Genomic DNA, 66,580 nt, shown 5'->3' on the forward strand with positions numbered 1-66,580 from the left:
ATTAGGCGTAGCTTGCTGTTCTACTCTGTGTAGTCATATGTAGTCTACTGCTTATGATTAGGGCGGTTTTGTTCTTTTGTTTGTCAAGTCGTCAATTTTTTATAGCTTTCATCGCTACTTCCTGTATCTCTTAGGGCTATTATGCACACGCTAGGGGGTTACTGCACTTTGATTCCTGATCTTTGGAATTGTGTTTGTTAGTTACTCTGGATAAGTGTCTGCTAAATATCAGTAAAATAAAATACACTCCCCTCTTTTTGAATTTCAGCATACTGCGCCCCTGGGCGTCCATACCTGCCCTTCCTGTCCTGGCTGGTCCTCCTGTTGTCTGTCCTCCTGGTGCTGCTGTTCTGTACAAGCTGGCACCAATCCCAGAGACCAAGTGAAGTCCTCCAGGCTGTGATGGGGAAGGTGGTGTGGGGCTCCTGGTTCTGGCTCACCATGCAATGACAGGCATATGCCAGAGAGGGAGCTCTGTAGCTCTGGGATTGCTCTCGACCAATTAAAAAAAGTTCTGGCACCTTGCCCAACAGGCTCTTAACAGCCAATGTCTGGGCATGATGGTAAGACGTGCACACATTAGACCAAGGCTGCACAACCTATTGTCATTTTTCAGTCCAGCGACAGAAAGCATGCATTTAAATGCCTGCTTTATTCTGTCTTTAACCTGATTTTAATTGAGGATGGGCTCAATGCCATTTGTCTTCGTGGTTATCAAGCAATTGGGAGTTTTAGCATTTATAACCTCCAGTGTGATTTCCTACTGCAATAAATCACTCTAAGCAATCTAAAGATAAAGGATGAAGACAAGGTTTTTGCAGCTGAGCATTAAACAATGGTAAAATGGCATCTACCTTAAAACAAAAAAAGGTTTACTTTTGAACGATGTACCTCTTTACAATGTAAATACAGTATTTGGGATATGGCTATGAACTGTGTAATGCAGAGGTGTGAAACTCACTGTGTGTGGATTCTGTATATGAAATACCTGTATATCTACATGTTAAACCCTCAGTGTGAACAGATTTCTGGAAATCTGCTTTGTGCCAGGCCGAACAGAATCAGTGTATTTGCTGCCACCTCATGGACTGTACAGTACATTGCTGACTTCTCTGTACATGCAGAATGCTAAGCCTGCAGCCTACAGATGAGCAAGGGATTTATGTTTTATTACGTGTTGTACCAGGAGTCGTATAATAGAGTGCTTTTCTCTGGTTTCTTTGGGACATGTATGAGCATCATGGTTTTCATTCACTCCAGTCCTCTGAATTGGTTAGTTCAGTTTAGTAAACCATAGATCATTAAGCTGTGCATGTCTTTGTAAAATACTTCTAGTACAGTACAGGGTAGGAAATTCATACTAACACAGGATGTATCATTGCAAAACCATGAATGATGTACTGACAAGGCCTCTAAAGATACTTAGAGAAGACAATGCAGTAAAAACTAGAATACAAAGCAGCAGGGTCTGTCTGGAGACCTTATTTAATTTTGCTGTTGTCACTTTTTTTGTTTTTTGTTTTTCTATTTTGGTATAACATGGACGATATTGAGTCTGGTATATAAAAAATAAAAAACTCAGGAAATTGAAATATGTCACTTTTTATTCAATAGAAATATGGCACACTGATAAGAAATACGATTTCCACAAAAGGTTTCAGGGAAATACGGTAAGTAGAAGGGCAGTTTCAAGCTTAAATGCAATTAAACACTTTCAAGCTTAAATGCAATGCAATATAATACAACAAGTGAGCAAGAGATTCTACTCAAGTGTACAAACATTTACAATAATTGGCACCTGTTCTCAATTCTGAACTAGACTATAACAGCTGTAACATAAAGATAAGTGTTCCCACTCAAATATTTATGATTGTTTTCCACAACCTTTCAATGGCTTTTTAAGACTACAAGTGAGATTTTCTATAATTGTTTTGAGTACAATTCACACCAAATTGGCCTGTTTTGAAAATGAATTTGTAAGTGGGAAATTCTTTGAAAGATGTATTCCTATCAAAATGTTGTGTTTTAGGCACGTACACACGTGTACTTTCAAAGACATCAAGTTTGCCAGAATGTTAACAGTGTCAGCACACTGTATTGATGGTCAATCAAGTGATGTGATTTAGCAAAAAAAGAAGGTGTTTTGTTAGCCGTAAATACAAAAAAGATACAAATTTTAGCTGTTTAATTTTTTGGATTTTGGCAGGTTTTCATGATTCTAAAAAGCTTCTTCCAAAGATTTTCAAAGGGTAATGGAACCTCTTTAAAAAGGAACTTCACACATTTTCAAGAGCACTGTTGGAGTTTACCTCATAACTCTACAAAGTGGCGTTCCCTCAGCATTTAGCCAAAATATTTTGACTGGGGTTTGACATAACACTGCGAAAAGCCCCCATAACACTTGAAACACAGGCCCCATAATCAATCAGAGCAGCCCCAACCTGGGAATGTGGCATTGTTTACAACGTTTCACTTTCACCACTACCAGACAAGGTAGAATATGGAGAACCACACTTTGATACTCTCAGACTCTACTGCTGTGAATGTTGAGCCAAGTAAGTATAGAATGCAGCTAACCTTCATGCTTGACAGTCTATATAACAGGAGAGGGGCTTAATGAATCACATTATGTATACCATTTCTGTGAGTCGTGAAATACACAGAAAAAAGAGTGTGTTTTAGAATGAATTTGGTTTGCGGTTCACCATCTTTCCATACTCTCACAACCAGAATAAAGAATGCTAAAAAGACACTGATTTTTCTTCCTTAATCCAATTTCAACAGTTGAATGAATGAGTGATCAGCCTCATACCAATGAGCTGGTCTTTTGTGTCACGGTACCAACTGCTTACTGGAGTGTTAGACTACTGCAAGCAGAAGTTTGATGTTCATTCACACAGCTTTTGTCATGAGGGTAAGAGGCTTTTCTACAAAAGAATATAAGCACATTGTATGAAAACTACATTAATCAGGCTCAGTTGAATTAGCAACACATCAAGCCCTCCTTAACTCCTGTGCAGAACCCTCAAACTGAACCATGGAAAAAACAGGAAAATTGGCTATTCATGCTTTTACTTGCATTTTTTGTCCTTTTTAGCCCCAGCATATCCAGCCTCCTCCCCTCAGATGCCCACCGTTCATGAACACTCTTTAAACTTGATAACTGAATATAACTGATGACCTGAACTTAACCCAGACCTATGGTGGTAAGGGACATTTGTGAGTGACGCATGCTCAGGCTTGTGGGGGGAAGGGGAGGGACAAGGAAGGAGGAGGGGCGGGATTTAGATCACGCCGCTCCTCGAGTCCACGTTTGACTCTTGTCGGGGTGTGTGGTCCAGCAGCAGCTCCTTCTCGTGGACCAGGCTGTCGAGCAGATCCTGCTGCCTGTAGTTGCGGTAGACCTTGAGGAAGGCCAGTGCCGTGAGCCCCAGCCATGTCAGCCAGGCTGCCCACAGGCCAAACTGCAAGTGAGTCAGAATGGCAACCAACCAATCACATTAGGTGTCTGCCAGTACAGCCATCTTATTAGTAGACATGCTGATGGTGATATTTTTATTAGTAGTAGTACTATAGCTGTAGTAGCAGTGTATGCAGCAGTAGTAGTCAAGTAGGTGGTGTGCAGATTATGCGTTCACCTGTTTATTAGGAGTATGGAACCCCAAATGAAGTGTGCAGTTTGATGTTTGAGACATATCGGTGGCCCTTACAAGTAGTGATTCATCAACACTTAGTATATCCAACCCATGACATCTCCTGAGACACACATGCATACACACACACATACAGTCTGTTCCAGTTGTTTCCCAAAGTTACACTGCATACCTGTGCAATAGCAAGCTGGTCGTAGAAAGTGGAGTTGTCCAAGCCAAGCTCAAGGTCAGTGTCCTGCATCTCCTCACAACTGTAAGCAAAGAAATTCATAAAATATAGCTGCAAGCAGCAATTACAGGGTTCCAGGCACACATTGTCAATTTATCTGACTAACTGCAGCTGGACATTTTGGTCATTTTGGTCTAATGTATTCCCAGTTTTCAGTATATCATCATACTTTTTGTATATTTGCTAATGAATGAATGAGGATTTCTTTTTAAAAATGTGGTTTTTATCTGTAACCTATGGTTTAAGAGGACAACACTGTGGGATCACAGTCAGTGTTAAAGCTCCACCATCTGGCCAATATATGTATGACACTTTCACTAAGTAGAAGGTTGCCATAGCAGCCTAGCTGCCAAATATGGGTACTCAAGGACTTATGGTTTCTGAGCTACACACGCTGTTATCAGAGAAAAAGAAAGAAATAATTCAGAAAAAACAACAGGATTCCAAATCTACATGCTTGGAGCCCTAATTATTGTAAATTATCATTAGTAATACAGATTTAATCAACTGGTTATCCCATGGAAACTGGACTATTGTGGTATTATTACTCATTGTTCAAAAACCATCCTTTGTAACAGGACCTAGTGAGACAGTTCTCACACTTTCAAAACAAAACCCCACTCTAACACCAGTATTTCACACAATGAGCCGTTTAACCACAGTGCCCCCTTGTGGGTCACAAACAAATTACTATCAACATATTATTTAATCATACATTCATTTCAATATTTCCCCTTTCAGTTTGGCACTTACACTTACAGTATTTTGAAATGCTCTTACCCAGAGCAACTTGTTAGTGTTTATATGACTCCATGCATTGTGTTGCAAGTCGCTCTAGGTAAGAGCATTTCAAAATACTGTAAACGGTCCCACCCACCTGCTGGGCATAGTCCCGCCCTCTGTAACTGCATCACACCACAGGTTGAATCCTACGCTGGTGATGGTGCTGGCCACAAATACCAAGAAGAGCAGGAAGGAGCTAGCCAGCAGGTTTACAAAGGCATGGAAGAAGGAGCTGAGAGAGAGAGTGTGGGAGAGAGGGGGGGGAGAGAGAGAGAGAGAGAGAGAGATGCTATGGTTACATAAGCAATGCACACCACCCAATCCTAAGAGTATGAAAACGTCATGTGATGAGAAAAGGCCAGCCTGTCAAAATTCGGACTATTATGAGCATCTAGCACTGTGTCCTGTCTGCTGGTCTTGATAGTCGCAACATCACCCCAAGGTTCACTGGACACCCCGATGGCATGTCACTGCAATATTAGCCCAGAGAACGAACACCACTGACCTCTCTAGTCGTTCTGTCCACACTGCACACAGACAAGCAGGGAAATTATTCAGTGACATGCCCAACAACTAAGAGAAAATGAAACAGAGGGCCAGCAAGTCTACAGTATTACTTCTTGTTCATAAGATTCGTTTTGTATTTCAGAGTTGCCATGGAGAAATAGCACCACATAACCTCACATTCTACCATGTCAGATTCATCACGAATCTAATCAAGCTCAAGTTAATTATGCAGCACCTTCAGCACACGCACAAATATAAAAGTGTCAGCACTACATTTACGGTAGCCACTCTTATCCAGAGCAACTGACACAGATTACATTTCTATATGACTGGATATGTGTATTGAAGTAATTCAAGTTAAAACGCCTGACTCAAGGAAACAACAACATCACCCCAGCTGGGAATTAAACGCATAACCTTTTCCAGTCCAGTTTCCCTACCATTCTACTTCTGCGTTAAGGTTTGACCTATGTCTCTGACTGTTAATTTTCACAACTCTGCTCCTCATACTGACAAACGTCAAAAACAGACTCCAAAGGCAATCAAAAGCTTAGAACCAAGACTAGATACTGAAAGCTCTCTTATACCTGCACTAAGGAAGCAATTGAGCACACCTGACAAATCAGAAACATCTGTGAAGCCATTTGTCCCAAACATTATGATGCCGTTAATGGTGGCACTATGCATAAAAACAGCGTATCATACATATTGGTTACTCGCTAAGGGACATTGGCTACTCATAATAAAGAAAATTTACTCATAATAAAAGACGCAAATTTAGATGGCGCACACAGATTCCCAACTCACTCGTCGTGGCCTTTGTACAGGAGGAAGAATATCCGCCATGCCTGTACTGCGGACAGGATGAGCGAAACTATCCCTACGAACGTGACAAAGCGACAGGAAGATTCCGGTCCCCACTCCTCCACTATGAAACGTTGCTTTCCTACGGTCATATTCTCATTCTGCCACATCCCACGCGTGAAAAGCAGGCATTTCCCATGGAAGTCATCATCGCTCTCGGAGAACGGCACCAAAGCGACAAAACCAAAAAGAAAGCATAAAAAATAGAGGATGCACTGTCCAAAAAGGAAATTATCGAGGGCCATCTCTTTTCTTTAAAGCACTGTTCCGCCGTGCTTTGCGAAATCGCGATTGCGCAGTTGCATGCACGAAACACAATCATTGCGCGCGACAGCGGGGTGAGAGGCTCCATCATGATGCGTCAGTTCATACAGCCCGGAACCCATGCTCGCGCGCTGCCGAAACGTAAATAAATACAGACATATATATTCATGTACAAAGCCATACATTCCCAAAATTGACATAAATAAAATTGCCAAATTTGTTTTGGGAACTGGTGGTATTTTCCTCTAAATCCAACAAGGTAATACCATTTGAAAACCTTCAGAGAGCTAACAGGTTCATTTGAGAGATTCCATCAATTGAGATATTTGGGGATTCCATGTGATACCTGAGGTTACTCTATAAGACTTGTATTTTTGTGGACACTATACACTGGGCGTTATCTCTGTGGCAGCACCTACAGTGTGCAGCAAAGTTTGATTTACATTCAGCATTCGAAAAGTAAGACAGAAAACCCCCCAAAATAGCTGATAATGAAGGTATTTTAATGAGTACATTTTGCAGCAGAATTTTATTTATTTATTTATTTATTTATTTATTTATTTATTTATGTATTGTTGTTAGAGATGGGAAGATGACGGTCTATAATTCCCTTTGAGAAGTGACTATGGACTTGATCTGAATGGCGGAATTATATATTATATATCCTTCCACGGGTCAGAATTTCCTTTTAATTCATGGTGCCCTATTTAATATCGTCAAAAGTCTTGGACTAAAAAGTGCTTTGGGAAGGGGGCCCACAGAGACTGCATCTACACAGGGCCCAGAATTCCGTGCTACATCCCTGTCTATGATAATACACACAGACAAACAGGAAATACAAGAAAACAGAAGCCACGAGGGCATCTTAGGCGTGCGTAAGTGGCAGGTGCAGTCAGAATAAATCCTGCAGGGCTTATGAGCAATAAGGGGATTACACAGGTCAAGAATCAATGGAGAGGAAGCAACTTTGACAGGGCCACTGTCTACTCCACTGGAACAATTCCACGTCTGATTTGCTGCACAGTTTAGAAGGTGGCATTTCTTAAATCGCAAAACAAATGTAACAAAGACCAATGTGAAGTCTATGTGTGCAACAAAGGATGTAACTTCTCCAAAAAAGGTAAATGCAATTTCTGTCAGTAACTTGTAGATAATAATAGGCAGATATCATACAGAATCTTATTTTACCTGTTCAGACAACTGAGTCCAGTTGACAGACTTTTGCTCTTTAACAGATCTTTAACAAATAATGTAATGTTATGTGTGAGTTTTTGACAAAATTGATCAGTCAGTAATCTTCAGCACTTGTTGTGTACAGTTTGGTATTCAGTCTGATAGCAGTAACATGATAAAGCAGTAACATGATAAATTCACCATTGTCTTCTCTAACCTGTTAGGAAATGTCATGATTCATTTTTTTTTAAATTATTATTTCTGTTTGTATGAGCCACACTACTGAAAAATGCACAAAGGAAGCAATGACTTGTTAAAAAGAACTTATATATTTAATTTCAGCATTGAATAACTCCACTTGTGTTGGTAGTCTGTGCCCTGTGCATTAAGCTGTGCATTAAATAATCTTTATGTTGGGGGAGACATTCAGTGTGATTGTGCTCTTATTCTTTTTCAGGAGTCTTTCAGGAGTGCTGTCCTCCATTGCTCAGGCCATGTCCAGGCATAAAAATACCTTCACTAAGCTGCTTATGAGGACCATTAGAAAATATCTGCCCGCCCCTCTTGTCTCCTTCCCTGCCCTCCCCTCCACCTAGGCTCCGCCCAGAACTGTCTCATCCTTTCCTCAACTCCTCCTCCTCCTCCCTGCTTTCTTTGCCTTCCCACTAACAGTCGAGGGGTAATTAACCCGGCTCAAGACAAGCCTAGCGGGAATGGCGGTCCTGAAAGTGACTTTCACCAAGACCAAGCGGGGCAAGCTGGCCCAGGCGCTCTGGCTCCTGAACTGGGTCTCCGTGGTAACGGGCTTCCTCCTCATCAGCCTGGGCCTCTTCCTGAAGGCGGAGATCCAGAAGCGGCGGGAGCTGATGTCCGAGCGGGAGGTCCACGCCGTGCCGAGCGTGCTGATCGCGGTGGGCCTGGCTACCTGCTGCATCAACTTCCTGGGCGGGAAGATGTGCGTGGAGGGCGCGGACGCGGCCGCCTTCCTGCGCTGGAAGCTTCTGATGCCGCCCTACATCGCGGGCACCTTCTGCTTCACCTTCTGCCTCCTGGCGGGGGCGCTGCTGTGCCACGCCGTGCGCGGGCAGCTGGAGGAGTCGCTGTCGCAGGGGCTGCGCGACGCCATGCGCTACTACAAGGACACGGACGCGCCGGGCCGCTGCTTCCTCAAGCGCTCCGTCGACGTGCTCCAGATGCAGTTCCAGTGCTGCGGCAACGCCGGCTTCCGGGACTGGTTCCAGGTCCAGTGGATCAGCAACCGCTTCCTGGACTTGTCTCGCGCCGAGGTGAAAGAGTAAGTCCACTCTCCCTGTTGCAGGAAGGAAATGCTACTTATCCACTGGTGCATCTCAGGAACATAGAATAATTCTGCAGTGTTGTTCAGTTGGAGCTCTCATGAGGTATTAAAAACAAAATGGAATAGGATGTGGCATGGAAATTGTGCTGATGTGGGTGAGCTAGCTCATTCATCATCATTGTTGGGTGTCTGTCAACTGTCCAGACAACTGGTGCGTCCTAGGAGAATGCTGATTCTATCATTTCCTGCTGCTGGATTTTGGACAAGGGGTTTTGGAACCAGGATGATGAACAGACAAGTTAGAGAATAGGCCGGGAGAATTTGAATGGCAATGGTCCAGGTAGTCAGACAGGCTAGGACAACTTGTAGGTTTACTCAAATGCATGCCCATGTATGTCCAAGACAATACATTTATCCAAGATGTCCCTGCTCACCTCAGACACACCAGTGGCAACAAACTGTATCAATGTGCACTGTGTAATGTGTTACTGTCTATCAAATGGCTTTGATTAAGTGTTCAATAATGCATCCAATAATGCATTACCGTAGCTGAACTTATCCATCTACTGAGTAGGAATGGGAGGAGGTTGTGCTTGGAAATGTATTTGGGCTATATATTTATAGACCATAAGAATATCTCTCATAAGAGATTCATTTTGGGCTGCTTTCACACATTTAACCTTTAGTCTTTAAAGAACTATAAGCATCGATACACAGTTTCTTCATTATTATTAAAGAGTACACTTTTTCAGTTACCATGCATTCCCTCCTAATCCCACCCTCCAACTTTAGAGGTCACTAAGGCATATCATCTGAAACATTATCATTTATTATTTTATCTATTTATTCAAGCATCTCGTTTTGGCTTGAAATAAAGCATTTATGGAACGTATGTCTGCATTTTGAAATGAACCCCAGGGAAACTGTTCAGTCGGACGTGAGAATGTTATGCTTCCAATGTGGTCTGGGCTTACCGTTTGTTTTGTTGTTGTCACTCACAGAGGTTACACCAAAGTATGATATACAGTATGAAGAAATGCCCCTCTCACCCATCTTCACCGTTACCTCCACCCCTGTCCCACCCCACCTCCACCTCCACCCCTTCAATCAAACCTTACCGGCAGCCGACTGAGGAGTAACGTGGAGGGGAAGTACCTGATGGATGGAGTGCCTTTCAGCTGCTGCAATCTGAACTCCCCTCGGCCCTGCATCCAGCACCAGATCACCAACAACTCCGCCCACTTCAACTACGACCACCGCACTGACGAGCTCAATTTGTGGAGACGGGGTTGTCGGCAGGCCCTGCTGGACTACTACACCCAGATCATGCGCTCCATCGGCTCCATCGTGCTCCTCATCTGGCTCTTTGAGGTGGGGGTGATGGGTGGAGGCTGCATGGAGCATTCCAGTATTCCAGTTCGCAGGCTTAGAAACAGAATGAGATCTAAGGCTCAGGAAGCTAGACATGGTAACCAGAAAGCTTATGGTTCACATACTGGGTTGGCAACTGCCATTGTATCTTTACAGAACTTAGCCAGTAATTATTCTGATAAAATGTAATCTAGTATATATGGAGATTAATGACCAGATGTGTGATGTTAATGCCTAATAGCCCTGCTTACTGCCAAGACATGAAAAACATGCTTTATAGACATGTGAACAGTGGTCATTGTGGCAAAAGGTGTGGGTCTAAAAACTGACTTCACACCATTTCCTAAGAGCAACCTCAGTGATTTGAGTCAATGTGCATACATTCTATCATTGCATGTCGAGACTCCTGTCTGGACACCAAGGGGTAGATAATTCAGACAAAATAGTCAACATGAGAATGTATACATCCGAAATTTTACTTCCTCTATGAAGTATATTTTGTGTTGTATTTGTCTATTATGGCACATAATTGTCGAAAGAGATCATTTGAATTTAATTAATCCCTCTGGCCGTGCTTCCCTCTCCCTCTACAGCTGTCTGTGCTTACCGGGGTACGCTACCTGCAGACCTCCATGGAGAACGTCCTCCGCCAGGGGGACCCAGAGTCCGAGTCCGATGGCTGGCTGCTGGAGAACAGCTTCGCAGAGACGGCCCGCTACAACTTCAACATCATCAAGAACCTGGGCAAATGTCACCAGGGTGATGAGGAGGATGATCCCAACATCAATGTTCCCACCTCTGCTCAAAGCAGGCCTGAAAATGTGTCTTCCAAACAGATGAACCTGCCTATTTAAGCCCCCTCCTCAAAGAACATGACACAGCAAACTTTCTCCCAGGTGGATATATCTGAGGCCTTACAAGTGTGACAGCTGGAACAGGAGGAGAATCTGCTCTGAGAAATTTGGAGACACAAGGTGTCGGAAAGCAAGGCTGAACCACAACCGTGTTATGAAACAGCCACACTAATGTGCGAAAGCCCCATCACGACATTGTCTTTGTGCGACGCATGAATCCTGCCTAAGCTCGACTAAAAAGCTACGCACAGAAACATTTCTAGGGAAAGGGTCTCAGATGGTGACTACAAGAACCAGGTTTTACGTAACTGCTGGGTTTTCCCTGGAGAGATCAGTGGCACACTACAGTGACACCATCACTCCAGTTGACCCAACAAAGGCAGGAGAAAGTGAACAGCAGATGAAACATGGTCCATTTTCCCAAAAGGTTTTATAAAATGTCCAGCTATCTGAAGCCTTGTGATTTTTGGGGATTTCTTTCTTAATTTTACTGACAGTGAAATTTGCTGTACCATAGGCCTCCTTGATACGGCAACTGTGAGCGTGACCATTAAGAGAAATCATACCACGTTCATAGTACGATGTGCCTCTGCCCACTCTAGATTCATAGGAACATGTTTCCAGAATCATACCAGTAAAAGGTGTTGCTTGGCAGCTATGTGTATGGCTAGGAAAATAAGTAAATACTGTTTTCCCCTGCTTGGTAAAGTAACAGCAATGTATTATGCATTTTGTAGACAACAAAGAAGGCACGGCTATACCTTTAAAGGTACACAACTACAGTCCTGGAGGGCTGGGTTGCATGCTGGTTTTTGTTCCAACCAATTACATTTGTTTTAGCTTTCTGACAGTTCTATAAACTACTGTTTCATTCCTGTACTTGTGCACAGTAAAATCTTTAGGATATACTTGCAGTTTGCAGCTGTAGCTGGTACTTATACAAATGTATGATCCTTTGTTGTGCCCCATTGCCTGGCTGTGATATATTTGTCCAATACCATTTTATTTTGCTTAATTAATTAACCATCTGACAACTATCAGCTCTTAAATGATTTTAAATAATGTGTTCAAAGTTTGACTACACTATTATGACAAGGCCTTCTGTGATTAACAATATTGTTCAAGTGAGAGGATGAAGAAGAGACAGTAAGTCCTCATGTCACACTGGATACTTTTTGAAGGGCTTGCATGTCAAAACTGATGTGTTAATGCCAGCATGAAGCCATGTGTTCTACTTTTTTCTATGCAACAAAAAAAAAATGCAAATTATTTTGTATTTTCTTGCTGTAACTACCAGAGAATAATAAACACTGTTATTTCCTTCTGTGTGTTCAATGCCAAAAACAGAAAAATGACTGGATAAAATTAAGTATTTTCAGTTTATCACTGCATCTTATTAGAGAAACACTTTCCTCAGTCACCTTACGCCCAGGACTCAGATCAAGGATCAATTTATGGATTTTATGACTAGGATCAAACGGTCAATCCCTTATCAGAAATAGGTCCAGAGCTCCAAATCAGGTATTAGACCTGTAACAGACTATTAGTTTCAAATGAGGAATTTGACCTGTAGTGGAATATCCAAAGCCCTGCAATAGATTGGCAGCCTGTCCTGGGTGTATTCTTGCCTCTCGCCCAATGCACGCTGGGATAGGCTTCAGCACCCCCCCACGACCCTGCCCAGGATAAGAGGGTATAGATCATGGATGGATGTATGGATGGAATACCCAAGTACCAGAATCTGGAGTTGGAGAGCATTTCGTTCTGGTAAGGTAGGTAATAGGGAATGGAACAGGTTAGGAGTTCTGCACCATTGGGTTTCTCACATTTCTCTCCTCTCTTCCTCACCTCTAGCACTATTATCTGTTCTGCAGTGATTTGGAGCAACACCTAATGACAGTGGGTCCAGTCACTCAGAATTTCTAATGTTAGAACTAATGGGATTTCTCTTGCACAGTTCAACTGCAATCTGTCACAGTCCACAAATCTGATTACAGGCCAGTGGCTCTGCCCAGACTGTAGGACTGATGCATGTAGTTTCTTCTCCCAGACTTTGCAAATATATGTGGAATTTATACACATATCATTCCCATGATCCGGCTTGCTGTAAATAAGTGATCTGGCTGGGACATGTAGTGTCCCTTGTGTTGTGGCTCACATTAGTTCTCTCTCTCTATCTCTCTCTCTCTCTCTCTCTCTCTCTCTCTCTCCTGTATATGCACTCTCATAACAACATGGGACACTCTTTGGCAAATAACGATATTAGACTATCAAAATCCATTGTGAAATCATGTTTATTTAAATATAGTTTTATTTACATTTTATCATTTTACTGGTGAAATAAAGTGATCATTTCGCAGACTGCTACATCTGTTCGAACACCATCTGACAGCCTCCTTATTTTAAAGAATTCATCTGAAATTGTCTACCGTATCATGTTTTTTTTTTTTTTAATTTTTTAAGTAGGCTACTAGGTCAGTAATGGACTGTTGTGGGGACGTCTTGTTTTTAGTTTTACTTGAACAAAAATGCTTCACGAATATTTATTTAGCAATAAATAGGACAGTGTTCAGATTAATGTCGTAGGAACGCGGACGCTCCCACCCCACCCACTACAACCATGTTTATTCTGCTGTAAACGGGTCAACGATAAGTCCCAGCTATCAAAAACCAAAAACATAGTTAATTACATCGGTCATTAATGTGACTTTCACTAATCACAATACAACGCGTTTTCGTTGCCGTCGTGGTAATTTGTGAAAGTGACTCGGGTTCTATTTTCTGACGTAGTCAAGCTCTTATTCTGCTGTTTCAAGGCGAACCAACACCCCGTTAAACATAATTCAGACAGTACACATGCACTTTGTCCCTCCAAACATCGTGGGACCGTTTTTGAATCAGAGAGAATACTGATTCTGAACGCTCGGTCAGAAGACGAGGAGCAGTGAACAGTAAGTATGGTTTTAAATGCGTGTGTTTTAGATGTCGGCGGCGGAGCCTCAGTTTGTTTGAAGGAATGAGGATTATTTCAATGGCTGCTTGCAGATCGGCTGCTGGACAGCGCTCTGAATGACAGCGACATCAAACTTCTCCATTTTCTGTTGTTTTGCATTCCCAACACGTCCGGGCGTTTGGTTTTGTTTGCGAGAAATGTTGTAAATAAAAATACGAAATTGTGGTTGAAATATGATTTCACAGTTATTGCATGGGCGAGGCCTGTACTTGTTTGTACAATTACTGTAGCCTGTGAAATACCATGGTTATTTATGTGATATAGGCATATTTATTATATTGAAGCTGAATTGATTTTATCTTGGATTTGAAAGTTAAAATGTATAATGTTCCCAATTTACCGCTACTTCTTTTGTTGTATTTATGTGTTCGTTTTTTTCTGTCGATATCTAGCCATCAACGTTGTTTATGCAAGCAGGCAACTGTGCCTGTGATGTAGGCTAACAGCAAATATTGAGCAAGAACTCGGGGAGAAAAATCAATTCAGTAATGTTTAGCAAAATACGCTTGTGTTGAGCGCAGAATCGTGCTCTGGACCTAAAAATATTGGTACCAAAGTAATGCAACATATTATGCAGTTAGCTGCAGTTCCCTTTGTTTATTAGAGCAGTTAACGGGTAAGCAATGTTCCTCCCTGTAATGAAGCAGTGACCGTGCATAGGTAAATACACTAGTGGTCTGTTGATTGACTGAATGAGACAAGTCGAAACTTGCACCAGATATTTTCACAGGCCTTCCCTGATGAAGAATAGAGAGAGATATCATTACTGATGTAAACGCAGCTGTAGGCTAGGTATTGTGCAGACGAGGCCGAGCATTATGGATTTTATTAATTGTAATATTTATTATTAAATCTGCTTGCAACAGTAGACTATGGATGCTCAAATCTGGACGTCAAATCCAAATTCAGCCCTGGTTTTCTTTCCCCCAGGTAATTAACTGTACAATTAGTGCTATTCATCGAACAGACTGTCTTCAGGCCTGTCTCCCAGGTAAAGGGAGGGTAGAAAACCAATATTTTCAAGGGCCTTGATTTGAGTAACAGGGATATAGACCGAAGTGGCATAAGTAGCACTGGTCTCCATTTGTTTTATTGTAATGCATTATGACAACTTAACTGGTCTAACAGAGTTTATTATGGAAGGTGAAACTTGCAGAAAGATCGTACAGCTTTTTTTACAGAGGCTTGTATGACTGTCTTCACAGGGTAGACAGCGGGAAAAGCAGTGACTGAGACCATGAAGACGGCAGTTCACTTCCTCCTGGTGCTTGGCTCGCTCCTCCATGTCACCATCCGAGCCCAGGAGCTGAGCTCTGATGTCACGGAGCTGGCCCTCAAGAACGCGGACTTCGCCATGAGCCTGTACCGCGAGATCGCCAGCGCCAGCGACGACAACGTCTTCTTCTCGCCCCTGTGCGTGTCGTCGGCCCTCGCCGCTCTGTCGACGGGCGCCCAGGGGGCCACCCGCGAAAAGATCCTCCAGGGGCTCGGCGTCGCCCCCCTGGAGCAGGACGGCCAGCCGGAGCGGATCCCGGACCTCTTCCACAAGCTTCAGGAGGCGGTGACCAAGAACGAGGCGCTGCAGTTCGACCAGGCCGCCGCCCTCTTCGTCCGCCAGCAGCTGGAGGTGGAGACGGCCTTCAGCGACCTGATCAAGAAGTACTTCGGCGCCGACGTCAACAAGGTGGACTTCGCCAACGCGCAGGCCAGCAAGACCGCCATCAACGAATACGTCAAAAGCAAGACGGGGGGCAAGGTGATGGAGGTGGTCGGCACCGTGGACCCCCAAACCGCGCTAATGCTCATTAGCTCCGTCTTCTTTCAAGGTGATGGGGCCTTTGATCGAAGTTCAGCGGGAGCTGGGGCTGTTCACGATTCACACTGAGGAATGCAAGGAAAAATGGGAGATTTAGTTAATGGCTTATTCAAGAGCAATTTGTATCAATTGTAATTTAATTTTATGTATGCTGTTGTATTACTTGATTTTTGGGCATTTTAAAGCTTATGAATATGGTTTTGGAATATATTATTATGGAATATGTGTTTTTGTTAGTTATTTAATCACTGCAACAACATTTATGAAAATTGGGTTAATTTTTCAAGTGTGTAAAGTCAAAGAAAATTAATAGTATGTTGGCAGCATAGAAAGTTACAGATTTTGAAAACTACCCTGGATCTTCAGAGTATCTTGGGCTTATGAAATCTTTCTTTCATTCTTTCATTTTTAACATAAATATGATCTTGTCTTTACTGTCTGGAATCTCTGCATCTTATGTAATGTTGCATGGCAGCTTAATTGACTGAGACAGATGTATGACTTAATAGAATTACTGAAGTGAATAAAGGATAACACATGTGGTTTGCCTTCTTGTACCCAGGGAACTGGGCGCTTCCATTCAGCACCAGCTCCTCGCCAGAGGAGCGTTTCTTCATCAACAAGTACAAAATCATCCAGGTCCCCATGATGTTCAACAGTGACAAGTACTACCTGGCCTACGACCCCACCGTGAAGATGGGCGCTCTGAAGCTTCCGTACCAGGGGGGCGTGGCCATGCTCGTCCTCCTGCCCGACAAGGACGTAGACTACACCTCCGTCGACGAGGTGCTCACCGGAGAACGCTTCCTCGGCTGGATAAAGAGGCTGAAGAAAACGTAATAGCATGTGCGCCGCTTTCTCGCGACGCCCGTTCTAAGGGCGTCGCTGCGTTCCGTCACACGCCCACATAGGGGCAGCATAGCTCAGGAGGTAAGAGCGGTTGTCTGGCAGTCGGAGGGTTGCCGGTTCGATCCCCCGCCCCGGGCGTGTCGAAGTGTCCCTGAGCAAGACTCCTAACTCCTAATTGCTCCCAACGAGCTGATTGGTACCTTGCATGGCAGCCTTTCACCGTTGGCGTGTGAGTGTGTGTGTGTGTGTGTGTGTGTGAATGGGTGAATGAGAGGCATCAATTGTAGAGCGCTTTGGATAAAAGCGCTATATAAATGCAGTCCATTTACCATTACCATTTATGTTAACACTGGTGCCCAATCCAATGATAGCTTCCAATATGGACTAGCTGACTGACGAACCAGAACAGTGGGTTGGTTGCTGAAAGTTTGAATTCAGTGCCAGGTACAGTGCATGACCACAGCAAGAATTCAGACAGACAAACAGGCTGAAAATACACTTCAAGTAACTGTAAAAGATAAGTTTAATCTTATCTTTGGTTGAAATATCTTATTTTTGTACAGGCACAATATAAAAAGTGACATTTAAGTCATTGTGAGTGAATTGTGAATAAATGCTATAAAAATGATACGTAGCCTCTGGAAAAGTAGGGTCATTGTACACACTACTTAGGAAATGCTTGATGCGCATTTTCTTGCTTTAGTCCACATACTCTGAATGCCCCTATACCACCCATTCTAAAGCTGGCTGGTCATTATATTTAAGTATCTAAAATATACTTCATTGCACAAAAAGGTGTCTGGGCCAGTTGAATCATGCAACAAAACTGAAATAGTATAATAGTATTTCAAAAACCCAGAAAGGTAACTAATCCTTAAATGTCATCTTAAATAATAAAGCACTTCTGAAAATGCTTGTCTAAGCTGGTGTCATAAGGACAGACACCATAAACATGTCTGCATAATCACATTAAGTATTACATAACATTACGTAACATTAATGAAACATGATATTTTGAGTGCATTGCATGCTGAAAAATATTACATGGTGAGTACCTTCTTGCCAAAGCATTACCCATAATTTTACAATAATTACATTACAGTGACTAAATGCATTTGTATTGCATAACCCTCCTATGCTAACATTACATTTTCATGATATCGCAGCAAACTGGAGGTGCAGCTGCCCAGGTTCTCACTGGAGCAGTCATACGCTTTGAAGGCGGTCCTGTCTGACCTGGGCATTTACAACGTGTCCGAGAGTGCAGACCTCTCCGGAGTGAGCAAGGAGCCTAATCTGAGCCTGTCAGAGGTCAGTATCGCACACGGTCTGTGCAAAATCAGGACCTAAGACACCATTACTGTCCTTAACTGTCTCCTGACAGTCCTGGGTGTATAATGTAGTATTATGGGTAGGGAATGGGGCTTGTATCCCAAAGGTTGCGGGTTTGATTCCAAGGTACAACACTACTGTTGTACTGTTGAGCAAAGTACTTAACTTCAGTATATATCCAGCTATGTTAAATGCTAAAATTTGTGTAAGTTGCCATGGATTAGAGTGTCTGCTAAATGTCAGAAATGTAAAAAAAAATGTAAAGTACTGTGGAGTACTAATTCACTGTGTGTGAGACAGTGTGTCTTGTCTTGTAATGCCTTCATTTCACTCTCTGCACAAGACCTTGCATTACATGTATGCTGATGCACATACTGTACACAGTATGAATTAAATGGTTGATTTTAGCTTGTCTTCATGGTGCGCTGCTGACAAATTGGCTTTAATTGTGCTGTGATTTCACTGTAAAGGCAGTGTGATTTCAGCATCAATTTCAGTTTCACTTAATGCCGCTGTGATTTCAAAGTTAAACTGTAGGATGCTGTTATTTCAGTGTGACTTCGTGATGCTGTGATTTCCATGAAACTCAATGGTGCGAGTTGTGAGTTGAGTGTGAATTAGTGTTGCAGTGTCTCAGCTAATTTAAATAATATGTTATAATGTCTTTACTATGCAGTGCTTTCAATGTGTCTTTAGGGCAGTGTTATAAGTCTGTCACAGTTGAACTGTGCTTTATGTGCATGTTTATTCCACACTAGTCACTGCAATTTAGCTGTGCAGTGCTTTCACTGTCTTAACTGTGCACTGTTATCAATGTGATGTAACTGTGCCTCAGTTTCAGTGTGTCTTAACTATAGATTGTTTAATTGCATTCATAATACTGTGGTTTTCAGATGATTCACAAGGCCAAGATTGAGGTTAAGGAGTCTGGTACCGCTACCGCGGAAACCGATCTCAACACACTCTCCGCACCCCCCCGCCTCATCTTCAACAGGCCCTTCCTCTTTGTCATCTACCATGAGGCCACCAACAGCCCTCTGTTCATGGGCAGGGTCATAGATCCCACCAAGAAGTAACTATTCCAATGGGCAGACTGCTGAACATGACTCTCCATTATCCCACTTTAAACTTGCTTGCTTTACATCTGTTTCAGCTAAACGTAGCGTTTGCTTTTGTCTGCCGTGCACTTATGAATATAATAATGTGTATTCATCTGTGACATCCATAACTCATCAAAAGCAGACAAAGCTAATGTAATTGCAGAGAAATGGATGGTCATCCACAGGACACTCACATAGTATAGATACACAAATTAAGGATGTTTGCTGTGTTTTTAAAGACCCTGTCTGTCACTTTTTAATAGTCACATCATATGAAAATGACAAAGTTCTTATACTGCCTATTTGTTATTGGTCTTCTGAAGACCAAACTGCTTGCATTCCATTATAGGAAATTACATTTTAGCCAATCGTAGTCATCGTATCTGTTTAGTGGGCTGCCAATCAAAAGTGATCTTGTAGTGAATATTCATTATAGGCCGTTATACACATCTTGTAAGTTTTCCGGGCTCTCATACTTTTCCTCAAAGGAGATATTATTTTTCCGTTTATAAATTTGGAGACCTTTTTTTCATAATGTGGCTTAATGAATACTTTAAATGTTGAAAAAGTGATATACAGGGTAGTTAGCAGAACACACATGCATTAACGCAGTTATTATTTATGCGCTGCTAAATGTGAGAGTAGAAAAATCACGTCACTGAATTCCAGGTGTGTTTTTCTATCAGTAGATTATCAGATTTTAGAGCACATGAAGTTTTTAAAGAGGTGTAATAATTAGCATTCCCTTACTATGTCTCAGTTGGAAACAAGGGAACAAATGTAAGATGCTATGTTACCTGAAATGCTAAATAAATGACCTTCCGTTCTACAAATCTGTTTTGGTCGTTCAGATTTTGAAATACCATGGGTATAACGTGGCAGTGCAGCTACAGTTTGTGTGCGTGTGTTTGCATATATGTGTGTGTGTGTGTGTGTGTGTGTGTGTGTGTGTGTGTGTGTGCCTGTTTGCATGTGTGCGTGCATGCATACATTAATGTGCGTGTGTCTTTGTGGATTTGCTCTTGCAGTTATCCCAGGTGACCTACTTATGACTGTCTCTGCCTAAAGTCGCCAACACGCCATTTACATATATGAACAAAATACTGTTGTATTTCTCTCATTAAATCCTTGCTTCAAGCACACCAGCACAATGTTGTTTGTTTTCTCCTTATATATCATTGTGATGGTTTTCTGGGTATTCTGTGACATACTTGAGCAATGCCATGACACTTTTCAAAATTAATTTTTTTTAATACAAAAATGTACTTTTGCAAATTTCACCTGGGATTTCACATACGTCCTATTTGTCATTGCAGATTAGGGCCAGTAGAGAGCAGCAAAAGCATATTGTACAAAATGTAAATTCATCATGTACCCAGATCCATAAATAAAATGGACCATGGGGAAGACTTTAATCACAATTCTGCAACTAGCAGTGATTAATGTCTTGCTTGCAGATGATTTCAATAAAAAAGTTAAAAATAAAAATTGAATTAATTTTATTCCTTTGCATATTATAACCATAATATAAAATAAAATAGAAAGTACTATTTAAAATTAATTTTCCCTGAAAGGACCATAATCCTGTGGGTGCAATTGTTTGCTTACATTCTCAACAATTAGTCTGCTGAGCTACACTCAAATTGCAAGTGACTATATACTATGCACAACACATTACACAAGCTTCGGAAAAGTGACAACAAGATTGTCAGTTTACATAGCTTTTCAGATGACTTACCTCATGGGCCAAGTGTCTTGACAGTCTTGTGACCTGAAGCGGTGACACTTATCTTTGCTTTTGGCCTTAGGGCAGGTCTGTATCCTGATACCAGAAGTGGCCTGATCCCTGACCCCTCCAGCTGCCCTGTTTCACATGTAGGGTCACCATGTATTGGCTCCTCTCTGCTCTACAGCCTAACACCTGCTGCTAAAAATACTTTTTCTAGCTCTTAGACACCAGGCAGTCCTCAAGTCCATTATCAAACTTTCACCTAGGCTCGATATGAGTGCACAGACTATGTAGTCTGTAGATAATCAGAGCACTAATTTAGTCTGGAAAATGTTGGGCTGAACGGCCTGTTCTCGTCGCTGTGTTGTGTTGTGTTGTGTTGTGCTGTGCTGTGCTGTGCTGTGCTGTGCTGTGTTGTGTTGTGTTGTGTTGTGTTATGTTATGTTATGTTATGTTATGTTATGTTATGTTATGTTATGCTATGTTATGTTACAGACATTACCCAGGGAAGAAAAGAAAAATTAAGCAGCATATCTGAGGTATGCATCTTGGAATAATGTCTAGAAAATCGCATAGCAAGGGCATGGTTTTCAGGCTCACCATATATCTATCCTCTCTGTCATATGCCAGAGCACTTCTAAGTGACCTCCTAAGACCCGTAAATTCATTTTTGTTCTCTGTAGGGCACATGAGCAGGGCCGGCCCGTGGAATAAACACTCTATGTGGTCGTTTAGGGCCACAACCGCCAGGGGGGCCCACACGACCGCCAGGGGGGCCACACGATCCAATGTTTATCTAAGGTAAATTAAGTCATTTTCGTAATAACGTTATTCATTCCCTATCGCGGAACTAGCGGTCTAAATTTAAAATGTAATGGCAACAGAACATTTCATAACAACGTAATGCAAGAAGGATGTTACCAAGAGAATGCCCCCCCCGCCCCTCGACAGAATCCAACAGCATTACTCCGCCCCCCCCCCCCCCCCCCCCTTTGTTGAACGCATTCCACGGAATTGTTTAGGGCCATCAAAATCCTAGGGCCGGCCCTGCACGAGTCTTTGGTTTTAATCTCAAGAACCCTATATTCTACTATACTGAAGCATACACTAGGTTTGTCCAATAAGGGACATTCAATAAAAATGAAATAATATTTTTTTAAACATTTCCATTGCAACATGTTTCTGTCACCCATGACCCTCGTAATTGTATTAGGTAAAAAAAAATGTGAAGTTTTTGTCTGCATTTCAGGAGAATAGGGAAACTATTGTTAACCCTACACAGTCAACCCTACTTCCATAATTGCCTCACTGAGTCCGGCATGTCAACTTTTTTAAATATATAACTGAAGGGTCAGCCCCTTCCTCAATAACTATTGTACAGAACTCCTGGTCCAGTCCCTGCTGGTCTCACGTCTATGCTCTTGCAGTTCCCTTCTTGCTGGTCCCCCTGTTTGCACTGCCAAATCCCTGCAGCTAACACAGAATGCGGCTAGACAACTTGTCTAGAATCTTCCCGAGTGTGCGATGTCGCAATCGTCCTCATTTCGTGTTGGCTGCCTGATATTTCCATTGGCTGCCTTATTACGATTAAAACCTTGGTCTTTGCCTACGGGGCAGTTAAAGGAAATATCTCCACCATACCTCCAATCAATCTTTAAACCGTAGGCCAGATTAATCTGCTCCACAGCTCCTGAGAGGGTGACTATCCATTCCCTCCATGGTCTCAAAATCTCAAAGCAGAATCTTTTCCTCGCTTCAGATGCATTACATTACATTACATTACAGTACAGGCATTTGGCAGACGCTCTTATCCAGAGCGACGTACAACAAAGTGTATAATACAGACTGAGACCCATCTTCCTCAGTGATCACGGTTAACACAGCTGATACCCCTTCGGATCAAGGTATGCCAATAACATTGCACAGTGATTGAAAGTGTGACAGATTGGGAAAAGTTCCAAACGATCAAAGCGTTCATTGAACTTTCCTTTCATTCAAACCATGGTAGGTTTGTTTACAGGACAGAGCACTGCCATCACAACCGTGACTAAACACTTGGTTTTCTGCAGCAATTTTAGCAGACTAAGCTGCATGAGTCAATACCGCTACCTAAATGGTTAAACTCACATTTTTCCTGAAAAGGGTTTTCTTGAGAGCGGACGAAAATGTATTTTCCATGAAGAGTTGGGATTTTTTAGCACGGCAGCACAGACAAACGTGCGTGCTGATTTCATATGGTTTCTGTGTCCCCCCCTGAAAGCAGGTCACGGTCTATAATTAGAATGCGCACCCAAGCAAAATGTTTTGTAAAAGAAACCTGTAAAATAATCTAATGTCTGCCGTGAGATATGGGACACGTGGCCGTCTGCAGGCAAACGCATTTCACATGTGGGATATGTTGCTGACAATATGGGTGAAGTAAAAGGTCAGAGTGCATTTGTTACATCATAGGTTTTACAAGGTTAAATAAATGAATAAATATATTCTGTAGAATTCATTCATCCTGTTTCTCTTTCATGATTTTAACTGTTTTTATTGGCAATTCCTATTGTAAAAATTCCACTTGTAAAAAATACCTGTATCACATGTGTTGGAAATGGAGATTGGCGCTGGAATTCCTCCTGAAATTTACAGGCAATGGAGCCCTGTCACTTCTGATCATGTCATGGATTGTAACTAATCCAACGTGTGTCATATACAACCAGTCAAACCAACCCAAGCCCAGACCTCATCTTCAGTCACTCCACAATAACTTGTGTGTTGTTAAAAGGGGATAAAGGGGACTGTTAAATGATATATTCACAGCAAAAACTTAAGTGCACTTAAACCAGAAACCAGCAATTTCTATGATCAATGACAGGTAGCTTAGCAAGGATTCTAAGATATTTTGTAAGTATTTGGATTCTCAAATGCATGTATTTTAAGTGGAGAGTGCCTGCTATGCTGACTGTTGGTCTGAAATATATTGATCCGGAACCAGGTTTTTTTTTAATGCATGTTAACATTTTTCCTTTCAAAAGTGGGTACTGTCAGGTGGATATGGATGTTATTGCCCTCAGTCTGATTTTGTTTTTCCATATAATTTCAATTTAGTTTTATGCTGTTTTACTGGAAGTTTTCAATGTTCCATGAACCTGGTTCTGAAAGGTTTATGACAGATTTCTTTGTAATTTAAATAAGTAACCCGCACATTATACAGTAAATTCCTCAGTTGGTGCTAGAGGTAGGCAGTGATCAGGAAGATTTTCCTGTCTTCCTGAGTGGTGTTCTTCTTATGTTGTTCTATTCTTCTAATGAGGGTGAATGTAGGCAATCACTGTCAACAGACAACACTTTTCTACTCTTTTCTGTTCCTCGCACTCTCTCTTTCTCTCTCTCTTTTCCTCTCGCTCTCCTCTTTCTCTCACACACACATGCATGCACACACACACACACACACCCCGGTGCACACACACACACACACACACACACACACAGGCACATATACAGGAACACACACACACACACACAGGTACATATACAGGAACACACACACACACACACACAGGCACACACAGGCACACACACATGTGCGTGGACACACACACGCACGCACGCACACACACACACACACACACACACACACACACACACACGCAGACACATACAGTACACGCACACACACATTCACTTTCACACTCTGTTCTGTCATATACAAATTATCCAGGTATGGCTATTGTAAACTTGTGTAGATATACCTAATAATATGTGTAGTCACACATGTAGTTTTATAGCACTTTCATAAGATGAAAAAAAAGCTCCAGGCCACAAACATTTTAGGATACTGTTACAAAGAGCAGCCAACTTTACTCTTGACTGTCTGTTAAAAGAGTCATGGAATGATTGTTCCCCAAAGTGCCAGTACAGAGGAATCTAACCTATGGGGAATATGACCTTCCCTCTCCTGTACATAGAAAAGAAGCAATAAGCCTGTCAAACATGAATGCACAAGGAAATCAACAAATGTCGACAATGATGCTAACACAGCAGCTGCAGGTTTACGTCCTTGGTCACAAACTTGAACTTGCCAGGCAGACTTGTTTGTCTGTAAAGTGGGAGTAAACACAGACACCGCCTGCCAGACGCACCGTGGTTTCCCCTTGCATGTGCACCACCGATACAGAGATCCACAACCTCAGAGCAAAAACATTTAATTCAAAGAAAGCAAGTCACTCTTCACATTCTCAACAGATCTCCAAAACACACCTGGAAATAAAAACAGTTAACTGTTTGTTGAGAAATTACATTTAGGTCTGCTGTTTTTTCATGTGCTCTTTGTCTGAGCTTACTTCTTTCTGCGGAAATTACAGTGTGGTGAGTTCTGATTTGTGCCAGTGGCTGTCGCATTAAAAGTAGGGCATGTTCGTCGCAAGCAACCCGAGCTATGAAAAAAAAAAAAAGAGTTGGGTCATCACTCATATATCAAGTGAACATTCCAGAAATATACCATAAACATCGGCTGGAGGGACGCAGAGCAGCAGAAGTCTCCGAGCAGAGGATTGTCAACAGAGGAGTCACGGTCAGCAAGAGTGTTAACAGCTCCTTCTACTGATGAAAATATTTCAACGAGTCTCTTCAGTCCTTAGCACGTTTAACAAGGAGGGAGGTAAGCAACCTTCAGAAAGTATTTTCAGTAGCATAGCACTGCCTCAAAACAGTTTTTTTTGTTTTGTTTTTTTTACATTGAAATACCCTTATAGTCTTTATTTAACTCCATTAATATTCCTCCTACATCTATAAAATGGAATACTAATATAAACTTGAATGTAGTAATAGGATTCCAGTCTCATCCATTCAAAGTTAACATACTGGCAAATTGTTACTAGCTATTTTTATTAAATGTCGTGGAGAATGACATTTAATAAAATTACTTATTTAAGAAAACTTATGAATTTTTAATTTGTTAAAGTACGGTGAGGAAAAAAATCTTATTCAAATCGGTAGATGCCTTCTGTTTCTTTAAGCTGAAAAACCAGATAGACCGACAGCCCAGCAGGCTAGGCTTTGTCCTTCACGTGCTGCTATTAGTATCAGCAGTGATATTAAAGGCATAGAAAAATTTAAAGAGGTGTGTGCACCCTTGAGTATCCCTGGGACTGTGATTGGTGGAAATCTATTTATATACATAGTGTGATCTTTATATGCACTGTGTATACCAGCACACATGAGGGGCAGTGCCAAGTCAGCTAGGCAGCTGGGTGACACACTACCCGACTCATGACTTGCAGAACGTATATTGTAAAATGCCATGCTCACCGTCCTTCAGCTTGTTCTTTCCCCAGCAGAATCCTTTCTAAATCTGACTGTATAAGATAACATAAGCGTGGATAAGACTGGGTAAAACACAGGGTTTATAGAGAACAGCCCGATAGTAATGATGACTAGACGTAACGATTGTTACCAAAAATAGCATTTAGCATTGCAAAGCAGGTAACTTAACTGCAAAGGAAATACATTTATAGTGCCATATAAAAAATGACTTCCTGACTGCATTTATCATGAATAAAATATAAGATAGATGTGTGCAGATCCATGTAAAGGAAAAGATGCTTTAAGCACTACCAAAGCACTAAATATACATAAAACTGCATGCCACTATACAGTAGTTGTGATGTCATCACTATGGATGAGAAAATCATAACAGATGTTGTAAGCAGTTGGCTGTATTTATGCTGGTGGATTTGTTCATACTGGTTGTTTAACTCTGGTATAGTCTCCTCTCTGATAGGGTCTGTCTGCACCTACAACCAGAAGATAGAACAATCAAATCCCAGAGGCTGCTGTTGAGCTCTTCAGAAAGGTACTGAACTTTAATTAAATATATATGGAAAACATTTAGCCAAAATATATTAACAATATCATATAATGCATTTTTAAAATTGAACACTGTATTTCACATATTCAAATAATAACACATGAACTCTTATATATGTCCTGACATATATTGAAAATGCATGTCTTGAATATCATTTTTTAAATTAATCTGATCGTGCCAATATGTGGATGCAAATCTTGATCTTGGTTACTAATCACTGTGCAGTGCACAGTTTCCTCTGTGATTGCAGAGCAGAGGCCTTAAGAGAGAATATGTTTTACAGAAGATCCCCAAACACTATTTCTATGAATAGGACCATGCATTTGCTAACATGGTGGGAAATTCTTAGGGGTCCTCCATGACATCAGTTTACGGCTTAGCCTGAGTACTCTTTTGTTGCTCTACCTTGTTATAAATAGTGGTCATACATTTGTGTCTCTCTGTTGCTATGGTAATTGCCAGAAGAACAACAAAAAACAATGAGATTCAGGTTACAATTCAGTATTCAGTGAGGCATCCTTGCAGACGTGTGAGAAAGACAAGTTACGTCGACCTCTGACATTTTGTGGTAATGATCTAGATGTAAAGTTTATGGAGAGGAAGACTGGGTGTCAGGGATTTCACTGATATTTAAATGTATTTAAACCATCTCCTTGTTTACTGCGGCAGTTAATTCTGTTAGTTTTGGTCTTTCCCATTATACTTTCCATTGCTGTATCATGCCTTTCTGAAAACTGACCGTTCTTACTTACAAGACCCAGACAAAGATATGATTAATCAATTCTGTAGAAAACAAAAGCTATGGTGGCTGTATCTAATATAAATTCTACCAACATACTAAAGACCCAGTTCAGGATACCTATTACAGATTTTGTAATAGTAACTGACATGTTGTTGAGCCAATGGCAAGTCAGGAACCTGGCTTTTGAATTGTGAATAGCGATGACAATGCTGATGTTTTTTCATTGCTTCATCAGGCTACTACAGTCAATCGAACAACTGACCCCACGCAGTCGCTGTCCCGTTCGGTGCCGGGGCCAACATGGCGGCCTCCAGTGTGACCATGTCCAGTTCGAGGGCCCCGACTCTCGGCTTTGAGGACTACAGCCTTTACAGCGGCCTGTCGGAGGACGAGCTGATCGCGATGGCCATCGAGCACAGCCTGGCCGAAGCCCACGCCTCCGGCGCTCAGTCCGCGGCCGCGAAGGTGCCCGCCCTGCAGGTCCGTCAGAATCCGGCCGTCCAGAACCCGGCGCATCAGAATCCGGCCCGTCAGAATTTGTTCGCCCGGCGCACGTTCCCTCCACGTGAGCAGAATGTGCCCCCACCGGCCAACCCGCCCAGGTGAGTTTGGGTCACAGCTGTGCAGCGTAGGACAGAGGGTCCGCTGGATGCATCCACAAAGAGTTATTGTCCGTCTTTATTTATATCGTTGAGTGTGAGGTCCGTAGAGGATTGATATGAATAGCCTGAGACTTTCCAATAATTTGGCAACGGAATTACACCTGCTGAACCACTCAACAGGCTAACCATCAACTCTAGCTCAAAATCAGATCATTGAGAAAATGGTTCATATAAAAAGTTTTATCCTGTTTTAGAAATAGTACTATTCAAGACTGTAGAATAGAAAATATAACAGAATAAATGTATTCCAGAATGTATTAAGGAATACCTCTAACGAAAATTTGTATTTTATTGGTATTGAAAAGTGTATTAGTCATAGTCACTTTCATAACTATATAGCTTTTAAAAATAAAATGTAAAATACATGTATGAAAGTGTTAACAATTCATACATTTAGACACAGCAATACTATATTTCACATACGCTATTTCATATGTTTTTAGACTTTCACGCGTTAAGTTATGTTGCACTTTTCCTTTTGCTTAAGCATGCTCATTTTGACGCGATGATTTTGTTGTCCCTGTGATCAGACAGTTGATGCAAGAGTTTAGTTTGTAAAAACAGGGTCAGCCGAGAATAGCTGCGCTCACATTAACGGTTCGAGGGGCTTATCGTCACCGGCGGAGGGGAACGAGAAAACAGGGCACCGAGGAGATTCCGTGAAAATACCCAGGGGTCACAGGGAAGCAGCTCTCTCTTTGAACCCCGAAAGCAGGGTCAGATAGCGCGAAGTTCATAAAGACAACCGCGCTCTTTCACACGTCTGCGTCGCATACGTACGCATTCGCCTGCCGCTGTGTTTCTGACACCTCTATAATAACATCCAGCCGGTAAACAACGTGGAGGCAGCCTTCACTTCTCATACCAGCTAACTGCCAGCTGGCAAGACAGACTGGCGAGATCGCCGACTGCCCGCTGACCTCAGTTAGACGCCCCTGCATAAGGGCACTGAGGAGGACCGTGTGCGCGGGGGGGCGGGTCCGCACGGCACCTGTCTCCTCGACGTCAGTGTCCGCAGCTGGAGGTCATCCAAGTGGGACTGGCCAAGAGGTGTGCATGACCCTGAGGGACAAGCGAACACACTGAAGAACTGGAGGGGAAAAATCACCTTGAAATTTCAGCTTCCAAAAGCAAGATTTCTGAATATACAAACAGGCAGCAACCCTGTGCTTTCATGGATGGTAAATGGACTGCATTTATATAGCGCTTTTATCCAAAGCGCTTTACAATTGATGCCTCTCATTCGCCAGAGCAGTTAGGGGTTAGGTGTCTTGCTCAAGGACACTTCGACATGCCCAGCGCGGGGTTTGAACAGGCAACCCTCCGACTGCCAGACAATCGGTCTTACCTCCTGAGCTATGTCGCCCAATATGGATGCTTTTTTCTAGGATATTCTCAGATCACTGATTCTATTATCACTGACGTTTTTTTTAAATAAATGATAAATTACAGTAAATTTGAGATTATAGTTAAATTTGATCTCAGTTTTTCATTGTTTTCATTGCATTTATTCAAGCAGAAACCTACACTGCTAAAATGTCAGGATGAAAGGTAACATGTGCCAATGACAACAAGAGTTGAACAATGGCAGATTTTAACAGCACTGCGTATATGTCCATTCTCTCCTTCCAGTGAGAAGGCGTATGATAAAATGGGTAACATCGAGGCCCACTTCGTCACTGGCAGTGGGAAGCGCATGGTCCGGTGGCGAAAATATGATGGAAGTCTACACGTTTCACCAGAACCTCTGGAGTGAGTGTCTACAGAATATTTACAGTACATGATGTCCAAATTGCAAATGCTAATCGCAATCTCAAGAGAATATATATATAGCTATAATACATACAACTATTCTATACACTGAGAAAAGCCCAAAACCAAAATGTTTTTCGAATATTTTTTGCTGCTTTTGCGCAAGTTTGTATAAAATCTAATGAAAGCTAATTGTTGCACTGGAAATTCATCCCTGCAAGTAACAAAGCTGTTATTTATGAATGATGAGTGAAGTGAACAACTTCTTCTTAAAATGGAGGCATTAATCAAAGTACATATATAACTGTGTGCCATTCCCAGAGCTTCTTTTTCATACAGATGAAATGATCTTACAACTGTACGTGAATTCTGTACAGTTTCAATCATGTTTGTGTATGGGACCACAAAAAGACGACGGAAACATTAATTTAATTAATGTACACATTTCTTTTAAAGAGAAATAAACCCTTTGTGCCGCGCCGTCTGGGAGGGCAATGTGAAGGTGGTGAGAGAACTGGTGAAGAAGTCCCCAAAAAGTATAACCGAGCCCTACAGAGAAGGGTGGATAGCCTTGCATGAAGCAGCGTACTACGGCCAAGAGGAGTGCCTCCAGATCCTGCTGAGGGGTGAGTTCAGATAAAAACTGGAGAGAATAAAAAACAGAAATTACCTTTATATCAGAAAAAACAATTCCTCAGCATGGTTTTAAAGTTGCAAACACCAGGCTAGTTCACAATTTAAATGTGCTCCCTCCTGCTTATGCTGTGTGTATCTCCTCCCCTGTCTATCATCTACATAACTCCTCCCTTCTCTGTGTGTGCTCATGTGTAACTTCTCCCCTCTGTGTGTGCTCATGTGTAACTTCTCCCCTCTGTGTGTGCTCATGTGTAACTCCTCCCCTCTGTGTGTGCTCTGTGTAACTCCACCCCTCTGTGTGTGCTCTGTGTAACTCCTTGCCTCTGTGTGTGCTCTGTGTAACTCCTCCCCTCTCTGTGCTCTGTGTAACTCCTCCCCTCTCTGTGTGTGCTCTGTGTAACTCCTCCCCTCTCTGTGTGTGCTCTGTGTAACTCCTCCCCTCTCTGTGTGTGTTCTGTGTAACTCCTCCCCTCTCTGTGCTCTGTGTAACTCCTCCACTCTCTGTGCTCTGTGTAACTCCTACCCTCTGTGTGTGCTCTGTGTAACTCCTCCCCTCTCTGTGTGTGCTCTGTGTAACTCCTCCCCTCTCTGTGTGCTCTGTGTAACTCCTCACCTCTGTGTGTGCTCTGTGTAACTCCTCCCCTCTCTGTGCTCTGTGTAACTCCTCCCCTCTGTGTGTGCTCTGTGTAACTCCTCCCCTCTCTGTGTGTGCTCTGTGTAACTCCTCCTTCAGCCCGCCCCGAGATGATAAACATACGCAGTGACAAAAACCACACTCCCCTATTCCTGGCTGTGAGCCGCAGCCAAGTGGCCTGTGTTCAGTTCCTGCTGGAAAATGGAGGGGACCCTAACATACCCAACTGTGCCAAAGAAACTCCCCTCCTTAAAGGTAACATCACCATGTATGGAAATTTGTCACATCCCAAACTTTGCAGGAACTGAGTAAATAGATACAGAGTATCAGTGGCTTCATGAGTACATGTTCAGCTGGACAAAAATAATGTTTTGACAAGACAAAACAAAAGCAAAACAGGCTTCTGGGGTTAAAATTTCACTGTTTACAATGTTCACTGCATACTGTGGGGATCATCAAACAGTATGCAGTTACTTAATTCAGGGTATCATCCTAGGGATGAGGTATTGTATTTCCCTAGAATTTGAATTGTAACTAGAAGGGCTAGAATTCTAGGATTTAAGTAATACATTTCCCTAGATTCTAGAATTTTACCAGAATTTTGACTGTCAAAACCCAGCTTTGTCAACAGACATGAGTCTTCAGGAAAGGAAAGTGCCTATGCTCTAATTGAACGAGAAATAATTAGTAAACCAGCTCGTAGTATCTGTGTAAGGGCTGCATCTCTCAGTTATGGTAGGATCCCTTCCCGATTCACCTCTTTCCAGCTTGTGAGCGAGAGAACGCGGAAATTGTGGCAGCGCTCCTTAACCATGGAGCCCAGGCGAATAAGATCTGTGTCCAGGGCTGGACAGCCCTTCACGAGGCCGTGAGCCGCAACAACGTGGAGATCTGCGAGATGCTGGTGAGAGCCGGCGCCAAGATCAACGCCCGCAACATGTACGGCATTAGCCCGCTCTTCTCGGCGGCCCAAAGTGGACAAGTGGACACCCTGCGCTTCTTAATCAAAAACGGTGAGCTTCTCGTGGTTGTGTATCCTATATATATATATATATATATATATACTCGAAAGCCCTGCTACTCAGTTGATAAACTTTGAATTTTCATTAATAACACCTGACCACAAATCATAAGGGAGTATGAAGCAGTGGGAGTTGTTGCCAGGATCTGAGGAGGCAGAAAAAATCCATGAGCCAAACAAGGGTGTAAGGTAAACAACAAAGGAGAACTTATGATGTATAGTGTATATACTTATACTGTAGATGACATTAAGTAAGAGAAATCATTAGTACAACTGAGTTGTGAGATAGCCAACTCTCTTACGAGAGGCATAATGGGTTCTTTGGTTTATTTTATAATTCTGTACATTTAGTTCTACATTCAGATACATTAGACTTAACCAATGTTTGAAATATTTCCAGTTTATTTGTGTAATTCTGTGTACATTTTGTGGAGATTATTTGTGGCTGCTATCTACATTACTGTACTATACATTCCATTTTCAAGCAAGTTACTGTTTCTTTATTAAAGTTATTTAATATTTAACACAATAGTTCAACTGAAACCCGGTGACATCCTCTGGAAACAAAGGGTAGAAGATAAAAAGAACAATGTGGTCATTCAGATCCAGGAAGATGAAAGAGGCAAGTTTTTTGTGGCAGGACCACAGTGACTCAGGAACTTAGTATGAAGTCTCATCTGAAAAACAGAATCTTCCACAGTGCACTGTTCCTATCACTGTGCTAGAGCATTGGCTTTCTGCTTGGTCAGGAGGGAAGACCACCCACTAACAACACTTCTGGCAGCAGCATAGTTTTCTCAGAATGTCTCCCAATAAAATCCTATTATACCCAGCCTTGCGTAGCGTCAGCTGTTTCAACATGAGAAGTTTGACACTAGAAGGCTGAGTTGTTGTTTGTTGCAGGTACAGATGCATAAGAAGCTTCCATGTAGCTTCTGTGTATTTTATTTATGTGCATGTTACTTTTAGTTTCCAGGTTGCAAGTGTAGTTTTGCACTGTTTATTCCAGATGCGGATATAAACAGCCAGGCCAATGACGGGGCTACAGCTCTGTATGAGGCCAGTAAGAATGGCCATGAAGAGATTGTGGAGCTCCTTCTGTCTCAGAACGCCGACGCCAACAGAGCAACTAAATCTGGGTTCCTGCCCCTGCACATCGCTGCCCAGCGCGGAAATGAGTCGTATGTACCATTACATTGCCCATTTTTATTTGGGGCTAACCTAATTGCTTGATATGTTCTGGTTTCCTTATGTAATTCCTAATTCTATTCATTAGTTCCAATATTCTTCTCCTCATGTGAAAGCTATACATTCTGGTAAAATCACCAAGGTGAGACCTTAATCATGAATATAATACTATTTATTCAAAGTGTGAATTTTAAAAATAATAATGGTGTAAAGCTTTCAAAAACCTGAACAATTTAATCAGTCACAGATAAGACAGCTTAAAACAGATTAAAAGGCAGGTTACGATATAAACAAACCATGAACTGTGATTTAGGGTTTAAAAAACTTAACAAAATGGAAGTACTGGAAAAGGGGCACAGTAGTTCTTTCATTTTGTAGTTCTTCAAGGCAGACCTGGTGAGGACTACTGTACATACGTCCTAATGAAGAAGCATTTTGGGCAACTCAAAGCACTGTCTGCTAGCTGTGATGGAGGTGGTTGTATGAGTGGTATGCTTCATTATCTTGCATTGTTTTCAGAAAAAGGCTCCTCTACAAAATGACCGACCCCTACAATTATGAGAGTTCAGTTAAGTAAGTCTGTGTGGAAGGTAGTGTCAAGAGCTGCAATTTATGTTGTACCGGAGAAGCGCTCCTTTAACAAGTGGCTTTAACCTTAGCTTCGCGAGAGTGGCAGCTGATAGCACATGCTCCTTTTCCACTGTCACGCCAGAACCAGGCCTGCCGGCCCGGAGAAGGCTCTGTCTACTTTTTACGCTTTAGTCTGTGCTTAGCCGAGCTGTGAAACTCTGGTCCCTCCACATGTGTGGTGTTGGCATGGTAGCAAGCACGCCAGGGTAGTGAAATACACAATGAAATTTTCTCCGTCTGTATGACAGCTGTCAAAGAAATAAATAATGGCAAAGGAGACACTAGCCAACGTTTGGCTAATTGTAGCTGGCACAAAGTTAGCAACCCAAAAATTGCACCAGTTACAATTCTACTCATGGAATGTTAATTCTTATCTTCCCTATGACAAGTATGGCATGGTAGCTATGGCTGATCACCTGCTGTTCTATGCCAAAACTAGATCAATCATTCAATAAGTACAAATCACTGCATGTATGTTACACTGCTATTCACAATGTTCGCTATACAATATTCTGGCACAACAAATAAAATTTTATTTTCTTTGCAAGTTCGACAACCGGTGGTCTTGCAAAGCATAAGCTCGGCTCTGCACTGTTCCATCAGTGGATAGGGGATAATAAGGGTTCTTGTAAACACTGGCTCATGATTGCATGTTTTCAAGCTACCTAAATAATGTAAAAATATTTTTTTAAATGTTTTCCTGTACGCATAAAGTGAGGTTTGCTTTTAATGACACTAATGCTGAGTAATTTGCAACTGATAACACTGACTCCTATAGATTCGCGACCAGTGGTAACTGTTACTGTATGTTAAAACCATGTTTCAGCCAGTAATCTATTGTACCACATACAACCCCAAACGGAAATATTAATATACTCTATATCCTCCTGAGAAGGGCATTTCATTTTTGTCCCCTGTGGGGGATATAAGTCTCTGGTCTTCATCTCAAGAACCATATAGTCTACTGTTCTGGGAGCTTACACGACAAGGGACATTCAATAAACATATAAATAAATACAAATTTTTACTGCAACATGTTTAGTCATCCAAGACACATGTATTATGTCAAAAAATGTAAATACTTTTTTTCCTGCTGGGTTCCAGGAGGATATGGACATACATATTGGAGATTTCCATATATGGCATATATGGACATGAGAGAGAAGGCTATATATGTCCATATTAAATCCCCATATATTAATCCTATTAAATATTGGAAAACTTTCATCTATGGTCATATATGTCTGACATAGATATATTACATATACATATTCAAGCCAACTAAAAACATATGGTATATCTATGTCATTTGTAACTCATCTATACCACATACATGTTGTTTGCATACATGTGACATATATGAATTGCTAATATATTGATATATATGGTGCATACAGTATATTTCCATATAGAAAAAGTACAATATATTTTGTTTTCATATATGTACATATACATATTACACATATGTAACATATATGGGGTGCACACACACCTCCATATATCCAGAGTCATATATGTTTGGTATCATATATGACTATATATATATAACATATATGATAACCTTCCCATTACTTTTCTGTATCTGACATTATCGGGTTTGGTCTCCAGTCAAATTCCCTTGGGGTTCAAAGGTAAGTAAATATAGTAGCTATTGCAAAGCTTCTGAATGAGAAATGTATGGACTAGAAACATAGTGTTAGGGTCCTGAGAGCTTCCACTGACCCTGACTTATGTTGTTCCCTTCCAGAATTGTGTCCCTGCTCATCCCCGTCACCAGTAAAGCCCGTGTACGCCGCAGTGGCATCAGCCCCCTCCACCTGGCCGCTGAACGCAATAAGAACGACGTCCTGGAGGTCCTGATCGATGCCGGCTACGATGTCAACGCCACGCTGTCACTTGACCACTCCAAGATGTATGAAGACCGCCGGAGCACGACCCTCTACTTTGCGGTCTTGAACAACAACATCGACGCCACCACCATGCTCCTGGATGCAGGCGCTAACCCCAACCTGGACACCTTCAGCCCGCTGCTAGTGGCGCTGAGGCAGGGCTGCATCCAGACCGTCACCCTCCTGGTGGACCATGGCGCCAATGTCAACGCCAGTGTCTCCACCCACCCCACTTCTTTCCCTGGCACCGTCATGTTCTGCATGAAGTACCTCTCCCTGCTCAAGTACCTGATGGACAATGGTTGTGATGCCCTGTCCTGCTTTCAGTGTCATTACGGCTGCAACCCCCACCCACCCATCAAGACAACACGCAGGAGGGACAGCCTGGATGACAGAAGTGAAGAGGCTCCCAAAATACCTGTCCAGGTAGAGGGTGGTGGGGCTTGATGATGTTCGTAGTGGTGGAAATGGTAGTAGTGATGGGTATTGGTTTGCTTTGGCTTCTCTAATTTTCCCTTCCATTGCTGTCCTTCCTAAAACTCTCAGTTCTGCGAGATGATTTCAGCAGAGCGGAACTCTCGCTGGGCGGGACCTATTATTGACGTACTGCTTGACTACGTTGGGAATGTGCAGCTCTGTGCCAGGCTCATCGAACATCTGGACAGCTACGAGGACTGGGCAGGCATCAAGGAGAAATCCGGTAAACACGCTCTATACACGAAATGGCTCAAGAATTCTGCCTGTTCGAACAGGGCAATTTTACTTGCTTTGCGCAATTGGAGTAATTATGTACAGGTGTAGACCTTAAACATCCTTCAGTTTCATCCAGTTCAGTCAAACTCTGAGAATAATGAGGCAAGAGAACACAAACAATAATAACACGTTAAAGGAGCATTACTGTAGGTTACTTGAAATCTACTGTCCACAAGGAAGAATTGCATTCCCAACCCAAGCCAATCCACCTCCTCGCTAGTTGCTCTCGATTGAAATTCCACCCCCACGAGTGGTTGCCAAATTTTCTCACAACCTGTGTATTTGTGTGCAGTGGTGGTACAGTACTGAATGTAGTGTGATGGGAAGCTGGCTATTGTAGCATCCAAAATGTCAAGCAATGTGTTTTATGTTGAACAAGTAATCCACTTTGCTATATATTATAGCAATGCAACGTTGACTCTTGTGTTTCCATGACTTTTATCAGTTAAGTTTTGAGATGGGGAGTAGGGTTTCTTTGGTCTAGTGCTGGTTGGGCTTTGCTGGCTGTCTGGTGGAGCAGCAGCAATGTCTTCATTGTAACTCTAACCCTGCGTTCACACAGTGAGCAACTCAGTTTCTGGGTTGCTCAAGTTTACTAGGCTGAGGGAGGGGCAGGAGCTACTTAATATTATTGAAGAGAAATAACAGCATCATCAAAGACGTATTTTTGTCATATAGCCACATATCATTGCCTTTTGTTTCTATAGGTATGTCAGGACACTGATAAATATTTGTTTTTTCTATCTCGTTAGCCATATATCTCTCTATATCTCTCTCACTACTTAGCCACCTAGCTAGCGACCTCTTCATCCCTCTCACTAGCTGGCTAGCGATCTCTCCATATCTCTCTCACTAGTTAGCTGCCTAGCTAGCAATCTCTCTATCTCCCTCACTAGCTAGCTAGCAAGCAAGTTGAAACTGCCGTCCAAGCGTCATTTTCAGACACTTATTACTGTACTCTTTTTACAAACGTTGTATAACACCGGGTGTAATTGTACCATAATGATGAAGAAGTTCGTCCATTTTTCCTCACTGAGCGGGACAATAATTTGCGAAATGGTATCATATTGGTTGGAGAAATTGGAAGCCTGAAACTGTGATTGGCTGTTGACGGGCGATGCCCGCGAAAATTTAAAATGTGGGCAACTTTTTTCGGGCAACTTTGGTTTCTCGCTTTCCCAGTTGCTTGTGTTGGTGGGTGCTCAGCTACATAGAGAATGAATGGACTTCCGGAAACTTGGTTGACGAATTGCTCGCTGTGTGAACGCATCGTAACTGGCGACTGGCTGCGCATTATATTCGTGAGAACAAGATGTCCGTGCTGCTGACTAAGGAGAATTGTTGGAGGCGATATCTGATGGGTCAGGCAGACATAAACACAACACGGCTTACGAATAATAAAATATTTTTGAAATTACAAATTCATAGTCTATATATATATATTTATTTTTTAGGAAAAGCTGTACTTTTACTGAATACGTTCACTTTTTTTGTATCTTTATGCAAGCTCTATGGGTGTCTGTTTTTATTATTTGTCCGTTAAAAAGTTAGATATAGCACCTTTAACATGTACAATAATATGCAAAACCCATTGTGCGACACCAGTAGAGAGTTTTTGTTTCTGAAATGAGAATCATAATGAAAGGCCCCTTAACCTTTAATTCAATGTGACATTTCAGTGCCACCTCGTCCGCTAATGCAGCTGTGCAGAATTAGGATCTGCAGTCTGGTGGGAAGAACGAGACTGAGGCGCCTGAACACTCTGCCCCTCCCAGGACGACTAATCAAGTACCTGAAACACGAAGAGCGAATACGAGAAGTTGACCTTTGACCTGTGGCTTGTCTGTTTAATTGTCTGGGCTCATTTTGCACAAATGTCTTGGTATGTATTCCTGACATCTCACAAAGCCCAGTGACGTATATGTGATGGCAAATATCTTTGCCTTGACAAGATTTCTGAACACATCCTTTTTGATAAATTTTGTGGTGCGCCCATACAGATGCAAATGCAGGCGGACACACACGCAGACACGCAAGCACACACACACGCGCACACACACACATGCTTAATAAAATGACAAAAAATGTGCTCCTTTTGATAGCATGCATGATACGACCATCATGAATAATGTCAAATGAAACTTCACTGTGAAAATCTTTGTAGTGCAAGTCAGGATTTATATGATTTTAGTTTTTGACCATTTTCTCTGGGAACATTGATATAAGGAGAAATTTGTAAAACTGAGTGGATTTTGTGAATTTAATATTTCTTTAGCCAAAGAAGGTTCTTGAACCTCCCATGGTCAAACCTACTTCTGATAGATGCGATGCACAGATTTATATTCTAAACACCTTCCATCACTCATAAATAACACATAGTGTATCAATTCCTGTAATAGTATATGAACACTATATTCACAAACAGATCTTGCTTCACTAGACTGGGGACATAAGGTACCTGACCGTAAAGGTACTTGCATTTCGTTTTGCACATAATTATTATCCAAATAATTACAGTGCATGGTGTGCTATTATTAAAAAAAGTAAAATAAATAAATAAACTATTATGCTTTGTAGGGAATATACCTCTACTAATTATAGAATAGTGAGGATAGATAATTAAAATATGTACGTTTTAACAATCCTCACCTTTTGCTTCAGTTTGCACCAATTGTGTAGGTGTAGCAGTATAACCGCAATAAGTAATCAGTCTCATGAAATTACTACTGTCTAAAATATCTAACCATAAATTTTGAATTTTAATTATTGATTAAAATTGCCAATATTAATGATCAAGTAATTAAAATTTAAGATTTAATAGATAACCTAAAGGAAGGAAAGAGTTCTTGGAAATGTTCATGTAACATCAAAACAGACACCAGGTTTAATAATATCATTAGTTCAACAAACATACAAAAATGCAGAACACACACAGACTTATCTAATCGGGAAAGTTAAGTTGAAGAAGGTAGGAGAGTTTGTATTTGAGCTTGCATGCGTGTGTGCACGTGCACACATTCCCTTTGTCTGAATAGAAGAGAGAGACGAATTTGAGAGAGGCGTGGCTGAATAACTTCATTTAACAACAAAAGAGTTTCACTCCTGGTAGTGCCAAAGCGGAACTCATAAGTAATATGTGCACCTAGGCTGGTTATTTGCCCACTGCCGACTATACTGAAATTGTTAGCTTGTCAGTCAAAGAGTTCAAGTAAAACGAGTTGGCCAAGAGAAAATAGCGATCACGTGTGGATCTATCTATCGAACCGATTCACGTAATGACACAGCTGAAAGAACTCATTCAAATTATCAGAGAGAATAAAGAAAAGACAAATTTAAACACACAGAATTAGATTAATGTCAGTTAAGGCTAAACTAAACTCTAGCTACTGCCTGGGATGTGTAGTCAGTCTTACTGAGGTCCCTCCACGTGCGTTGTTGTCTCCAGTGGACACTGTTGAGTCCTGGGAGAGTATGATGGTGGAATCAAGACTGTGGAGGTTAGTCTGAGGTCCTTTTCCTTATGTAGGACAATGTCTTGTCCAGTCGGTCTAAAGATTTTGGCTTGAACAGTTTGTTTGCTACTTTTTATAAAGTTTGTTTTCCCGTGGGTTCCACGCGGGTTGAACTACCTACACTGTAAAGTGAGCTAAATCGGCAGTACCTATTTACTGTGGAGAACGACCTTATCTGTTTTGTTCAGATAAGTCTCTGTATCGATAACAGAAAATCTAGACATTCTGCGAGCCTTGGAATTTTGCAGAGTTTCACAGAATTGTGAAAACCCTGGAGATAGTTAGGTCCTTGGAAGCTTCACAATGTGAGAGCTCCAAGGACAATGTTCGAGCGCCTGTCCTGAGAGGGCAGGAAGAAGACCAATAGGAGTGGCCGCTTACTTTTATAGGTTTTATGACCAGTCGCATGTTTGTGGCGTTACGGGATTGGTTCACTCTAACCAGATGCCATGCAGATGTCATGGTATTGTTGACATCACTTGTGTTTCCTGTAGATATGTTGTTTCTACAGCTTTCATAAAAATAGAAAAGAGAACTAATCAAGCTATTTAAAAAGAATTGTGAAAGTTAACCATCTTTTAAAAATTTTAGTCATCAGAAAGGCTGTGAGGTGAATTCATTACATATGACACCCACAGCTGTATCATGAAAAAAATAAGCCTGCCTGTCGTTGCTTGCTCCATAGTTCCTCCCAACAGAGGACACAAGGAAATGGTGCAAGGAAAAAATGGGCAAAGGAATGACACAAACATTGGAAAAGTGGAACATTCTTGCCCTTTCAAGCGTCAGTTTGAAGCCATATCAGTTACAGATGTGGCAGAAGTGGAGTGGTGGGTCCACCGGTCGATCACGTGTACCAAAAAATACTTCTGCAAAAGATGCGCTTGTGTATCCTTGCTGAAGCATCCTCCGGTAGCCTCCTTGCTCCTCCAAGGAGCAATTACCAGATTGGAATGTCCTTACCAGTAGTGATCTTACTTTTAAACTGATCATTAGTCTCCCAAAGTCAGGATATCCAAGAGATCGGATTGTCCCGGTTGCCACACTGTTCAAGAGAAGAGCACTCTGGTTAAAGCTGTAGAATGTATGTGATTATAGTTCTCTGAGAGGAATCACAGAGCTTTTGCAAACCTGTTTTCCAGGGTATTTGTTTTATTGGTGCTTTACACGATGGTCCTCCAAGATTCATGTATCTTCAAGTTTACTTGTTAGATGCTAGACTTATTAAGTGAATACTGTATGGGAAACCAGGCAGGTTACACTGTTGCTGCTGGAAAATCATAATCGGGGATGTTAAATTGTAATATTTTTTTAAATATGGAATAAAACACTTGCGATATTTTAAAATGCATAAACAAAAATATTTTGTAAATGCTGCTGCCTCTCTGGCATGTTAATGTATGTTTTATATAAATATATTTTCTATTGGTTGTGGGAAGTGTGATATTTCTTGCGGAACTACTGTACACTTTAGATTTTAATTTTATGTTATAATTTTTGATTAGTGCATTCTGTTTAATGTTTTTCTTTTTTGGAAATGCTGATAAAACATGATTACAGAAAATGTAAATCCCAATAAGATTTGCAAGGCAGGGCAGATTATACAAGTTTCACTCTTTCTGGGGCCCATTCATTTCTTACCTCTCCTCCCCAGATTCAACAGGGGACGGCGTGTAGCACAGTGGGTAAGGAACTGGACTTGTAACCGAAAGGTCGCAGGTTCGATTCCCAGGTAGGACACTGCCGTTGTACCCTTGAGCAAGGTACTTAACCGAAATTGCTTCAGTATATTTCCAGCTGTATAAATGGATACAATGTAAAATGCTATTTAAAAGTTGTGTAAGGCGCTCTGGATAAGAGCGTCTGCTAAATGCCTGTAATGTAATGTAATGTAACAGAGTTTGCTCCATTTGTATCCCTGTACGGCTAGGCCAAGTGTAATTGGATGCCTTAAATTTGTATGTCAAAATCAACTCCATGACATTCTCAGTGCTATCAATATCTGTCTTTTGCCCTTTTCTCCCTCTTTCATTCATTTATTTACTTTCTTTTATTAATTAATCTGTTTTTCACTCCAGGGGGGAGGAGGATGGAAACATAAGGGTGGGTAGGTGGGTCTGAATAGGTTGATGTTATATTTTTCAGCTGCAAGTCAGTTTCTTTCTTCCTCTTTTTATTTATTTATTTATTTTTTTTTTGTTGGTTTTTTTTTTTTGGAGCTCTGTGCATTTTGTGAAGCTCCATGAACTGTGCTGTATTTCTGTAAAGAATACACATGGAAATAAATAAATAAATGAATAAATGAATAAATGAATAAATAAATAAATAAATAAATAAATAAATAAATAAATAAATGACAAGCCAGTAACATGGTGACACTGCTGATTCCACCCTGCTTCACGTTAATGCAGTTAACCTGTTGTAATATCTGTTGTGCACTGCAGGTAATGAAATAACAAGCTAAAGGTGCAATGATGTAAAGCAAATTAATACACATTATTATTATTATATTATTATATATAATATAATAATTAATATGCCTTATGAGGCCTGACAGGTTACTCAGCAGATGTGGGGAAGTAAGGGAGATTGGTTTGGTAAATATCACAGGCAGAACATAGTGAGTGTTACATCAGTGAGTGTTAAATATGCATTTATTTGTTTTATTTCTCTTTGAGTGCTTGTGAGAGTGTTTATTGTGGCACCCATGGGGGGTCAAGTTAAAACTTTGAACAAAACACCACATTTTGTCCTGGTTCTAATATACTGTTCTCCGGCTGGATTAGGTTATGCTTATTAGACCCAGGCCTAATGCTCACCAGAGATATGCTCATCCCCACTGCCACACATTTCACATGTTTGTTATGCTGCAGAATGCAGGACTTGGCAAGTGGACATTTCCCAGTCAACACAACACCTGTGCACAAAAGACAACACATACACACACACACACGCACATACACACACACACACAAATGCGCACACACACACACACACACACACGTTAGCACACATTAGCCAGCTGGGGACAAAGGGCATAAATGGCCAGAACTTGGCACCTCGTAAACATTCCGCTCTCACTTAGGGACTTTGCCTCTTGAACATTGCCAACACCCAAAACCCACAGCAATGCCTCCCTGCTGTTGGTGGGGGTAGGCCATTACAGCAGGGTGATTGGTTGCAATATATACTATATCAAAACATTAACAATAACTAACTACAACCTACATGGTATATACAATACAAAATATAGAAAAGTCAGTCATACCTTGATGCTACTTAAGATGCAATTAATGAGATATACCATAACAAAATAATATATAGTTCACAGAGAACATCAATTCTGTAACCAAGAAAGTGATCCCTTTAAATGTATTACCGGCAATGATGCTGGTTTGTCAGTTTCTTTCCAAGATGATAAACATTAATTTGAAACCATATTTTTAATAGACATAGCACAATGTCTTTGTGTTAACCAGTTATCAAAATAATAGTGGATGCACTGATTGACAGCATTCCCTGTAATTAGTCACAAGCTCAACTTAGTCCATGCTATCCGGGACATCCTTAATCCATCCCTGATAATATTTTTTTCTTGAGATGTTGACTTAATAAGTCAAGGTCAGGAGATATTGTGTACAATGTGACAAACTTCAGAAAATGATCATCTGGCGGCATTGAAAGTGCTTTATGTGAATCTTCTTGTTAATGATGTCAGAAACAAAGTCTTCAATGGCCAATAACAAATCCTCTAGTGGGCACTGTAAGAATGTCTTTGCTTTCAGGATTTAAAAAAAATCTCCAAAAAACAACAAATTTATTTTGATGGTACTTTATTTATAACTATTTAAAAATAAATATTATTTGAATTGCATGTGTCTATACCATTTTATTAAATTGTTATAAAATGGTATAGACCAGAATGGCATAGACCAATAGATCTTACTGACATGTGCAATAGCTGGTTACTATGCAGACATTGCCCACACTATGCTCGCTCTGGAAATAGCATGACCAATCAGTACTGCAGCCCTGTGCCAGTGACATTTAATCAGTGTTGCCAGGTCTGTGTTTTCCGCCGAATTAGGCAACTTTGAAGATACAAATAATGGGTGCAAAAGTCACAGGTGTTATTTTTTGTCCCTCTAGTTTTAAAATACTGTTGGTACGGGTTACGCAGTACATGTATGGTGCAGGAAACTGAGTATCTACCTGTACAACCGGAAAGATTTTGAGATCACTGTCAAGATCCCCACCTCTGACTATCTTTGTGTGAGTTCTGAGAGACAAATATTTCTCTAACCTGGCAACACTGAATTCTGTAATTTGTTCATTTATTTACTTATTTATTTATTTATTTTTGCTATTAAAACCTCTCACTCTGCAAATAGGCTAACTCAGATTGTGATTTTGCAGTGGGTCTCGTGTTGCTTCCTGTGAGATAAAGGTCCTTGCTTCTCACTCACAGCAGGGTCTGTGAACAGAGGCAAGGTGAAATTGCCAGCAGGGCTTCTTCCCCACTTTGGCCTCAACCCACAGCACATTTAAAAATAAATAAATAAATGAACCTTGGACACAATCCTCGATCTGGACCTGATGACAAACTTGAGTCATCGGTCAGGTCACATGGGAATGCTCACTTTTCATATGGATAGAGCAACCACACAAGTAGCTGCTGTCAATCAAAAAATAAATTAAATTACATTCTCTGGGATAGCAAGGCTGTTACCTTAAACGCCTCACACCAGTCCAAGAAACTGTGGCAGCATGATTTCTTGCAATAACATTTCAATTTATCCCAGAACAAATGGGCTCTACCTTTTGTGCATTGCAAAGCAATTCTGCTTTCCCAAGGTTAAACCACAAAAAATAACACAAAATATAACATGATACTCAATAACAGATCTGTAATCCAAAACACCTTGGCCAGATCCTCCAAATTATTTGAAAGCAAAGCTAGCTCAAATGTCCCCCTGGAACAATGCGTGAACCTGCCACTCAGGAAGGGTGCCACATAGTGTGTGGGGGAAGGCAATTTCCCTTCCCAGTCTCTAACACGACTTTGTGTGTACATTATTATGACCTCCATCCACAGCCGATGGCAAAGTCACCACATTGTGCTAATGACCTGTTAGCTGTAGCTGCTCCCTCTAATTCCAGGGCATAATGTCATATTGCTCCTGGTTCGTCATTACAGAATGAGTCGTCATAGACATTACAGAGTCGTCATAGACATCGCCATTGAGGTGCGGAGTATGGATAGAGTACCTCCTCGCTCCAGGTTTGATTCATGTAATTTATTCATGAGAAACACGACTCAACATGATGTGTACTGGCCTTTTTGCTGCTCTATCCGATTCTACGCCTTTCATTATGGGTAATTCATTGGTTAGAGTCCCTCTACAATCTCAGAGAATTTAACCTCTTCAGCGCAGCTGCCTCAGAACAAGTCAAATTGAATTTGGTTTTCACCATGTGATGTAATTACTGCACTGTTTCAGATAAGTTCAGTTACATAACAATCACCAGCAGTCTCCCCAAACACAGAGAAAGTGTTAATTCAGTAGAGAAACTTAGCACTTCCTGTTAAGCGGCCTTAAAATACTCTCTTGAGCAGGTGATGTGCTATACTTACTGCCCCCCAGCTAAGATAAAAGTGTTTGGGAAGCTATTTCTAATGTGAGATGTGAAAGTACACTATAGGGGTTGTTAGGGGGTCAATGTTCAGGAATGAGGTGTTAATGAGTTTCCATGGATGCGGAATGTATTGTGAGTTGAATCACAGGAACAACATGGGAGCTGCTGATTGTACAATAGAGTTACTGATAACCTAACACCGGTAATTGTCATTGCATCCAAATCATGGACTACAGCCTCACATTTGTGTAGTGTGGATAGGCTAGGCTAAATAGCAGCTTCAGTACTGTATAAAATACAGAATGACAAGATGGCCGTATGCAAATGTTCTGTAGGATATCTTTCTGGCTCCCCCCTGAACTTCACTTATATTCTTTTGGATCATTTGGACAGGATATGTGCTTCTATAATTTATGTATAATCCACCCTACATATTACTCAGGAAATGCTTCCACAGCTATGAACAACTTCATCCTGACCATATAAGAGACCCAGTCCTAAGTAGATTATTAACATATTCAAGAAAGTGTTTTTCACTTATTTCAGGATAATTGATAATGTATGAAAAGTAATACACTGTACTACAACATTTATATTGACATTGAGATCACAATTAATGCCATTCTGGTTGTTCAATTAATTTATCTTGCATTGCCTTTAAATGGGTCTCAGTGATTTGCTTTCTCAGCTCAAGAAAAAAAAGAGACAATTCAAGCTGGCTCTCACGTCTGCGTGTATGCATCACATGTGATCTCTTGAAATATACCTCCCACCACAGAGCAAGTGTCTAGTTGCAGGGAGGTAAGGAACCTGCAAGGGCAAAAGGATTGTAACCCTGATATCATTGGCAGTGAAAGTTAGCTGCTCTTCAACAACACATTCACTGAGGTAGGAATCACATATTTTGATTTACTTATAAGGTTATAATGAAATTAGCTTGTATTTATGATTGTTTTCTTTAACAGTGCTTTGGATCATATATTTTGCAATGTTACAAAACGTTAAGGAAGCAGTGAAAGTAGTGAAGTTAGGACACTTCTGCCTGTGAGACTGGTTATTTCATTAAATAATAGGTCATAGGTTTGGGACAAAAATATTGTCCCAACAAATAGCAAGGCATTTTAAATTGATTGGTGAATTTGTTAGATGGGTTGGTTGGGGGATTTCTGCAGAAGCAGATGAATCTATCTCGCTGTGATATATATGTATATATGTATATAAATATATATATATATATATATATATATATATATATATATATATATATATATATATATATAATACAGTATATATGTATATTATAAATATGTTCCTGCTTCTCAGTTTCTCCCGCTGTTACCAAAATGTTTCAAAGTCAAGTGTCTAAAGTAACTCCTCAGTAAGTCAGCACCTATTGGACTGCCATCAGTGCCACCTGTCAGTCTAGCAGCATTTCGCAAATTGCTACCACAGCAGCTGGCTAGCGACAAGTCCTCATCCTAGCGACCTCATCTCAACTGTCCTCTCATGGACCGCTGTAGTGCCAATCTGTAAAAACCTGGTGGACTGCCAAGGGTGGGCTGCTAGTGGACAATGCGTGTTTGTCTGGATGGAGGGAGTCAAGGTCATGATGGATCTTTAAGATTACATCATGGAGAGTTGCCTTCACTACAAATGAACTGTTGCCATATAAATAACTATCGCTTTGTAAATTGTTGCATATACGTGGCACGTTTATTTGATTACTTCAGTGCAGTTTTCAGAATCTGCGATGTTACAGCATTCATGTTTTGGTCAGACAGACTGTGAAATCCTAAATGATCATATGTTTATGGAGAATACATTTCTTGGAGTCAATATCAAAATTGATATTTCAGCATAGTGGCTGCTAAATTGTGACTTTGCGGACAGCAAATAGATTCAGTTCTAGCAGCACCTGTTAAATTGTCCTCCACTTGGTTTCTAATGGCAAAGGGACCATGGTAGGCTCCACTGCTGAAAATTTGCCACTTAAAAATGTGAGTGTGATTAACCTCCAAGGCAGGAGCAACGATATCAAAATCTTAAGTCAGCTAAAGTCATCTCATTTGGTCATTTGGTAAACATCTGTAATCTGGCACAAACTAAAACATTTTTGCAAGTCAGTCTCTGCCCACTATGTTATTCTCAAAGTGTTTTTGAAAAATTGATCAGGAATACATTTATGAGTTCTAAATAGTCTTTGACAGGACATGGTAATTTCACTTGAGGCAACACTGAACATGAAACAACCAATTAAGTCAGACTGTTATTCATGATAATAACAACTTTTTTTATTGATTCAAAGGAAGAACCAACACAGGAAGTTGCTATCGTCTCTTCATCAACGACAAAATGGCGACCGCCAGCTTGTCCGTGTCTGGTTCGAGGAGTCCGATGCTTGGGCCCGACGACTACAGTCTATACAGTGGCTTGTCAGAAGATGAGCTAATTGAGCTGGCTGTCGAGCACAGCTTGGCTGATGCCTACGTATCTGTCGCCAGAGCAGTCTCCACCAAAACGCCTGCTTTTCAGAATGGGCCTGCATGGAACCAGCCAAATTCAAACCCAGCCTTCACACAAAGCGCACCTCTGTGCCAACGCAACGCCTCAGTGTCAATCACCTTCCCTGCTATGCAACCCAAAGATGACTGGTGAGTGCGAGCGTAAATCTAGTCAGCACCTGACATGTACAGGACACAGATTTATCTGATAACTGAGTCACAGTTGTTCCGTGCCATTGGTATTGTGTAATCGGATTGATTTTTTTTTTTTTCAACTTTACATCACTGCATTGCTGGTTGAAAATTAGAGTGTTTATTTCTGTTCCCCAAAGTACAAACGATGAACAAGATAGTTTAGTTCAAACTCGTTATAGTCTTATTTTTGGACAATTTAAAAGGCTGGTTAGTAAATGTGATTAGTATTTTAGGTAAATATAATGTACATGGGAATTGGCAAGGGGTTAGGAGAAGGAAAGCTAAAAGCCCTGTCCATACCATAGCTGACACTGGAGGAAAGGGTTCAGAGATTTGTGAATTTTTTTATTTATTTCATTTCCATAAAGGGAGTCACTGTGTTAAATGCTCCACCTCTGCTCTTACTTGATTTGACTTAACTACTTTCTGTCTTGTTTTGAATGCTGTAAGTGTTTACCCGCTATAACTGGGTCAGTTGCAGTAATTATCATTATTTGTAATGTCAGCTAATTCTCAGCTGGCCTTTCTTTCAGTCACTTGACAGCTGTATGAGATTGAGCTGCAATCCCATTGGACTCAAAATATGTTGCAAGGTTTGGCAGCTTCTTTTTCATGTATTATGACTTGGGCTCCATAAGTAAGATAAGCTCTCGTCCAATGTAAAACGTCTGGTCTTGCTGTTGCCCATGTTGTGGAAGGATGACCCAATTTTTTGTGCTTAGTCACAGAGTCTGACACTCCAGCCCAGTGATACCAAACCCCACATCATCTTCTCACTGGGCTGCTGGCCAGTGTCTAATTGGTACAAGCAGACATTGCTGTGTCACACTTGGCCTATTAACATCAGAGTAGTTGTTAACCTCAGAGAAGGAGTTAAGCAACTTTGTTCAGTTAGGATCTTACCTGCCTTTTTGCCAGGTTATAGCCAAGCTAAGCATTTACATACATGTAAAGCCTATAACGTAGTTTGCCTACCTTCCAAAGTTGGTATTTCCTAGATAATGAAATGGCACACAAATTTGTTGAAGCTGAACTTCCTACGAGTGCAAAAATAATTATAAATTGATTTTTTTTCCATCTTTTCCTGACTCATCTAGAACATAGGAGTGTGTCCAACAGCAGTTAAGCTACATTCCCTTTCATGTCTTTCAGAGTAGCCTCTGGTAGTCCTCTTAATCACAGACAGTTGATTATTGACATCCTTATTTTAGGCCAGATCGATGCACCAGGAATGACACTGTTCAGCTGCTCAAAGCACATTCATGCAAATTCATTCTTGTAGCGAGACAACGACTGGAGACCACCAAAGTGAATTAATGAATGAAGCCACCAGGAGCCATTCCTCCATCACAGACAAAGGGCAACGATGCGTGGCATGGAGGAGATACAACGGCTCAATGTATTTCACGCCAGAATCTGCGGAGTGAGTGTTCTCTTTACTGCTGGTGTGCTCACTCATCCAACATCAATTCCGGGAGCTTCAGCTAATGAAATCTGTTCACTCTTCCAAAAAGGAGACGTGAGACTTAAACAAACATAAGTCAAAAATGAAAGCCTTGAAAGCTAGGTCATACATTTTTAAAGGTGAAATGGTATCATAATTGTAAACGTTAGGTTTGCCCAGGTGTTACCAGTATATCCGGTATTTTATTTTATATCAGGTCAGTTAAAATGGCAAGAACTCTTTTCTTTTCAGAAATGGAATCATAGGGTTGATTTGTTTGAAACAAAGTTGCCATACAAATATTGAAGTATTCAGAGGATAAATGCACAAATGGCCACGTCACGCATTACTTTCGCAGGCTTTTGGACCCTGTTGCCGAAGCAATCCAGAATGGTGCTGTAGACAGACTGATTAGATTGTCATGGATGGGGAAAAGTCTGACGAAGCCAAACAAGCAGGGCTGGGCCCCCCTTCACGAAGCGGCCTTCTACGGACAAGAGAAATGCCTCAAGGTCATACTGAAGGGTGAGCAGAGCACACTCGTTGCTTAGGTCTTTAGTCCCTGCTCTCTTACAAAATAAATCATTTGTTTCATTACTTTTACTTTTTGAGCACCTTTGCCGCCTGAACCACATAGGAACCTGGTGTACTTGTGGTTTACTTTATTTTTTGTTGGACATTGTCAGCCATACACCCTAATTAAGCTTGCCAAGCACAGACTAATTCTCTGGCTCTTACCAGGCAGATATAAAAAACATTTCTATGTCCAACCCAATGCTTTCTCTGCTTTATTTTTATAGAACCACAGCACAGGGTGTGCTTAGCAAAGTTCATTGCTCCTGGTATGCGTTCATGTCTGGTTTTTTCCTGGCATGGTGGCTTACCTGTATCCTGTGTGTGCTTCTGCTGCAGCCCACCCTGAGGTGACTGACAGCCGCACCCTTCGGCAGCAGACACCACTGCTCCTGGCCGCGTCAGCAGATCACGTGGGGTGTGCGCAGAAACTGCTGGAGAGCGGGGCGGACCCCAACATCCCCAACAAGGACGGAGAGACCCCGCTCTACAAAGGTAACACTCCTGTGTGCTGGATGTCCACGTTATCGGGAGGATTCTGGGTAAATTCATGAGGGGGAGGCGCTTTCAGTGAAATTCATATACCTTAGAGTGTGTCCATTTAAAAAAATTAAAAGTTGTGATTGTGTAGCCATTCTTCGGCATCAGAGGAGCACACCTATGTAATATGCAGCCATTATATCTGTGGAGTAGTTGGTACATCAGATTGTGACCAGGGTCATAGGCACATTGTTATCCGTATTTACACCTGTTGCACCATCTAAAAATATGACTTGGCACAGCTAAGTCCAGCGTAGACGATGTGAGTTGACACCTTCTATAGTGCAAATGTTTCCAGCCAGTGCGCATTGCTGGACTACAATACTACTACTGCTTGATTAGTTAGCATCAATCTTATGCCATAAAAGTATTCTGTAAAGCGCCATAAAATCTTAGGCTAGTGGTATTAGCAACTGCAATGCAGAGACAGCGCACCATTCTGGTCAGAGGTAAGAGCTCGTCAATTAATTCAAACAGCTCAGCCCTGCCGAAACAAAAGCGCTCAATAAACTCACTATCCCCATATATATGCAGAGGATTTGTTTCGATCTTGCATTATTCTATCGCATCTGAAAGCGCACTGGTTGGGCCGTCTACAGATGAGATGCGCCATATTCAGAGGTCATTGTTTTTAATTTTGCAAAGAGTGTCACCAAGGAGAATAGTCCAAATGTTTCACTAACGCCTACCCCGTAGTAGGCATAGAATTTACACCCATGTGTAGTGCTACACCTAGTTGGTGCAACAGGTGTATTTTATACATCTGAACTTTATATGCACTATGCACTTCTATGCATTTTCTATGTTGAATGTAAGCATCAGGCCAGGCATACAGGTATGTGCAGCTGGTGAAACCGACCCCTGAGGATTGCACAATAAGACTAGAACAATCCTGTTGACCGAAACGTCTCCTTCTCTGGGTGATGCTATGGCCAATAATTCAGCATCCACACATCAGCATGCTGAATCCCAATGTGTTTGTAGGATTAGCCAATCAGCAGCTGCCATTGTGCAGGCATCCTTGATAAGGGCTTCAGTAAAAATGTCGATGGATTGACGACACAGTAATGGGAAGGGAGGCCTTCTGTTTGTGTCTGTGTGAGGATGGCATTTCTCAGTATGACATTGCCCCCCTCACTGTTGCCCTCTCTCTCAGCTTGTGAGCAGGAGAATGTGGAAAGCGTGGAGCTGCTCTTGAGCAATGGAGCCCAGGTGAACAAGACATGCCTCCAGGGCTGGACAGCCCTTCACGAGGCCGTGAGCCGCAACAACGTGGAGATCTGCAAGATGCTGGTGAGAGCTGGCGCCGACATCAACGCCCGCAACATGTACGGCATTACCCCGCTCTTCATCGCAGCCCAGAGCGGACGAGCGGAAGCTCTCCTCTTCCTCGTGAAGAAAGGTGGGCAGCGTTAAATGTTTGGTCTGATACCCTAAGATATTTGTAACTTGTCAATGTCAACCACTATTAGGTTATATTGATCCAGCAAGAGACGATAAGACCTGCTTCACACAGGATAAGGGGCCATGACATGTATATGTTCAATGTAGGTTATTTGTATGGTCTATCTAGGTTCCTTGTGGGTTCTGTGTTGCCAGTAAAGTCGATACTGCTCTCTGTTTGATCCAGGTGTGGATATAAACAGCCAGGTGAATGATGGGGCTACAGCTCTGTACGAGGCCAGTAAGAATGGCCATGAAGAGATTGTGGAGCTCCTTCTGTCTCTGAACGCTGATGCCAACAGAGCAGCTAAATCTGGGTTTCTGCCCCTGCACATCGCTGCCCAGCGTGGAAATGAGGAGTATGCACTATTACATTGATAAACACATTAAAAAGAAAACATTGGGCACGTCAATGGTTGGGGTTGACATGGCCAAAATGGACTCTTGGTACAACAAAAAGAGTTTCAGATGAGAACAGGAATATCATTAATAATCAGGTCACTAGGTTCATTTGTCACATTGGTAATAATCAGGCCACTAGGTTCATTTGTTACATTATACCCATATCAATTCTAATTTTAGCTTTAAAATGTTATAGCTATGATCCCTGTACAGTACGTTACCTTACCATGATGCATGATCTGTCATTAACATTTTGGTAGAATTGGCTAATGTGACAAATCGCCTCGTCGTACCTGTCACACTACAAGAGCAACAACGAAAATATTAAACATGTTTGAAAGTGATTGGCTGGTCCCAGAATGGATCGGCAGAAGGGGGCAGAAATTGACAGGAGCATGCTGACCCTCTCACACTGTGCAAGCTTAACTGAACTGAACTACTAGTACTACTACTACCAAGAAGAAGAAGAAGAATTATTCATTATTTATTATTTATTATTTACTACTCACTATTACATTTTTGTTTTTGTGGCAGACTTAGTATTTAGTATTTAATTGTAAATAGGGTGCTGATGAAGGGCACACAAAAATGTAACAATTATTAATACAGTGCAGTGTTCATTAGTAAAGTGTAGTTTTACAGGAACTATTAGGACATTATGGTTTACTAACATTAGTATATGAGTCATCTAAATTCTCAGCAAACATTCATTTGGGCTCTGTGAGCTTCCAGTGACCCCTTCCCATGCTGTTGCCTTCCAGAGTTGTGTCCCTGCTCATCCCTGTCACCAGTAGGGCCCGTGTACAGCGCAGTGGCATCAGCCCCCTCCACCTGGCCGCTGAACGCAATAGGGACGACGTCCTGGAGGTCCTGATCGATGCCGGCTACGATGTCAACGCCATGCTGTCACCTGACCGCTCCAAGATGTATGAAGACCGCCGGAGCACGGCCCTCTACCTTGCGGTCATGAACAACAACATCAGCGCCACCACCATGCTACTGGATGCAGGCGCTAACCCCAACCTGGACATGTTCAGCCCGCTGCTAGTGGCACTGAGGCAGGGCTGCATCCAGACCGTCACCCTCCTGGTGGACCATGGTGCCAATATCAACGCCAGTGTTCCCACCCACCCAACTTCTTTCCCTGGCACCGTCATGTTCTGCATGAAGTACCTTTCCCTGCTCAAGTATCTGATGGACAATGGTTGTGATGCCCTGTCCTGCTTTCAGTGTCATTACGGCTGCAACCCCCACCCACCCATCAAAGCAACACGTGACAGGAGCAGCCTGGATGACAAGACAGATGAGGATACTCCCAAAATGCCTGTGCAGGTAGAGGATTATGGGGCTCGATGATGGTCACAGTGGGAACTGGTGGAGATGGTGATGGTGATGGTGATGATTATTGGTTTGCTTTGGATAATTTTCTCTTTGATTGCTGTCCTCAGTTCTGCGAGATCATTTCTGCACCACAGATCTCTCGCTGGGCGGGACCCATTATCGACGTACTGCTTGACTACGTTGGCAACGTGCAGCTCTGTGCCAGACTCATCGAACATCTGGACAGCTACGAGGACTGGGCAGTCATCAAGGAGAAATCCGGTAAACAACACACACACACACACACACACACACACACAAACATACAGTAAAAAAATGTTATGACAAACCCTTCCCTAATAAAATAACTAGTATCTCATTATACATTTTCCAATATTTTCCCATGTCCTGCACAGACCAGAGTTAAAAAAAAGGTTTATGGAAGTAAAGTAGGAAACATCTATATACATATTTTTATTGCAATAATAAAGACATAGAAAAAGAATTCGAAAGAGGGCGATAATATTTAGTACCATGTCGATAGCTCATTTAAAATGCCATGTGTTATTTGTACGCTCAATCCAACAAGCTTATTCAACATGTAAAGGATTGTTAGAGACTATCTTTGGGCAGAAATAACAGTGGCAGTGATCCAACAAACAGGGGAGCAGGCTGTTCTTCAGGCATTCCATTGGCAGTGTGAAGGCCTTGTACTGCAATGCCCTCTTTGTTGTAGCACAAGCTACAATGGTTCGGGTTGTGCCACCCACTGTGTCCAAATTCTACAGTCTAAATTCTTCTGCCAACCCCTGCCCGATTCTGGGCGACTAGCCATGTTTGACACTTGCGGAGGGTGGAAAAGAGCAAGTGACACAAAGGGCAAACTTGGATGATTTTATTTTTTTTGCTTTGGTGGAGCTTTTTTGTTAATTGACAGGTAGTATCAGAACCCTGGTGGTCACAAAGGAGATCTCAGAACAGTCTTGCCATGCCATTAATGAACGGCACTTACTGTTATAGCGATAGGCATGCCAGGACCATGCCAGCCTGGACACAGGTCAGATTCTCAGAGGGCTCATAGAAGTGTGACTTACTGGCCACGTGCAGCTCGCTATTGAACCACTTCCTTGTGTCTCATAGTTCATATCTGAACCGCCTGTTTAAATTCCCTAATTCACCTCAGCCAGTCTTCACAAAGTTGTCGTTGATAGGTTAGAAAATATTGTTATGTACCGAAAGTGCGGGCTTGTCTGAACTGCACAGCATTCATCACAAATGTCCTGTTTAATATAAGACTTATGTCTCTCATTTCATTGCTATAACAAGACAGAAAAGCTTGCAACAAAATGGTTATTCTCAAATTCTACAATATATTTTGATTGTTTTATAACTGAGAATAAAAGTAATAAAAAAAGAATTGAAGCAATCTTTTTAATATTAATTGTGAGTTCTGGCTTTTCTGTATTGTGATATTTCTAAAAACAGGTTCAGCACATAATGCACTGTGTTGACGATGAACTTGAGGGCTGAGTCCTTATTCTCTTTTATCAGCTCTTCCACGCTCCCTGATGCACATGTGCAGACTGACGATTCGCAAACAACTGGGAACAGAGAGACTCAAGCACCTGAACGCCCTGCCCCTCCCAGAACGATTAATCAAGTACCTATCCGTGGACCGCTCCCAAGCCTATTAAAGACACCAGCTGCTGTCTAGCCAAAAAGTGGTGCCATAACAGTCTGCCGGTTGCAGTCCCATTTTGTGTGCTATAGGACAGTCAGCCTAATTAAAACATTTACTTTTCTTCATTATATTTGCGTGAAAATGGTGGCTGTGAAGTATTGATTTTACATGCAGTTGGCAGCAAACGAAAACAAAGCATGCAAAACAAATTTTTAAAAAGCATGTTTTAGTGTTTAACTACCAATTATTCAGGTGCAGTCTTTATTCATATTGTAAATGTTGCTCAGGTTTATCGGCAGATATGTTTTACTCATGCTAGCTAGACACTGTACGTTTGTATATGCAGTTGTGCAAACCGTTATATATTATGAAGGATACGTCTTAACAGACAGTTTGGATTGATGACCTTGGTGAATGTATTTTATTTCATCTGAGCAGCTGTGTGAACATTGTGAATTTTGCTCCACAGTTTGGTTAAAGTTAACAGAATGTTTTGTATTGGGAGAGAAGATTCTTTTGCAACACATCAAATTCAACCTTGAAAATTGTTTTATAAATGTGTTGTTCATATACAAAATAATGTCTCATTTTTTACTATTATTATTGAACCACCCATGCGAATAGTACATGAATTAATCTAAATGTATTGTATGTAAAGATGTTGAACAATAGATCACTGTATATTTGGGGTTGGCAGATTATTCAAATCATTAACAGAAAAAATAACAGGTTTGTGTCACTTTTAAGCTGACAAATGTGTAGCACAGAAGTCAATGTCTTGTGACAATCTTATCAAATTGTATTAGCAAGTTATTTTCTAGGCGTTCTTTTTCTGAAACTAAAAGAACGGACGGAGTGTAGCACAGTGGTTAAGGAACTGTACTTGTAACCGAAAGGTCGCAGGTTCAATTCCCGGGTAGGACACTGCCGTTGTACCCTTAAGCAAGGTACTTAACCTGCATTGCTTCAGTATATATCCAGCTGTATAAATGGATACAATGTAAAATACTATGTAAAAAAAAAAAAAGTTGTGTAAGTTGCTCTGGGTAAGAGCATCTGCTAAATGCCTGTAATGTAATGTAATGTTACTGAGTGTAAGTTCTAATAAAACATGTACTGTATAACTGCAATTTTTTTTATTTTTCCATAAAAATATAATTTTGGGAAAGCATAATTAATATTAAATATATCATTTCAAACATTATGAATGTAGGAAAACAGTAACACTTTTAGATTAAATCTAGGGGACTATGTTGCATTTGGCAACCCATACTTTAAATGTTTTTCATACTTTTTCTGTCATGGGTTGGATACACTCATACACTAAGAAGGCAATGTCACTGTCAATCATTGCTCAAGACACACTCCCATACCCAAATTTCAACAACCCTGTCACATTCCACATGCACACACGTGCAGGGCATTCTCAGAGTAACTCACTGGCCCTTCCTGATGACAGGCAGCTCTTTCCAGCCCTAGCAGCGTGTGACCCCTCCTCCTTCTCCGAAGGTCACACACACGACCAGCACCATCCAGTGGCCGAGGCCTAGCTGGCGGATGCTCTGTCTTTGCAGGCTATTGTGTTCCCTCCGCAACGGTTAAAAAAAGTCCCTGCACCTGCCGCAGGGCAGAGCCAGGGGGCATTGAGTTTCCCAGAGCGGGAAACTCACATGCACTCAGCCGCAGGGAAAGCTGAAAAACATGTTTTGCTCTTCACCCTGAGCTCTTGGCCCCGTTGTCCTTCCGCGTGCTGCTAAGGTGCATGCTCTGTGTGGCAGGCATATCGGTCAATAAAAGGTCTGCTCAGTAAACATTTCACAGCATGAGAGCTGTGTCCCATGTCATAGTCAATCCAAGGGGTGCACATAGACACTCTGTATTCGTGCTGTAAACAGGTTTTGGATTTGAATCCCAGGCCAGGTCAGTTTAAATAGTACCTATTTAATGACTTAGAGTGGTTGTGTATGTAACATTAAATAAATATGAAAAGATTTTTATTTAAAAAAGAGATTTCAGAAAAATAAAGGCAATAAAAGCAGGATATCAAAACAAGATGAATAGGACTAAAAGTTATTTTAAAAATAGTGCAATAACAATAATAAACAGTGCTACTATAACCGTATTCCCTCATCTGGCTTAAGTCATTAAAAGGAAAACTGAATTTAAAACTAAGTGGCAAGTTTCACCGGAGCTGTGCTATGTTCATCTGCCCAAGTTCAGCTGCACATGGAGAACTAGCACTACATCTCCACCTGTTGTTCTGCGTCAACTGAAGGACCCAGACAGTCATCTAATTAGGGACTGGGCCTCTGCCAAATAGTGGGCTTGTTTTTCATAAGCAGCTACTGCAATGCAGTTCTGTCTTTTCCCCAGCCAGAACCCACCGCATAAAAAACATGTCTGTAGAGTTTCAGCTGGAGGTCAGTGAACTGAGAATTACGGCCAATTTTCTTTTGTTTACAGGAACACGAGTAATCGCAGAATTCTAATTCATTGTACATTCACATCTTGAGTCAAGAGGCGTCCATTTTACTGATGTAATATGATTTACAGCCACTAGGTGGAAATGCAGCTCTACAGGAATAATCGCACATTCGCTGCAAACAGATGATGGTTAGAATGACCACACTCCCTAGAAGCCTTTGTGCATAATGCACTGACAATATACAATAATGAATTACAGTCAAAAAGCTCATTGAAATATGTTTCAATGGATCAAGGTTTTCTCAGAATAAGTAAGAATAAGTAAGGACACATGAAAGGGGGCTGTAATGTGGGAAGTCCCAGTAAAACTGGGTCACCCAAACTATATTTCCGTTGTTATGGTATTTTAGTTGCATAGCCCAACCTGTCAGAATTAATAGGCTGGTGCGGTCAAGGTGTAAAAGTTGATGAGCTCTGAAATAATTAATCTAGTTAAAAGTAACACTTGGTAAAACCATTGGGTGTGGCAGTGTTTAAGTGCGACAAATCCAGACTGTTTAGCTATTTGAATTGAATTGAAATCAAACTACTGCTTGACTGTAAATGTTCTGAAAACACAGGCCTGGTACCAGCCTATCACTGCACTCCTTACAAAAGTGACTCACATATGTGAGTGAAACATGGAGGGTTACCAATACGTCCACACCTTCTCCTTCAAGAACCATCCTCAAATGGGAATTGTTTTGGGCTCTCAGCCAAAGAAGTCTTATCTATGCCTACAGGTTATTTACTTCTAATTAAGAAATTAATTTCATTCTAATGAAACCTAGAAATAAAAAGGTATTGTGTGAAAAGAATCACAAAGTCTGATACATGGCAAGCCACTGAGAAACGTCGTGGAATCAGCTAATCCAATATAGGGCCTTCTTGAGGTTGTACTGTCAGACTCTGGCCCTGGAAAGTAGTCTGAAGCAAAGCCCTGCACTTTAGCTTGTGCTGTGCAGGGCTCTGACATCCTGTTCCATGGAAACTCCCCAACAAATCGATTAATTAGTATTAATTACACCAGCCTGGCGACCTGTGAAGCCATTTCACCAAACAGGGTGAGCCACAGCAAGGGGATACGAACACCACACACCCCAAAGACACTGATAAATTTATCCTGTCAATTAAAATGCCTGAAATCATTTCCATTGAGCTTTTATTATTACACAAAAGCTATACTGTATGAAGCCAAGGCCAGTTGAGGAGACTTTAAAGGCACGGGGTGGCAAAATGAAACAGAGGGTGGCACAGGGAAATGGAGGACGATTGTTGTTAACAAATATAGATCTCTCCACCCTCCTTGGCGCATTGGATTTTCCCACGCCAGGGGAGAATGGCGAGATGTCCACAGAGGAGAGCCCTCACGGGAAACGTGCAGGGTGACGCGATGCCATCTGTCATGTCATACCAAGAACAGACTTCACTCAGGCAACTGAGCTTTTTGGCTGGACCGCAACAGCGGGGCCAGCCCTACAAACACGAATGTCTGTGACTGAGTGACTGAGTGATGAAGTTACACCATTGGTCGGCCGAGTTATGAAGTTACACCATTGGTCAGCCGGTCCAGCCATATGCTAGGTTTTGACCTGGTCCCAGACCTTGTTATAAAGGTGAAAGAATACGAGGCCTGTGATGTGATTATCTTTGAAAAAGGAAGATGGTGATCCTTGTCATGATCAGAAACTGCATTGGCAACTCCAAACTAGGGATGGAAGAAAGAAAGGCTCGAGCAAGGTCACCCTTCTTCACCACCACCACATGTCTCCCCTGACACCCACTCACGCACACACTGTTTACAACTGAGTACCGCAGGGCACTAATGGACCAGGCATGGGGTGACAGTGCGTTATCTGTCACTGTTAGCAGAGATGAGGAGTCTAAGCAGCCACCTCACCTCCCCTGTGTTTATGCCCCTCCTTTCTGTTTATGTGGTCACAAAATGGCTCAGCGAGTCAATAAACTGCATCCATTACAGTTTAGTCCAAGATGTGGGCAGTGATTGCAGCAGTTTGTTTTTTTCTTGGGTGAAATAAATGTATTTTTTGTCTGGCCTCTCAGTCACTCTCACTTCAGGGTGCAACTGCAGTGCGACGAGCTCGGCTCCCGCGGGGAAGAGCAGCTCTCTGAGGGGTTACAACTCATTTATCTCACAATTAGGATTTAACTCCTAATTTAACACTCTCTTAACTCTCTCTTTAATGCCTAATTTATCTTTCTCTCTCTCTCTCTCTCACACACACACACACACACACACAGAATCCAAGTGGTGCTAAAATGACTCGCTCGGTGGGATGTTAACAATGTTAGGAAATAGCATTTATGAATGAATTGATGAGGGATGGAATTGATGAGAGTTGTGGATGATCGTATGTAATTGTGAATAGCTGGTTTTGCAGTACTATAGGTTAGTAAAGCAGCTTCTAGCTTGTACTGTGTGTGTATGAGGTGCTCAGCCACCTAGTGTCTTAAGCAAAGGTATCGTAACATATTCTATGGTTTGGCAATTTTCTCTACTGATCAAGGAATACAGACATTTGTTTTCGTTCTCCGATGTTTTGGCTGTTTCAAATATATTGGTGTGTGCGTGTGTGTGTGTGTGTGCGTGTGTGCGTGTGTGCATGCGTGCGTGCGTGCGTGCTTGTGTCTGTGGGCCGACGATACATCATTTTTAGACAAAGAGCTCAGGCGCCAGACTTTCCCCCATAAATGCACAGGAGACGGTCTGCTCTTTGGCCAGCCAGTAAACTATCAGTGAATCACCAGACAAAACGGAGGGTTTCGCCCCAGAGCAAGAGGTGGGAACATTAACGCGGATCACTTTCATCTTTAAATGTCAGCCATGTGCATAAAAATGGCTTCAGTGAGACTGAGTGTCAAAGGTCCAAAGACAATAGGCAAACAAAACAGGAAGGGTTTTTTTCCATCGGAATAGCCTTACCAAACCTGAATATAAATCTCAGTGCTGCATACAGTAACTATATGGTTATGCTCACTGATGCTCATGAACACAACTGTTCAGGGAAGACTGTACCAGCAGTTTGTCAAAAAGCGACAATACAGATCAGGTAGCAATGACGGATATGTTCGAATGGAAGTCTTACAAGTCTTACAATGTGTGCTTACGAGAGTCTTAACTGAGTGGGCCTTTCTAGTTCAGAGATACTTTTTCCAGAGATTCAGCCTAATTTCATGGCTGTCACAAGAGATATCAGTGTAACCTAGTTTTAGAAAATAGGACAGGGTGAAATTTTGATACTGATAAATTTGTAAACAAATTGAATACATTAAAATGCAATTCAACACGCTTAATAGATACACAGTGGGCGCCTTGTCTCCTGCAGTTGCCATATCACATCTTAAAATATTATTTAACAGAAACTATATTTGTATTTTTTTTTTTATTGTATTTTTAAAAATTATTGCTTCTTAAAAACTTAACAATTGAAATAGTATAGGTAACATAATCTAATAACTTTTTTCTGAGCATAAAACTTATTACCCATGTAGTATTTCTTATTTTTTATACTGCATTTTTAATCTTTATAAAGAGTACCAATACTTTTTGAAGATGCTGTGTCAGACTCATCAGACATAAAGGTAGTGTCTTTCTACCACAAAAAGAACACTGTTGTGGTGGAAACCAGATGCTGAAATCTCCCTGTGTAACATTCAGTCATGGTCAGGTGAATATTAAAATTGCTCCTAAAATTATCTGTATGAATGTAAGCAATTCAATGGGGGAGAGCTGGCCGCTGGGTCTCATTCAAAGCTTTCATCCCTGTCCCATAGCCCAGCAAGACCCTGGCAACGAGAGACAGGCTTGCAGCATTCCCATGGTGACGCAGCCCCACAATCCCCTGCTACAATGCAATTCAGTTTTCTGCTGCCGACTTACTCATTTATAAAACAGTGAAATGTAAACAAGTTAAAGGGCTTGGTGAAGGGTGCAGGAAGGAATTCCAAACAGAAAATGGAAAAAGCACCTTCAAGTTTACAAAGATATACCATCGAGTCCAGCTTAATTTTATGCCTTTAATATTTAATGCATAAAAAGGGCTGATATGATGATTTGTACTGTGGAACATGTGCCTCTTACACAAACCACTTTCAGCACTGAAGCACTTTACGATGTTGTGGAGGTAAAACAACTCATGGTGTTGCCTGGACAGTGAGAGTCACTCTTTTGACAAACTGCACCGATGACTCAAACATTAGTTTGACTACGAGAGTCTGAAGTAATGGGTAATGGCATGCTTCTACCCTCTCTAGCACTAAAAGCTTTTGAAGATGTATTGTGTACCATTGGTCAAAATGAGTTATAATTCTCATTCCACTTCAAGGTAGGAGGGTGTTCTGCAGCAACGTTTAAACCCATTTCATACCTACAGTGTGTATGCATTACAAGTGACCTAGTGTCACTGAAATCAGATATTCTACTGCCACCATGGTCCAACCTCCAGACACTCGGCTGGACTGCTGAAACGATGGTTTGACTGAAAGCATGATGTTTCACGACCTCTAGAGAAATGAATATGATTTGCACAAAAGTTCAGATGCAGTGGGGAAACCAAGAATGACCTGAACACAAAGCGCAACCACCTGGCATTTTACTCTTGCGCCAGCTTCTCTCATATATAAAGGTTAATATTTGAATTTTGCATTCCCTATTTGGAATTGCCAGTTTTAACACGAGTCGTTGTTTTGCAGCTGCAGCTGAAGCACGAGCATCCTTCTGAAGCACTTTCTCTGTAGCCAATCTAAAGGCCATGAATACAGGGGAGGGGTAACACTGACTGCAGCCAAATTACCTGCCACAGGGGGAAAATAGTAGCCTGTGGGCACCCTGCAAGTTGCTAGAAATAAGTAATGCATTAGTAAACCAAGAAGTCCCAGCCAAATTGAGCCCACTCTATTCTTCATGAAAATTAATGAACACATAGAGTATACTGTAATTTACCCCACTGTTTTTTGCTTTGTTTCTATGTGTGTGTGTATGGGTGTGTGTATGTATCCATGTTTGTGTATTTACGTATATGTATATACCAGTGCATATGTATAACTGTTATAAAGGAAGTTATATTTCTTAGGCCATCTAGGGCTAATGATATTTGCCTGTGTACACACCATAGTATTGTGGCATGCTTTTGAATAAAATGAAGTTGTTGCTCCAACAGCTTTGCAGCTTTGACATATTGAAGTTGAGGTCTTCCACCCACCGACTGCACAAACTCTTCTGTGGCCTCTGGGGGCCCTCTATTTCAGCTGGTGCCAGAAATGGAACCCTGTCATGTGTAGTGTTGTGACATCCACTAATTTGGAATGTGTGGTAAAGTCAGCAGAAGTGGCAGAGGGATATTGAGCCTTGGTTCTCGATCTTTAGGTGAGCTTACATGGGGGGAGAGGGGCAGTACAAGAGGCTGCCAAATCACAATATGTTTCAGGGTATATCTCAGCACAGATGTCTGTATGATTACAGAATTGGTCAAGAAAATTCCTGTGATATGGAATGAATACACCACCACACTACCAACCTGTTTCCCCTTAGATAACTCTGCAGTGAAACTTCCTGATTTGAGCACTGGGTTACAATCCCTTAGTCGCTTTCACCAAATGACAGAGCAGCAATACTTGGAAAAAGAAAGTCCAAATCCAAATTTTCCAGGGAGTTTAAAAAGTTTGATATGATAAATGTTCTACTGTGACATAAAACATAATAGCATTCTATTCTAATCCTTCCAAGACTCCTAAGACCAGCTTTAATTATATTCCATTAATAAAAAAACAAGCACTTTTTGTACTGTAAGTCTTGCATGGGTGCCCAACTCAATTGAGTAATTTGGGCGATAACAAATGCAATTTGTAGTCACTGCTGTATTGGATGGTACCCTTTATTCACTGACAGAAGAGCAAACACACCTTTACAAATATAACGTACCTATAATAATAACTGGAATTAAAAATAGGTTTACTGTTAAATAAATCTTCCAGATATTGTAAAGCAATGCATGTTTCATGACTAAAATGGTTTTAATTTCTGCTTTCATTAAGAGTATTTATACCAAGGGAATGAATGAAACATATATTGATCAGCTGATGTGCTAACCTTAATTTAATAGTCTGTAGTCAGATTTGTTGACTTTGCCAGACCTGTTGACAGGGACACATTCTAACATGGTGTTCCCATGTCAAGGTCTGGGGGCATTGGGGTGTTTTCAAAGGTACTTATCAAAATGCAAATATATATATTTTCTATTTCAACAATATATCTTGCTTATATCACAATGTTGACTAAATTCAACTTGTTAGACGTTGAGAAAAAATTTACCTTCTCTGGTCTACACATCTTTGGTAATAATCTAATCATTGAACATTTCAAATGTGTAGGCTGTACTAAACAGGTGTTTGTATTACATAGATCCATGATACAATGATGACAGCCTTGCAGACTGCAATTAATGTTGGGTAAAGCTGTCAAATCCTACCAAAATGACTATTGTATCAAACTGGGGGATTCCAGCAATTGGGTTGTTTTGAGGGGCCTTAAGTTTAAAGGGGTTAGTATTCTGTCTTTTTATGTGACATTTTTGGGTGAGAGAGACAGAGAAGGAAAGAACAGAGAAAGGAAATAAGAGAGAAGGAGGGAGTTAAGGAAGAGGTTGACTGAACGGCAGACTGAACCTCAGGGGTCATCTGCATTAACTATCAGTCAAATCTATCAAATCCAGGCCCATGCATCATTATTTAATTAGATGACATCACTTCTCCAGCTCAGGCAGCAGACAGAGGGTTGCCCTTCACTACAGGACAAGTGATTCCGAGCTGTTGGCTCCCTATCACACATACTGCTTTGCTTCGGGTATCTTTCAATCTCAACAGTAGCACCTTATATCTTCCGGTGTCTTGTAATCGATTGGCTTGACTGACTCAGCATTAAAGGGCTTCGATAATGGCAGATTTTAATTCGCTTCGGTGAGTGTTACTGGCTTTACGGTCACTACAAGGAATAAAATGATTACAGTGCCATCCAAAGATATTCTGCATGTTATTTTTCTTGAACTTGTTCTGTTTGAAATTTCATGCTGTTTTTTTGTAGATTACCAGGGTCGTGTTAGATGGCTCTTCTCTAATTTTTTTAACTTTACAGAATTGGTGGTCTTATGCTTACCATGCAACTCATACCAAAATTTTAGATTAATAATCAAACAATTCACACATGGTTAAAGATTCTTGGGTTTATTAAAGGGTGTTTTTATACTTTTTTGTTTCACCATGTAGAATTTACAACACATTGTCCCTCCATTTCATGGCACCATAATGTTTGAGACAAATGGCTTCACAGGTATTTCCAATTAGTCAGGCGTGCTCGATAGTGCAGGTATAAGACAGCTTTCAGTACCTAGTCTTGATTCTAGGCTTTTGATTGTATTTGGAGTCTGTTATTGTCGTTTGTCAACATGAGGACCGGAGTTGCCAGTGAAAGACAAGGAAGCCCTTTACGTACGTGCAGCTGATTAGCTAACGCAACCCAGGTGCGTGTGCTCTCTCCACCAGTAGGCGTAACCTAGACAAATCAGGTTCTCCGCTGGACCGAATTCTACATGTATATAAAGTGCCGTAATTTCTCCATGGTGAAACCAAAATATATTTTAAAATACCTTTTAATAAAGCTAAGAATCTGCACTTTTAACCACATGTGAATTTTTAAATTAGCAATCTAAAATTGTGGAGTTCAGCTCCAAAACAAAACATTATGGAGCTCACTGTACAGTCATAATTAGCATAATGGGTAAAAAAAAAAAAACATACTGAAGGCCATTCAGAATATCCAAGACTGTACCTTTCCCCAAGCCTCCAAAAAGGAAAAAAGTTCCATAAATTAAGATCTCATTCGGACCAGGCAGAATTTTCAAGCCCCCAGATAAAAATCAACTAACCTCATCAGGATTAATCAGTCCACAGGGATATATGCGTTCCATTTAATTAAAATGGGGGTAAACATTTTCTTTTACTGTGCCAAATAAAATAGCTGCTCTGGATGGATGATTCTGTTGTCCGGGGGAGGGATGTGGCTCTGGCCAAGAGTAATGTATTTCCTCCTGGAAGGGCTCATAAATTTAATGTCTGAAAACAGCTGTGGCTTCCCTAATCTTTCTGTTTTTCTCAGAGGAGTTTATTGATCTGTTGACTGGCTCGTACATTCTTGTATGAATTTGACTGATCTCCCGCCTTCCAGAACACTAATGACTCTGGCTTCAGGACAGACCAGAG

General features: G+C 41.4%; 5 protein-coding genes across 9 annotated transcripts; 4 read left to right on the top strand and 1 right to left on the bottom strand.

Moving 5' to 3' along the window:
* Positions 1 to 1,586: 1,586 nt before the first annotated feature.
* Positions 1,587 to 6,375, bottom strand: LOC118229111 (transmembrane protein 179-like). Its single transcript, XM_035420798.1, has 4 exons — positions 5,980 to 6,375; positions 4,760 to 4,897; positions 3,826 to 3,904; positions 1,587 to 3,464 (listed from the first exon to the last, which is right to left on the bottom strand). Exons 1-4 carry the CDS (start codon positions 6,279 to 6,281, stop codon positions 3,285 to 3,287), a joined length of 699 nt encoding a protein of 232 aa, XP_035276689.1. The 5' UTR covers positions 6,282 to 6,375; the 3' UTR covers positions 1,587 to 3,284.
* Positions 6,376 to 8,186: 1,811 nt separating this feature from the next.
* Positions 8,187 to 10,995, top strand: LOC118230673 (photoreceptor outer segment membrane glycoprotein 2-like). Its single transcript, XM_035423888.1, has 3 exons — positions 8,187 to 8,767; positions 9,895 to 10,141; positions 10,735 to 10,995. The coding sequence occupies exons 1-3, from the start codon at positions 8,187 to 8,189 to the stop codon at positions 10,993 to 10,995; spliced, it is 1,089 nt and encodes a 362-aa protein (XP_035279779.1).
* Positions 10,996 to 13,502: 2,507 nt separating this feature from the next.
* On the top strand, positions 13,503 to 20,247 carry serpina10a (serpin peptidase inhibitor, clade A (alpha-1 antiproteinase, antitrypsin), member 10a). 2 transcript variants are annotated; one of them, XM_035420320.1, is made up of 6 exons: positions 13,503 to 13,946; positions 14,939 to 14,999; positions 15,214 to 15,834; positions 16,387 to 16,660; positions 17,840 to 17,984; positions 18,899 to 20,247. In XM_035420320.1, exons 3-6 carry the CDS (start codon positions 15,246 to 15,248, stop codon positions 19,079 to 19,081), a joined length of 1,191 nt encoding a protein of 396 aa, XP_035276211.1. In that variant the 5' UTR covers positions 13,503 to 13,946; positions 14,939 to 14,999; positions 15,214 to 15,245; the 3' UTR covers positions 19,082 to 20,247. The 2 variants fall into 2 exon arrangements, with proteins under 2 accessions (XP_035276211.1, XP_035276210.1); XM_035420319.1 differs by lacking the exon at positions 14,939 to 14,999 and having other exon boundaries at positions 13,509 to 13,946.
* Positions 20,248 to 25,338: 5,091 nt separating this feature from the next.
* Positions 25,339 to 38,908, top strand: LOC118229218 (ankyrin repeat and SOCS box protein 2-like). 3 transcript variants are annotated; one of them, XM_035421002.1, is made up of 12 exons: positions 25,339 to 25,479; positions 26,587 to 26,673; positions 27,666 to 28,032; positions 29,725 to 29,844; positions 30,301 to 30,470; positions 31,214 to 31,369; positions 31,882 to 32,127; positions 33,145 to 33,316; positions 33,843 to 33,896; positions 35,701 to 36,268; positions 36,389 to 36,542; positions 38,275 to 38,908. In XM_035421002.1, exons 3-12 carry the CDS (start codon positions 27,731 to 27,733, stop codon positions 38,424 to 38,426), a joined length of 2,094 nt encoding a protein of 697 aa, XP_035276893.1. In that variant the 5' UTR covers positions 25,339 to 25,479; positions 26,587 to 26,673; positions 27,666 to 27,730; the 3' UTR covers positions 38,427 to 38,908. The 3 variants fall into 3 exon arrangements, with proteins under 3 accessions (XP_035276893.1, XP_035276894.1, XP_035276895.1); XM_035421003.1 differs by having other exon boundaries at positions 26,602 to 26,673; XM_035421004.1 differs by lacking the exon at positions 33,843 to 33,896.
* Positions 38,909 to 46,545: 7,637 nt separating this feature from the next.
* On the top strand, positions 46,546 to 56,721 carry LOC118230430 (ankyrin repeat and SOCS box protein 2-like). Of its 2 annotated transcripts, XM_035423442.1 has the most exons (10): positions 46,546 to 46,632; positions 48,050 to 48,395; positions 49,723 to 49,863; positions 50,243 to 50,409; positions 50,797 to 50,952; positions 52,154 to 52,399; positions 52,628 to 52,799; positions 53,604 to 54,174; positions 54,291 to 54,444; positions 55,714 to 56,721. In XM_035423442.1, exons 2-10 carry the CDS (start codon positions 48,097 to 48,099, stop codon positions 55,854 to 55,856), a joined length of 2,049 nt encoding a protein of 682 aa, XP_035279333.1. In that variant the 5' UTR covers positions 46,546 to 46,632; positions 48,050 to 48,096; the 3' UTR covers positions 55,857 to 56,721. The 2 variants fall into 2 exon arrangements, with proteins under 2 accessions (XP_035279333.1, XP_035279334.1); XM_035423443.1 differs by lacking the exon at positions 49,723 to 49,863.
* The last annotated feature ends 9,859 nt before the right edge of the window (positions 56,722 to 66,580 follow it).

This window comes from Anguilla anguilla, chromosome 6, assembly GCF_013347855.1.
Source record: "Anguilla anguilla isolate fAngAng1 chromosome 6, fAngAng1.pri, whole genome shotgun sequence".
Lineage (NCBI taxonomy): Eukaryota > Metazoa > Chordata > Actinopteri > Anguilliformes > Anguillidae > Anguilla > Anguilla anguilla.

Excerpts from the sequence above, each read along its gene's own strand:
- LOC118230673 (XM_035423888.1), top strand. The coding sequence starts at position 8,187 with ATGGCGGTCCTGAAAGTGACTTTCACCAAGACCAAGCGGGGCAAGCTG. Across the intron at positions 8,768-9,894 it reads TCTCGCGCCGAGGTGAAAGA|CCGACTGAGGAGTAACGTGG; the intron begins GTAAGTCCACTC and ends CCTTACCGGCAG. Across the intron at positions 10,142-10,734 it reads TCCTCATCTGGCTCTTTGAG|CTGTCTGTGCTTACCGGGGT; the intron begins GTGGGGGTGATG and ends CTCCCTCTACAG.
- serpina10a (XM_035420320.1), top strand. The coding sequence starts at position 15,246 with ATGAAGACGGCAGTTCACTTCCTCCTGGTGCTTGGCTCGCTCCTCCAT. Across the intron at positions 15,835-16,386 it reads TAGCTCCGTCTTCTTTCAAG|GGAACTGGGCGCTTCCATTC; the intron begins GTGATGGGGCCT and ends TCTTGTACCCAG. Across the intron at positions 17,985-18,898 it reads CTAATCTGAGCCTGTCAGAG|ATGATTCACAAGGCCAAGAT; the intron begins GTCAGTATCGCA and ends TGTGGTTTTCAG.
- LOC118229111 (XM_035420798.1), bottom strand. The coding sequence starts at position 6,281 with ATGGCCCTCGATAATTTCCTTTTTGGACAGTGCATCCTCTATTTTTTA. Across the intron at positions 3,905-4,759 it reads GGCGGGACTATGCCCAGCAG|TTGTGAGGAGATGCAGGACA; the intron begins GTGGGTGGGACC and ends CTTTGCTTACAG. Across the intron at positions 3,465-3,825 it reads ACCAGCTTGCTATTGCACAG|TTTGGCCTGTGGGCAGCCTG; the intron begins GTATGCAGTGTA and ends ACTCACTTGCAG.
- LOC118229218 (XM_035421002.1), top strand. The coding sequence starts at position 27,731 with ATGGCGGCCTCCAGTGTGACCATGTCCAGTTCGAGGGCCCCGACTCTC. Across the intron at positions 28,033-29,724 it reads CCACCGGCCAACCCGCCCAG|TGAGAAGGCGTATGATAAAA; the intron begins GTGAGTTTGGGT and ends CTCTCCTTCCAG. Across the intron at positions 33,317-33,842 it reads GCCCAGCGCGGAAATGAGTC|AAAAAGGCTCCTCTACAAAA; the intron begins GTATGTACCATT and ends CATTGTTTTCAG.
- LOC118230430 (XM_035423442.1), top strand. The coding sequence starts at position 48,097 with ATGGCGACCGCCAGCTTGTCCGTGTCTGGTTCGAGGAGTCCGATGCTT. Across the intron at positions 50,410-50,796 it reads CCTCAAGGTCATACTGAAGG|CCCACCCTGAGGTGACTGAC; the intron begins GTGAGCAGAGCA and ends CTTCTGCTGCAG. Across the intron at positions 54,445-55,713 it reads AGTCATCAAGGAGAAATCCG|CTCTTCCACGCTCCCTGATG; the intron begins GTAAACAACACA and ends CTCTTTTATCAG.